This window comes from Henckelia pumila, chromosome 4 (assembly GCF_033568475.1).
Source record: "Henckelia pumila isolate YLH828 chromosome 4, ASM3356847v2, whole genome shotgun sequence".
In the NCBI taxonomy this organism is placed as follows: domain Eukaryota; kingdom Viridiplantae; phylum Streptophyta; class Magnoliopsida; order Lamiales; family Gesneriaceae; genus Henckelia; species Henckelia pumila.
Genome location: NC_133123.1, coordinates 176,348,492 through 176,420,580, shown reverse-complemented (window position 1 = coordinate 176,420,580; position 72,089 = coordinate 176,348,492). Strand labels below are relative to the sequence as shown.

Sequence of the window (72,089 nt, the reverse complement as noted above, 5' to 3'; positions counted from 1 at the left end):
AGATCTTTCGGGGATCCATGATGTGTTCCACGTGTCCTTGTTGAGACAGTACGCGGCGGATGAGTCGCATATCTTATATCCGAACGAGGTACAGTTAGATCAGGATCTGTCGTATGTGGAGAAGCCCCTGCGGATTCTAGACAGGAAGGACAAGGTACTTCGTAACAAGCGCATACCATTGGTGATGGTACAGTGGCATCGTAGAGGTACAGAGGAAGCTACTTGGGAGCTGGAGAGCCGGATGCGAGCTGAGCATCCAGAGTTGTTTTGAGATTCTGCACTTTCTTGTATCAATTTTGTACTTGTTCAAGTGTAATAAAGAACATTCCTTTTGAATCCTGTACTTTTCCTCTGACTTTAATTTCGAGGACAAAATTTCTTAAGTGGGGGAGAATGTAGTGACCTGTATCCATAATTAATGATTAATGAGTATATTAATCATAGGATCATGTTTAGATTAAGTAAAACATGATTAAGGAAGTTTCTGTTGGATTAACGGACTTCAAAAATAGATTCGGAATGATCGGAAATGGTTAGGAGGGTGACCCAGAACGGAAGCAACGTTCTGGCAGTTGATGTCATCTGTGACGTCAGATATATTACATCATTCCGTACGCACTTGATGTGACATCGGAAGCAACGATGGGGATCGGAAGCAACGTTCGTCAGGCAGAACGGACACAATGAACCCAAACGGACACAACGTTCCGTGTCTATAAATATGAGGGCCGAGAGTTCATTTGAGGTTCACCAATTCCTCTCTTCTCTCTCTATTCCTATGCCTTCTAACTCAGATCTAGGGAGATCTAGGCATCCTACGGGGAATCCGGAAGTGGCATAGCAGTCTAGGCGTCGTAGCGGAGTTGTGGCCTAGTTTTGAGGTTATCGACATCAAAGGGCTAACGACGGATGCAGGTATAACTCTGGCATCCTAAAAATATTTAGGAGTATGCAATAGCATAGTTAAGGCTTTTAGAGCTTAATTTTGATGCATGGGTAATTGCATTGTAGTAGCAGTAGACTGGACTAGTAGGCTTGGAGTCTAGACCAGCGGAGCTAGGTTTGACCAAAAGTTTTAGAGGTACGTAAGTACTGACCGAGATAGCCGGCATGATATATTTGCATGTATGTTGCATGAGTATGTGCTATATGTTTTATCATGTTTCAGCATGTTTTACCGCCTTAGCACATATATGATTTTTCGTGTGACTGCATCCTGAGAGATGTGAGTCATTGACAGTCTCCATAGGGAACAATGATCTCATTTTGAACTTGAGTCAGGCATGACAGTTTTCATATGGGACTTGTATCCTGTTTTGGATTCGGGTCAGGATGGGGTTGGCTCAGCCCTGATATATAATATACGAGTACTCTGCGGAGTAGCTCTCTAGCCGGTACTGTATATTCCTGGCACCATGAGCAAGTTTTTTACCTGGGATTTTTAAATCATTTGTGTGCACATATTTGTACTTATATCATTGTTTTCGTATTGAGCGTTGTCGCTCACGCCCCTGTGTTTGGGTATTGTGGTGTACCTTGTGGCGGGGCAGGTTTGAGGCTGGATGGTCCAAGCGGTTCTCAGCAGGATTGAGGATCCGAGAGTGTGGAGTTTTAGAGGGTAGGGATTTGTTTACCCTGAACCTTCGATTTGGTTGTATAATGGTATTTATACACTTGTGTTATCGTCGGTTGTATTCTGCCGATCGGATTTGTTGTATTTTATTATCCGCTCCGTACGCTTTAAGTATTTTGCATACGCTTTATTTATAACTCTGATTAGTTAGTGGATCCGGGTTGGGTCACTACAAGTTGCGCCAAATTCTAGAGGTTTGTGACGCGTAGCACCACCCCTAGCGGGAGCTTAGGTGGGTTAGTTGCGTGATCTTGACCTCGGGATCCCAACCGATTGTCCGACATTCCTTTGATTATCTGATTTGATAATCCCGATTTTTAAACACATGCATTTCATTTGTATTTTCATTGAAGAATATGAATATATATTATGATTTTAATATACTTACTTGATATTACATGTTACGTCGCTTGTATTGAGATTTTATTCTCACCGGAGTTATCCGGCTGTTGTCTTGTTTTGTATGTGTACTTGATAACAGGTGGGGCAGGAGCTAGTCAGAGTCAGCATGGTTAGCTTGGGATTGAATGATAGATGTGAGGCGTCGATTTAGAAGTCGAATAACTCTTAGAACTCGGTTAATTTTTGAAGCATGCTTTTATTGTCAAATTTATTTTATTGCATGTATTTTAAACCCCGATTATTTTTTTTAGAATTGATATATGTCTAAGACCGAGTTTAAATTAGTTTCTTTAGTGAGCCAGAGATGATCTCGCTCGAGCCGAATATTTTTCTAATGCTCGGGCGAGACACTTTTCTTGATAAAAAAAAATTTGTTGATTGTCTTGGCTCATTTATTTATGGATGATTATTTTACTATTCAACATTATATGATTAGAATCTAGGTCCTCACATTAAGTGGTATCAGAGCGATAAGATTCTTGGATTGAGTTAAAAGTGAGTGAGCGGGGTAGATCGAGTCCGCATGAATTTATTTCTTTCTCATGTGATTGATTTCAGTGTTTGATTTCGTGAATTACATGCGAGCATGCTTTACTGATTCAAAATTATATGTTTACATGATTATGTGAATTGATTTTTTTTTACAATGTGCATTATATGAAAAGAGGATTGGAACTGATTCGAGATGAGAATTTGAACGCTCGTGCGAATACATGTATGTGTATGATGATAGGAGGATGATCGAAACAGAGTTGATGATTTTGATATTTCGAGATTTGTGCTTGTGATTATTTGATATTATAATTGTTAGGCTGATATGATTGAGTAAGCTAGAAAATCAAATTTGAGTGTGATGATTAGATTGCTCGCTCCGAAGAATTGAAATTATGAAAAGAATTTGATGTTCACGAATTGTTGATCAGAATTAGATTACAGGTGAGGTTTTTTAAATATGATATTTTGGATGGTTATATCATTGCCGTTACCAGCTAAATCTCCCTGTTGAGCTAAGAATTGTATACTCTAGAAATTGAGAATTTGTATTGATGATATATGAGATGATCTAGAATATGATTAGATGATGTCTATTTTGTTTGATTAAAGAATTCGTATGATATTTTGGGATGTCTGCATGAGATCTAATGCAGGATTTTGTACGAGATAGATAAAGATAAGCCAAATCAAGATTTGATGAGATTGGCTACAGATGTCATGAGATTGACATGATAAAGATGATGTATGTTCTTGAGAAGATTGAATTTAAACCACTCGAAGTTTATTGTGACTTAGAATGATCGAGGTAAGAGTTGATATTTTAATTCTTAGCAATGATTGAACTGATTCGTATCAGATGAACTTCAAGACAGAACATAGATAGAAACTCGATTTTAAGAATTTCAGATTTTCAGAATGAGATCAGATTTGAGCAGCGATTGTATTGGAATGGTAAGAATCCTCGAGATAAGAATTTTATTGATCTCGACTTGTCGATGTGAAGAATGTGGTGTAAGTTTTGAGAGAGAGTTGTAAAAACTCTGAGATCAAAGCTAGATGTTTCAAACGCCCATTCTGAATAGATGATTCGATTTATAAGAAATGATAAGCTTGAATTGTGTGTGATATCAAGAGATTGAGTAGAAGTGAATTGAGATCGATATATGAATGAACAAATTGTATCTGATTACTTGGATCTAAGATGATTAGATTTTGATAATAGCTTGAATTATCTGGAATTGATCTAAGTATGTGATACTTTTGAAAGATGTTAGTTAATTTTCAGAATGTCAACACTCATGTGCTAAACTTTTGGGATAAGTAAGATTGATAGAACATTTTGAGAATTTGATTAGGTCCCAATCGATGATATCGAGATTTTATTGATGTATCCAATATTGTTCTTTCGAGAATGAGGTTTTATCGGGTCTTAAGAGAACTTGTACGAATTTTTTGTATTGAATTGGTTCGAAGAGTTATTGTGATTGATATTTTGGAAAGATATGAATTTGAGAATTTCCGAGGAAAAGAATTTTTTCGATAAAATAAGAGGATGGAATTAGTTCTTTTGGGATAATACCGAATTCAGTTACAATTGAGCCTTCCTTCTATTAATCTGAAAATACTTGAATCTTACTGTAGTTATGCATCTTTGATTCGCATAACATTGAATTCGATGAATATTACCTTTTGGTATCGATTGTTCTTCGAGTATGAATTCAGAAATTAATATTTCTTGACATTGGAATTCTAATTCTGGACATTGATATTGATTCGGGTGAATTTTGATTATCTGATTTATTGATGATCTCGATTTATTTGTTGCGACATTCGAATATGCCTTAGGACTAAGTCCTAATCGATGAGTACGTGCGGATTCCTCGTGATTGAGGCCACGTTGGCAACCATGATTTTGGTTTGTCTTGATGATGGGCATTATGTCGTACCTGTTGATGAGTGATCCCTTGATTTGATATTGATTGATTGACTCGATTTCCTTATTCTTTGAGCCTGATTTGATGTATTCACCCTCGATTTTGGAATGCAAGTGAGTTGTTTTCACTTAGCAGAGTTTGTTGTCCAGAATTCCTTTTATTTGATAATCATGACTTGAGAGATTTTCTTTGATATTAATTTGATTTTGACTCTGAGAGTCATTGATGATTTGACGTATATCTTCAGTATATACGATTTTGTTGGCTTGTAACTGATAGGGATTGATAGCACTATTAGAATTTATTTTTGGACCGATATCAAATACAACTTAAGTCCGAAGATCGTTCAATTTTTGGCACCTTGGGTGAAAACTTGGGTCAGAATTGCAGTGGATTCGAATAGATGAATTGTGATGATATTGAATTAGTCTAGCGAACCCTTCGGATTTGAATTTGGATTTTGAAGAACATTTCAGATATTTTAGAAGCAATGGACAGGATTCACTCAATGAATCAGTGATATCGGATTTATCTTTTGATATTTGGATTTTGTGATGCTTGTTTTGGGAATTTATGGAATTTTGCGGTTAAATTCATTGTTGGACTAAGTGTAGAATTTTGAATTTAGAAATAAGATAGTAATTTCAGTGTTAGTAGAGATGTTTAATTTCGTTTTAGCATTCGAACTTGATGGCGGGAACTACTAACACTTGAGATCAGATGGATCGAATAAGAAGAAGAAGAAACTTGAATTGGTGAAACTGGTACTGAATAAGTTCCAGAGCAGTTAGATGAATACCTGAATATTGTTCTTCCAATTTATGAGATTAATACGATGTTGTTTGCGATTTATAATTGAATGAGAATTTTTGGGATTTAAACTTGCCTTTTTGATTGATTATTCGATTGATATTGGGAAGAATTTGATGAGAATTTTCGAATTTTATCTGTGATTGCTCCGTGATTGCGAGAACAGATTGTGACTCGCAGATGAAAATGTGTTCTTACTAAGTGACGTCGAAGAAAGAACTTTCCGATAAAGAATTTTGAGATATGTAAAATGATTGATTGATCGAAATTGACTTATAAGGCATTAGAGGAAGATCGAATTATTTGAGATTAACTCAATATATGAGTTTAAGATGTTTGGAACTGTCTGATTGACATAAGTTCCTTTGAATTCTAAACTTATGGATTGAGTTTAGTTTGAGATTGATTGATCGAAGATTGAATTATGGACTCCTTAGAGGTTTTCGAAGTATCTTTGTTTGAGTGGATTGAAATTCAAATCCTATCTAGTTATAGCTAAGTCCGCGGGTAATTATTGGGACTTTAAAAATCGTTGGTGCGTAATTTTATCTCAAGGGAGTTGTGTTGTGTTGATAGATTGTTGAGAGGAGAGTTTTTGATTGTGAGAACACTTCTCTGAGGCTATGTTGTGCATGATTCGTCCTTGCTTATGTATTTGTGTTTGTTTTGTTTCATTCTATTTTTGCATGACTTACTCGAGGGCGAGTAAGGAGTAATTGTGGGGGAATTTGATAGTTATGTTTGTGTTGCATATTTTAATGTCATTTTGTTGTTGTTTTGCATTCGTTTTTGTGTTTTAATTATGTGTTTTGTTCGTATTGCATATTTTGTGTCTGCATAATTTGTTTCCCGGTTTGTTGGTTAGGTTATGTGTTTTGGCGGATGCATGGACGAACTATGGAGCGAAGGGAAATGACGAAATTATTTTGAAGGGAACAGCTCGATCGATCTGCAAGATCTTACCGATCGAGCGGAGCATTTGAAGAATGAAGACATTAGGCTCTGGAATTTTGGCTCGATCGATCTGCAACATCTTACCGATCGAGCGGCTCGCGGAATTAGAAGAACAGTAGGATTATATTTTTGCCCTCGCTCGATCGGTCAATGTTTACCGATCGAGCGAGCGTCGCTGTTCGGGAATGAGTTTTTAAACTTGGAAACTCTTTTATTTTGGACTCTAGTCTTTATTAGGTTTTTTATTCCGTTTTTCATAATTTTTTGATCAGATTTTGAAGTTCTTCTTTGGCGGCTAGGTTTTGTATTCTAACTTTCATCAAGATTTATTCCTTTCTTTTAAATTTTCTTTTGGTTTTTCATGAATTTTTGTAGCTAAACTTTAATACTTGGTTGAGGAAGACAAGCCTTGATGTTATTTGTTTATGAGATTCAAATTTTTTTCACTGTAGTCCTTATTGAGTATCAAAAGTTGTTCTGGTTTATTTTATGCTTGTATGTGAGATTTTTAGATTGGTCATCTTAAGATTTTGCTATATAATCTAATGCTAAATTATAATTCAAATCCGTAATTTTTTGAATCAACTAATTTGCGAAGCAACTGCATTTAATATTTTCTGTTGTTGAATTTGTTAAGTCGTAGGAACAACTCTTGACTAGATTAAATACAATCACTGGTATTTGTGTTGTCTAGATTCATCAGTTTTACTTATTTAAATGCTACCTTAAATTTAAATCTAGATCACTGGAATCCGGGTTGATTTATTGGTAAGGGTTAATATAGAACGCTGGTATCTAATTAAGTAAGATTAAGGTAAAACAGGAATTTGATTTTCAATGATGAATATTTGATAGGATTAATTATTTTTAGGGAATCGATGATTGAATGAATGAGATCAAGGGTGTAGTCGACCGATACCAAGGCTTGTTTCTCAGTAAATTCTTCAGTTATAATTTAATATTGCATGATAGTTGTTAAGAATTTCATTAGTTAATTTCAACTCAGAAACCCCCTTTATTTTATTTTAGAACACATTAAATTTTCCTTTCCTCGTGGGAACGATCTCTACTCACACTACTACGTATTTTGGTTATCTGATTGAGCTGGATAATTTGGACGTGATGCGACTTAGCGCTACCAGGTACAAACTATATTCTGAATTCAAATTCCCTAACTTGAGGCAATCCTGCAACATCATCAGGAAAAACCTTCGGGAAATCCTTTACCACTTCCACCTCTTCGAGTTTCGGTCGCTGCATCTCCTGATAACCTGTTAGGCTTGCTAGAAAACCTGTACAACCCTTATTCAATAGTTTCCAAGTCTTACCTGCTGAAATCACACACAACATGCTCCTCTTAGACGCAGCATGGAACACGAACGATTCTCCGTTCTGAACTTTTAAAGAGACGGTTCTCTTCTTGTATTTGATAGTGGCCTCATGCTGAGACAAACAGTCCATCCCAAAAATCACAACGAAACATGTCATTTCCAAAACAAAGAAATCTGCACACAACTCTAAACTCTGCATGTTAATCTTACAATTTCTTATCACACTGTTAATCTTCAATTCTTTTCTTAAACGCAACGACACACTAAACCCCGAAACAAACTTATCCGACACAATTCCCAATTTCATCATAAATTTAACAAACATAAAAGAATGCGTAGCTCCCATATCTATCAACACGTTAGCAGGTAAATCGAAAATAGTAATCATACCTGTTACGATAGTAGAGTCTGGATCCACCTGATCCTAGGTCATCGCAAACACTCTCCCCTTGACTGGCTCCTTAGACTGAGGGCAGTCCTTCTGATGGTATCCCTGCTTCTTGCATAGGAAGCAAGCATTAGTCCCCCATATTCACTGACCTGAGTGTGGATTCCCACGTTTCTGACAGATAGGTAAATTCGCTGGCTTTGGAGCATTGGCGGTCAGCTGATTCTGTCCCTGAGGTCGTGCCTGATTGGGGTTCCGGTGCTGCTATTGCTGCGGTCTCTTCTGGGCTGGAGCTTGGTACGACCTCTTCTGACTAGGCCCCTATTGGTCTCTCCCTTGATAGCTAACTCTCTTCACCTGTGATTCTTTAATAATGTCATTCCTGTCTTTCTCAGATAGCATATCCTTGTCGACCGCTGCTCGGTAAGTGGTTTCCCCACTTAATCTGATGTCACGGCGTATGGAGGCGTTCAAACCCTCCATGAAATGCTTCAGCTCTTCTGCGGGATTTCCAGAGATCATGGGCACAAAGTATCGCCCTTTTTCAAAATTTTCACATACTCAGCAATGGACATGCTCCCTTGGCGGAGCTCCATAAACTCCCTGGAAAGTCTGGTTCTTGTACTGAAAGTAAAGTACTTCCCATAGAAAACATCTTTGAATTTGTTCCAAGTCAAAGTAGTCATATCCACAGCAAAACGGGTTCCCTGCCACCAAACCCGGGCATCATCTTGGAACATAAATATAGCGCACCTCACACGATCTGCATCGCTGAGCTGCATGTAATCGAAAATGGTCTCCACCGACAGCACTCACTCCTCGGATACAATGGGATCAGCCCTTCCTTTGAACTCCGGTGGCCCTAGATCCTTAAACTATTTAAAGATCGGATTGGTTATTCCCGGCTGATTTTTATTCCTACCACCTTCCTGCGCCTGGATAAGTTGCTGAATCTGTGCCCATTGTGCCCTACTCTGTTCTTGCAACAGATTTTCCAACCCGGCCAGAAACTGGCTGTTGTGATTGTTCTGATCGCTCTTATTGTTCGGATTCCTACGGGTAGTCATGTTCCTGATGTCCAACATAGTCCAAATACTCAATCACGTTTTAAACATAAACAACATACTTGAAACATGCATAACTCTTAAATCGTACATACTATCATGCATCTTAAACAATCCAAAACATAAAAAATAAAAAAAATAAAAAAAACTTACAGACATGAAGACGAAGCATAAGGTCGTAGCGAGTATGCATGCGTGCGATAAATCCTACAGCGAACTGCTCCGATACCAAGCTGTAACATCCCAAAATTTCTATCGGAACGTCACTCAAACATTTGTACTTAAAATTTGCTAAAATTAAAAATTTTGCGGAAACAAACATCTTTTCAATAAATAAGGGTATTAAAAAGTGCAACAGAAATAATGAAATAAAAATTCTTCAAACTTTACCAAACATGGTCATAAAAAGAAATAATAAAACTTGTTTTTTTTTAATTTTTCCCTCAACGAAACCATCAAAATAAAATAATTGTTTGATGAATTCTCATCCTTATATCTCGCACTCATGCATTGCCCGCTGGATCGACCCCCTGCTCCTCCTCATGTCCACCAACAAAGTCATCAATGAAGGCATCGATATCATTGTTACCTTTACCATTCAAGTATAGTGAGTCTAAAGACTCAGCAAGAAACTGAATATAAAAATTTTCATAAAAAGCTTGAGATTTAAAGTTATGGCATAACATGAACATGTAGTGAAAACTTGACATCTTAGGTAATGAAGTGCATGCATTTATGGCAACTGTCGTTTGAGCACATAGTTTGGGAAGGTACTTTCGGAGTTCAACCCGAAAATCCAAAACTCCGCGTTGAGCACGTATTTTGGGAAGGCACTTCCGGAGCTCATCGCGAAAATCTGAAACCCTGCATTCTTGAGCACATATTTTGGGAAGGAACTTTCGGAGCTCAAACCGGAAATCCAAAACCCTGCATTATCCATTTCGTTTTGCTACAACAAATTCACATACAACATCAAAATATTTTCGTGCATCCTTCATATCTTCATACTTCACATATGTTCCATACTTCATCATACCATGCTCTTAAACTTCGTGATAAACATCATGCATAAAATACTTCAAGACATTTCATGATAAAATATCTTTCATGGAGAAAAATGACATAAACAAAAAATACTTAGCAGAATCGATCCACGTGAGTCATTCCGTCCGTCCCGGACATTCAAATTTGAAACATTTTCCGATGGAACATCTTAAAAAAACTTAAAATAGCTTTAAAAGTAAAAAAAACTTTAATTTTGGACTGAACACACGAAAACTTAAAATTTGAGACAGAGCCCTGCTCGCTCGAGTGCAGGAACTTGCCGCTCCAGCGAGCCATGTGTTAACGCTCTCGCTCGAGCGGCAACAAGTTGCGTTCGAGCGAGAGGCTTGTTGTCATGATTCCTAGGCAGTGATGCACAGACGCCCATACACCCTCCCTTTTCTGATTTTTATGATCTAAATGACTCTCTTTCACCATCAAATATTTTACACTTGAAAAGAAATCATTCCTGGACAGAAAAACTTCAAAAACTTGAAAAAAGATTTGTCCCAAAAACTGCTAACATCAAAATTCTGCAACTACTTTTCAAAATCCATAAAAACCTCAATACATTTACATCAAAGACATCAGGAACACCTCACTCTTCACGTTTAAACATCATACTCATGAAATTTTACAAGAAACATGCATCGATCATCATAAAACCACCTAGGGTTAACCTTTAAAATAGTTATAGTCTTGAATTGGTTCCAAAGAAGAAAAAAAACTTGTCTAATATGTTTTATTTGAATTAACCTGGGCGGAAGGATAATCTAGCCTTGAACGAACGAACCCTAACATTGGATGCAGCGTTTGGAATGCGAGAAGAGACTTTGGGAGAAAAAAGGGGTTCAAAATGAAAGAAAGAAAAGAACTGAATGCTTGATTATATTGTGACTAATGGGTTTCCAACACGGCCCATTAGTTACAATTGAAAGTCTTTAAAAATTTTACATCTCCCAATTAATAAAACACAATGCACCAACTTAAACTTATTTAAATAAAGCATTTTTCTTAACTCGTTCGAAGGCTAGACTCGTCCCTACGACCCAAAATTAAATACTAACCTGAAAAACATTAAAATCATACACATCACATAAAATTTCAGGCATTCAAGTAAATCACATAACTTCACATAACAATTAAATCTTTTTCTAAAATAACATGCATTAAATCATATAATTAAATTAGTTTATCGTAATTAAACTAGTGGACTTTTTGGACCTTACAACTTCCTGCAAAATAAAATCTATAACACCGACCGCTGATATATATATATATATATATATATATATATTAAACTGATAGGATCGAAATGTGTGTGTAGAGGAGGGGTGAATACACACTCTTAAAAATTTTGAGCTACAATAGCTCGTTCTTGAAATGTTCAAAAATAAACCGAGCACCGAGAGATTATATCGAGTTTGGTTACAAAACCAAGCGTAAGACACTCAACATAATCCTCTAAAAACCGATTAAGCATTTTGGAAATCGTTTGAAGAGATTACAAGTTGAGATAATAAAAATAGTATGGTTAAAGAATTTTATCAAATACTTTGTATGCAACATTTTGGTACTTTAAAGAACATATAAAGTGCTTCAAAAATCATCCAAAAATAGCAACAAGAAGCAAATGTGTAACGCCCCAATTTTATCTTAATTGAGTTTATTTGAGATAATCGGAGATTACAGAGTTCAAGAGCCGACTTGATTTTGATCAGGTCTATTTTGCAATTTTTGAAATTTTCAGGGACTAAAACGCAAAAATGGAATTTGTTATATTATTTAGCCTTGGATTTTTGTTGACTGAGTCTCACTTCTTCCCCCTCATCTCCTCCATAACGTTTCTCTTCCATGGAAGCTTGGGAAACGCCATCTTCAAGCTTTTCTTCTCCGGTTTCCGGTCGATCCGTCCGTTAGAATTTTAATCCGAAGGCAGGTTAACGATCTCGGCAGCAAGAGCTTCGTTCTATAGTAAGTATTTTTCCGATCAGTTATACTTCTATTTTCGGATGTTGTTAGAATCGATTGAGTTTCGGTTATGTTGCTCTTGAGCTAGTTCTTATTGTTTATTCTCAGTCGATTTTGAAATAGAGCGTCGTTCGGAATTGTTATGATTTTTGGAAGCCTATTTTGAAAATGGGGATTTTGTGATTTCTTGGATTCGGATTGTTATTGTTGTTTTAGCATTGCTTTGAGTTGTTTTCAATGTTGTACTGCTGTCTGCATTTCCGGTTTGATCAGTTTATAGCTGTTATGCCGCCGGTTTGAGTTTAGGGATTTCAAACCGTTTGAGTTTTTGAACTTTAGCTATTGAGTTTGTTTGTCATTGTTGATCTTCTTTTGCCTCCATGCAGATTCGTTTGAAGTTTGTCGAGCCCAGAGTTAGCAGAAGTTGATTGTCAAAGAGTTGGACGAAGAGCGGTAAAGAGTTTACCTTGAGCATTGTTGTTGATTAGGTTGTATAAATTTTGATATAACCTCTTTTGTAGCGTATCCATAGTTGGAGCTAATTGCACCAAAAGGTACAAGCAGACATCGTTTTAGCGGGATACCACACTCGAGACAGTTGGTTCTTGAGTTTCCCTTAAATCACATACTTGCATCAATACTTGTTCTAGAATGAGGAACTTGTATTTTGTTGTTTGAGATTTTGTTGTATGGCTTAATGCTTTATGTTTTTCTTATGCATTCATCTCGAGCCCAAATCTTTGATTTCAGCGGGCTGTACGCCCTTTTTGTTTAGATGATTTGGGGGCTATAATCGAGTGGCCTGGGTGTAGAAGTTCACTTAGTGTCAGCATACTCCTTGTAGTCGCACAAAGTCTAGAGTATGGAGATACATGGCACAAACTCGATCGGGAGAGTCGGTGAGTTGTTACGTGATCTCATCCTCGGGATCCCAAAAGCAGAGAAAAAATTCCTTGATTATCAGAGTTGATATCCCTATTTTAAAGACATGCATTTCATTCATATTAGTTTTGAATATGTTCTCTTTATATCATGTTATTGATATATTACTTGTTATTGCATCTTATGTTGCTTTTACTGGGAATATCATTCTCACCGGAGTTATTCGGCTGTTGCTTTGTTTTGTATGTGTACTTGGCAACAGGTGGGGCAGGATCGAGTCAGAGGAGGCTTGGTTAGCTTTGAGATCAAGGAATATAAGTGAGACTCGGTTTAGAAGTCGAATCAGCATGTCAATCTAGTTTATATTTGAAGCATGTTTAGAACTCGAACTTTTTGATGTTTGTAGTATCTAATATTCGAATATTGAGGATTGGATATTGTCGTTGCATGTATTATATTCATCGTTATGTTTTGATTGGATTTCTGAAGTCTGAAGTTGGTGAATTTTAATTCTGGAAATTTGTGTTCAAGAGGGGGTGCGCCCGAGCGGTAGTTTTTAACCGCCCGCATGCAGCCCCATTTTTCTAAGACAGTAGGTTTTGTTTGCAGCCAGCGCCCGAGCTGCAGTTTTTGGCCGCCCGCGCGCTGGCTGTCTTAACCGAGGCAGTGCACTTGAGAAATGGTGAGCGCCTGAGCGGTAGAATTTTACCGCCCCCCCCCCCCCTCTTTAAAAAAAATATATTACTTGAGATTTTGCCTTAGCTTCTTGTTGGCTTTTATTTAGATGATTAGAACCAAGGTCTCACATTTAGTGGTATCAGAGCGATAAGTTCTTGGTTGACTAGAAGTGAGCGGGGTAGATCGAGTCCGCGTGTATTGACTCCTCGCATGTGATTGAGTTATTTATTTGATTATTTAATTCGCATGCAAGCATGCTTTATTATTTGAGAATTATTTGAATTACATGATTATGTGATTTAATTTATAAAGCATGGACTACTTGAGATATAACTGTTTTTGTTATCGACTTGTATCCGATATTCTGAGAGGTTGAAGGGCACCGAATTGTAGCGATTGAGATATCTTCTGTCCTAACCTTTGATTATCAGATGGGTCCTCGTCGAGTAATTAACAAAAACCCACCGCCAGTTACTCCTCCGAACGAACATGCTAATAGTAAAACTGATCAGATGGATGCCACAGCGACGCCTATGGAAACCTTGCTGAAGAGGTTTCATTCATTTAACCCGCCTATCTTGCAGGGTACAGAGAATTCTGTTGACTGTGAGAGCTGGTTGGACGACATTGATCAGTTGTTCGATTTCCTTGATTATTCAGATGACCGCCGAACCAGGTTAGTCATTCATTACTCTGACGACCGCTGAACTAGGTTAGTCATTCATCAGCTTCGTGGTGTTGCTAAGAACTGGTGGATCACGACGAAGAGAGCCATGGATAATCGAGGTATAGTCATTACTTTGACTCTTTTCAAAACTGAGTTTTATAAGCGGTTTTTCCCAATTTTGTACCGTAAGGATAAGGGAGCCGAGTTTTCCACTCTGAGGCAAGGAAATTTGAATATTGAGGAGTATGTAGCCAAGTTTGACAGTTTGCTGAGATTTTCACCGCACATTGCCAACAATGAAGAAGCAAAAGCCGACCAGTTCATTAATGGTTTGAACCCCGACATCTTCACGTTGGTAAACACTGCTAGGCCTGATAACTTTGCGGATGCCATGAATCATGCAAAAGGAGCTGAAGCAGGTTTGTGGAGACAGAGAGGAGCTTCGTTTGTGCCTCAGCATCCGAGACAGTCTCAGAATCAAGCGTCTCAGTATCAGAATCAGCCATCACAGTATCAGAACCAACCACAGAGGTATGAAGGAGGAAACAGTAGGGGTAACAGAATGGATCATTTCAGGGCCAAAGGGAAACAATTCAAGAAGTCAGGGAACAGTTCTTCTAGCTCCAGTGGTTCCAAGCAGTTCGGTTTAGGACAGAGTTCTGGATTTTCATCTTCGTTCCGTAACAAGTGTGGAGGTAGACACGCCCAAGAGCAGTGTGTAGGAGTCTTTGGGAACTGCAATATCTGTCAACAGCCAGGACACTTTTCTAAGTTGTGTCTTCAGCGAGGTAAAGATCGAGCTCAGAGTGGGAGTTCTTATAGATCTTCAGCTCAGCCAAAGATACAAACTTCTGTGGTTCACTCCTTCCAGCCTCAGCAGCAGAATATACAGGGAGGTAACCCGAATGCGAACAAGCCTCCGAGACAGCAGGCACGAGTCTTTTCTCTGACAGAGAATCAAGCTCAGGAAGCACCTGACAATGTTATAGCGGGTAAATGTTCGATTTTCGGTTATTCTGCTCATGTATTGATAGATACAGATGCTTCTCATTCCTTTATCTTTGAAAAATTTGTGTTGATACATGTTTTGCCTACTGAGCTTTTGCCTACTGTAGTATTTGTTACTTCACCTTTGGGTAGAGGAATTGTTTCTGTCAGATTAGTCAGGAATTGTGAACTTCGGTTTGAGGAGAATTTGTTAGAATTCAACTGTATTATACTTGTGCTGTCAGATTTTGACTGTATTGTTGGTATAGATGCTTTAACCAAGTACAGGGAAACCATCGACTATTTTTAGAAGGTTTTCAGATTCAGACCTGAAATGGAAGACGAGTGGAAATTCTTTGGTAAGGGTTCTCGATCTAGAATTCCTTTGATTTCTGTGTTATCGATGACTCGTTTGTTACAGAGAGGTGCAGAGGGATATTTGGTTTATGCAGTTGACGTACTGAAATCTAACCCTGAATTGGTTGATATACCAGTGGTTAGAGAATTTGCTGACGTTTTTCCAGATGAGATTCCTGTATTGCTGCCTATTCATGAGATCGAATTCAGCATTGACTTATTGCCAGGTACTCAACCTATTTCCAAAGCTCTGCATTGTATGGCACCAATCGAATTGAGAGAATTGAAAAAACAACTTGAGTATTTGATTTCCAAGGGATACATCAGACCTAGTGTATCGCCTTGGGGTGCTCCTGTTCTCTTTGTGCGGAAGAAGGATGGTTCTATGCGGCTCTGTATTGATTACCGTCAATTGAATCATGCGACGGTAAAGAACAAGTATCTTTTACCCCGAATAGATGACCTTTTTGATCAACTGCAGGGTTCTTCTGTTTATTCAAAGATTGATCTAAAGTCGGGATATCATCAGCTGAGAGTGCGTGGAGAAGATGTGCCTAAGACTGCTTTCAGAACAAGGTATGGTCATTTTGAGTTTATAGTCATGACGTTCGGTTTGACTAACGCTCCAACGGTTTTTATGGGTTTGATGAACCGTATCTTTCAACATTATTTGGATGAGTTTATTATTATCTTCATCGATGATATTCTTATCTATTCGAAGAACCGTACCGAACATGCAGAGAATTTAAGGATCGTCTTGCAGATTTTGCGGGTTGAACAGTTGTTTGTCAAGCTGTCTAAGTGTGAGTTCTGGTTGGACCGAGTTGTCTTCCTCGGTCATATTATTTCAGGAGATGGGATTTTTGTCGATCAAAGCAAGATCGAAGCGGTTATGAATTGGCCTACACTGACATCAGTGCCTGAGATCCGAAGCTTTATGGGTTTATCTGGTTATTATAACCGATTCATCGAGGGATTCTCATCTATTGCCAAGCAGATTACCCAGCTGAATCAGAAGAATGCGCCTTTTATCTGGACTGCAGATTGTGAGGCTAGTTTCGTTGATCTGAAGAAGAGACTGACCAGTGATCCGATTCTTTCTATTCCATCAGGTACTGGAGGTTTTACCGTGTATTGTGATGCTTCTAACAGAGGCTTGGGATGTATTCTTATGCAGCATAAGAATGTGATAGCATATGAATCAAGGCAGCTAAATCCGCATGAGAATCGTTATCCGGTTCATGATCTTGAACTTGCTGCGATCGTTTTTGCTTTGAAGATCTGGAGTCACTATCTTTATGGTGAGTTTCTCGAGATCTTTTCTGATCATAAGAGCCTTAAGTATTTGTTTTCACAGGCAGAGCTGAACATGAGACAGAGAAGATGGTTAAATCTATTGAAGGATTTCGACTGTGAAATCAAATATTACCCGGGAAAGTCGAATGCAGCTGCAGATGCCTTGAGCCGAAAGCTTTGTTCTTTATCTCTTTCTACTATCGGTGTTTCTCAGTTGATCGATGATCGTTGCACATCTGGTTTGGAGTTTGAAACAGATAGGAGGACTATCAGAGTGTTTGTTATTCAAACCGAACCAGAGTTATTTATTTTGATCAAAAAAGCACAGAAGTCTGATCCGAGCACTCAGATTTCAGTAGAGAAAGTCAGATCTGGGCATCAGTTTGAATTCCAGGTTAGAGATGATGTTTTGTTTGTGAATAATCGTATTGTTGTGCCCGATGTTTCGGAGTTGAGGCAGCGTATTCTCCGAGAGACACATTGCAGTCGGTTCAGTATTCATCCTAGAGGTAGGAAGATGTACAAAGATCTGAAGAATCAGTTTTTGTGGAAGAAGATAAAGAGCGATGTTGCGAGATTTGTATCTCGATGTTTGAACTGTCAGCAAGTGAAAGCATAGAGGAAGCAACCGGGTGATCTGTTGCACAGTCTATCTGTTCCTGAATGGAAGTGGGATCACATTTCGATGGATTTCGTCACGAAGCTACCGCAATTTGTTTGAGGATGCGATGCTATTTGGATAGTGATTGACAGATTGACAAAGTCTGCTTGCTTTATTCGATACAGTATGACGTATCGTTACGATCAGATGGTTGAGTTATATGTTAGCAACGTTTTGAGATTGCATGGTGTGCCGAAGTCGATCGTTTCAGACCGAGACCCTAGATTCACTTCGCACTTTTGGCACAGCCTTCAAGAGGCACTTGGTACTCGATTACATCTGAGTACAGCTTATCATCCTTAGACCGACGGACAGTCAGAACGGACTATCCAGACGTTAGAGGATATGCTTCGAGCAGTAGTGCTAGACTTTGGCACTAGTTGGCAGGATTCCTTGTCTCTTGTCGAGTTTTCTTACAACAACAGTTATCAAGCGAGTATCCGTATAGCGCCTTTTGAGGCTTTGTATGGTAAGAAGTTCCGATCTCCTTTGTTTTGGGAAGATGTGTCCGAGTCACCTGATTTGGGACCGGATATGCTTCGAGACATGGCAGAGCAATTAAATATCATTCAAACGAGAATGAAGTCAGCTCAGGATAGACATGCGAAGTATGCAAATATCAGACGTAGCCCTCTGAGTTTTGATCAGGGAGACCGAGTTTTCTTGAAGATTTCTCCTTTCAGAGGCACTGTCAGATTTGGAAAGAGAGAGAAGTTATCTCCGAGATTCATCAGACCGTACGAGATTCTCGAGAAGTTAGGCGATCTTGCCTACAGACTTGCACTTCCTCCATCTTTATCTGGTATTCAGGACGTTTTTCACGTCTCTATGTTGCGGAAGTATAATCCAAATCCTTTTCATATTCTTCATCCTGACGAAGCCGAGCTTGATGAGACTCTGGGCTACTTTGAGAGATCGATTCAGATCCTTGACCGCAAGGAGAAGCAGCTCAGAACCAAGTCGATTCCTTTGGTGAAAGTTCAGTGGAGCCATCACGGAGTCAAGGAAGCGACTTGGGAGACAGAATCTGATATGAGATAGCAATTTCCAGAGTTATTCGGATGACGTGAGTTCTTCTTACTGTCTTTTGTCCTTTATTCTATCTTATGTGATTGACTCTTATTGATTTCGAGGACGAAATCTCTTCTTAGATGGGGAGAATTGTAATGCCCCAATTTTATTTTAATTGACTTTATTTGAGATAATCGGAGATTACAGAGTTCAAAAGCCGACTTGATTTTGATCAGAGTCTATTTTGCAATTTTCAGAATTTTCGGGGACTAAAACGCAAAAATGGGATTTGTTATATTATTTAGCCTTGGATTTGTGTTGACTAAGTCTCCCTTCTTCCCCTTCATCTCCTCCATCACGTTTCTCCTCCATGGAAGCTTGGGAAACGACATCTTCAAGCTTTTCTTCTCCGATTTCCAGTCGATCCGTTCGTTAGAATTTTAATCCGAAGGCAGATTAGCGATCCCGGTAGCGAGAGCTTCGTTCTATAGTAAGTATTTCTCCGGTCAGTTATACTTCTATTTTTGGATGTTGTTAGTGAAACGACTCTAACCTCTAAACTTAATTAAATAATAAAGAAAAATACGGATTTATAAAAATTTTGTCATGACTTGTTTGAAAGTAAACAAAGCCACCCTGTCCCACACAGCAATTTCAACATAAAGAAATAAATATGATAAAAAGAAATCCAAACTGTGATAATCATAAACTACGAAAGGAAAGGCAACCCCGCACGATTGCAATAATAGCGATAACAAATTTCAAGACTAAAATTTAAGCACAGGGAAACACATCCTGGCTAACACTGAAAGTACTCGAACTAAAATTCTTTATTACAAACATAGACTTATGCGAAACTTAAAAGTAGCAACGGTCATAGATCCTTGCACCGCCGGCGACCTCAACCTCGAGGAACCTGCCCCCCGATCTCTAGATACTCCTCCTCACCTGGCAATCAAACAAGCATAGTGAGTCTAATGACTCAGCAAGTATAAACAGTATAATAATAAGGGTTTAAAAATACCTGCAGTAATACTCAAAATACTGTACATAATATACTTTGCAACTAAAACTGAAAATATGCATGATACAAGAGAATGAGACAACATGTAAACAATGTACTCATGCCAAATCACCTATGAAACTCTTGAACTTTCTTAACTTAAATGAACTCATGCATTTCTGGAAACATAATAATACAAGACGGGTCAAACTAATACTGAAACTGAAACTGAGAACTTAGATCCTTTAATTGTGACCCTCTATTTTTGATCGATCAATGGCTGCAGTGCACTATGCCGGCAAGACGCCGAGATTTCTCCCGACACGACTTGCCCCTTTAACTTTCATTTAGTAGGGATCCCGAGATTTCTCCCGATCTCACACTACCCGTCTATTTTGGTAGGGATCTCGGGATGTCTCCCGATCTCGTACTACCCATCTATTTGGCAAGTGAGTGAAGCATCCCCCAACCCAACATTACCCTGTCTTGTCACAATCAACTCACTTCGTTCAAAAATATTTTATTTTCCTTCTTTGACTCGACTCAAAATATTTAGCATGCAATAATAGAAGCGACTTCCTTTGTGACCATTTGCTCGGCTCAAAGACGAGACTCTAGCATATAAGAATGCAACTTTAGGAAATGAAACTCAACACAAAAATGTGGGTATTGGGAGAGAGAGTGGCTTCCCCTAGGTGGACTACCCAATCTTTAACTCCAAACCTTACAAACAAGGCATAACCCGAGCAATCAACCCAAAAAGTCCTTAACTCAATCTTACTTTAACCGAATACGACCCCGCTCAAACCGACACTCTCCAAACACTACAAACTAACCATAGGACCAAGTTATGACCCCATTTCACAGCCCAAGCAACCCAATCCACAACCATTTTCGGACAGCCCCCTTTTTCCTCTTAAAAATTCTGCACCAACACCTCAAACTTAAAAAACCCTTAACCCATCCGAAACTTAACCGTAACGAGCCCATATACCGACGCGACCTTGACATCTTAAACTTGACCTAGGACTAAGCCCAAGCCTGACCAGAACACACCAGCCTATGCCCCTGCATCCGAAACAGCAGCCCTAGCACAAATGCAACCCAACCCATTCACTTACACTTCCAATTCCAACTCTATACTTCTTTTGCCTTATCTCTAATCCATTTCCAGCCCTTAGCAACCTTCAACACCATCTCTTAGGACTTATACAATCACTAGGCAGCCCTCAAACCATACCACAAACTCTTTTCTCTGAAGTTAACAAAACACACACCAAAATGCACCAAATGCTTGGACAATCAAAGAGACCCATGAGCATAACTCGATTTTTGAACAAAACATGGGTTAGGAATCAGAAAAACCGAACACCACAAATGCCAAAATCATAACCATTTTGAATTTAATGCAAAATGCCTCTGAACTTTTCTGGAACAAATCGAATATGCATCAAACTTTACATTTTTATGGCAACATTCATCATGCAAGCACTTTATACTTCAAACATAAGCTTAGCTCGATTTTTGCCAAAATGACTTGCTGAAAAATTGTGAAAACCGAGCCCACACATCCACAAACATGTATATTTTCAAAAATAACAAGAACTTGAGCAAAGAAATTTAGCTAGCTTGCTTGAAATAGCAATGAAGGCTTATACTTGCCTCAACCGAGAAAACCACCATAACCGATGGAAAAGAAAGAAAAGATGGCTGCTAGGACACGGCGTAACCCAGCTACAGCACCTCCTAGACCTGGACTCCGGTCAGTTAGGGCGGCTACTAGACGGCGGCGGTGGTGGAGGAAGCTTGGAAGAGGAAGAAGCTAAGGAGCGGCCTTGGTGAGTGAGAAAGCGTGAGGGGAGTGTGTGAGGCGTGAGGTAGGTGTATTTTGGGGGCTAGGGTTACACTTGAGTTGTATTTTAAGTTTAAGTGTATATGTGTGTGTGTATAGGTGTATGTATCTATTGGTAGGTGTGTGAGTGAGTAAAAAAAAAGTACAACTCTTGCCTACTAAATTAACACTTGTAAAATCCCCAAATTTAAAAACCTCAAATTAAAAATATTATATTGGGTTTTACTAATTCGGGTTTAAGAAAATTCTAACTTTTGAAAAAGTTAAAGAATAAGCCCAATATTGCGATAAATAAAAAAAAATTGATTTCTGATACCCGAAAACTTCTAACTTTCAAACTCTCATCTAATTTCTTCCTACCTCCCTACTTAACTTTTTAAAATAAAAATCTTGGGAACTTATCGCCAAAAATCCACCATCGCCGAACATTGGAACCGGAAGTCACTGACTCAAAAATCTCAATAATAAATAACTTAAAATATTTGAGCACTTAATCTTTAAAGAAAACTTAAACAATTAATTCCAATCAATTAAAATCATAATTATTGAAAATGAATTTAGGCACTATCTTAGGAATTAAAATTAACACTTTAAATATTTTGATGTCACGGAAATAAATGGAATATTTAAATAATAGCAGAGCGATTAAAATAATTTAAACAACTAGACGAACGTTTAAAATTAATTTAAATAAATACACAAGCGGTATAAAAACCTTTAAAATGATTTGGACAGATGTTGTGAAAAATCCTCGCAAGCGTACGAGTGTCAAGTTTTAATATAGTGATAAAATGAGATATCGATCCCACAGGGAGTAAAATGAAAATATTAAGTGCTTGTAATTAAAATAGTCCAAACTTTATCTAGAAAATCAAACTCAGAATTTTGCATAAAAATAAAAATAAGCAGATGATTTTATAGCACGCACACAACTTTCAGATAAATATCAATCAGAGAAAATGGTCTAGAGGTATAGATTTCACCTGGTTTCAACAACAATCAATCCTAATTAATTAATCTTCATGAATTCCAGTCAATTAATAGCCAAGAATGCTTAAGTTTATTATTTCCCTTTCCCGAGCAACAAATAATTTTTATCAACTACAATTCAATTTCAATATCCTTATTAAGAATTTATCACAGTGATCTATCACAAAACAATGTTCTTTTTAAAAGTTCTATTAAAATTATACACTCTCCCGAGCTATATAAATAATTAACAGTGTAATTTCTAATGGTCCTATTCAAAATCTCCTCTCCTGAGTGCCAGATTTCAAATAAATATAACAAATCAATTAGTGATCAGATAATTGAAAAGACAATCAATTCTAGAAAAAACAATTAATCTAGAAGAAACTCAATTCAATAAAATCAAAAATTCATGAAAGCGTCTACACCAAGTTCCATCCGACCTCTAGACTCTAAAAAATTAGTTCATAATAAAATTCTGAACAAAACAAAACATATTCAAAAATCCAAACATAAATTCAGAATTAAATAAAGTATAGAAAATAAATCCGTCGTCGATGTCGTGTCCGGTCTATCGATCTCCGTCTTCAATTAAGCTCCAGAATTCTTTCCAAAAGTTCACGATCAACTCTCTCTGATATTCTGTACGTAAGTGTGATTGTGGCGGCTCTTTTCTTAAGTCTGACAAAAATCTCTTATATATATCACATACAAAAGCCCACAAAATCAAGCCCATAAAAATTGCCCGAAATAATAAAAATCTGAGATGGCAGCGATCGGGGCGGGCGCTCAAGGACACGCGAGGGCGCGCATAAGGGCAGTTTCCAAGAAACACAGAGGTAAATCCCAAGGAGCAGTGCAATGCCATCGAGTTGAGGAGTGGCAAAGAAGTTGGAGTCCAAATTCCTACTGTTGCAGATAAGAAATTTGAGGAAAAAGTCGAGGAGAAAGAGAAGGAGCCTGAACCTGACTCGAAACCAATGTACAAGCCTCCACTCCCCTACCCGCAGAGGTTCAAGAAGAAAGTTTTGGACGAGCAGTTCTCCAAATTCTTGGAGATTTTCAAGAAAATTCACATCAACATCCCATTTGTTGATGCTTTGGAACAAATGCCGAACTACGCAAAATTCATCAAGGAGATGATGTCCAAGAAAAGAAGACTGCTAGAGAACGAGGTGGTGAATCTAACTGAAGAGTGCAATGCGGTACTTCAAAAGAAAATGCCACAAAAGCTTAAGGATCCAGGGAGTTTTACTATTCCTTGTTCTATTGGTGGTTCTTATTTTAATAATGCACTTTGTGATTTAGGGGTCAGTATTAATTTAATGTCATTATCTATTTACAGGGCCTTGGAGTTGGGAGACATGAAATCAACTAAGATTTCATTCTAATTGGCGGATAGAAGCATCACATATCCATTGGGAATTGTTGAAGATGTTCTAGTCAAGGTGGATAAATTCATCTTCCCAGCGGATTTTGTGATCTTGGATATTGAAGCAGATCATGGTGCTCCGCTGATTTTTGGACACCCATTTTTGGCTACTGCTGATGCCAAAATAGATGTTAAGAAGGGTGAATTATCGATGGGTGTGGAGTATGAATGAGTGGTCTTTAACATATTCATTAAGACACCTAATCCACCCATAGAAAAATTGTGCTTAATTAAACCAGTTGTGAAGTTGGAGAGTTGTCCAAGAGCCGATATTGAGGTTGAATCCAAGAGTAAAGCGCCAAATTTATCGACGAAGAAAACCGCGAAGAAGAAGAAAGCGAAATTTATAAGGCGGTTCGTGGAATTTATTTGGCGTGTCAAAGAAAAAGGGAAGATCTAACACCGGTGAAAGTCGGGCTGAAGACTTTAAACCAAGCGCTACTTGGGAGGCAACCCAAGCATTTTCTTTTATTTTATTTGCTTTTATTTGTAGTTTATTTAATTTTTGTTATTTAATTGTTTTAAGTATTTTTTATTTTAAATTTTTGAGCTTAATTTTGGTTAATTTTCAAAAATTTTCAGGCTCCAGAAAACTCAAATTCGAGCAAGCGGCGTGCCCGCCCCATTAATCTGAGCGCCCGCGCCATACCCTGAAGAAATTTGCGAACAAGAGGTGCGCCCGTGCCACACCGCTCGAGCGCCCGCGCATCCTCTTCGCTTCACTGATGCACGAACAGCGCTCCAACATGCGCAATCGCGCAATTGAACAGCACTAACCAAAGTGCAAACGCGCTCTTCACCTACCAAACTTGAACCAACAAGATCACCTAGCGCGATAGAGTAGCCCCAGGCGCTAACGCGCTTCAACTAGCGCTATCGCGCCTCCTCCATGCACCATCTCCTTGTGCTAACGCGCTAATCCACCTCCCCAACAGCGCAGCTTCTCCATCATCTATTATCCATGCGCGATTGATCTTCTCGTAGTGCCAACTCCAAGTGCCAAAGTTCCTCTCACCCGTGCTACTTTAGTGTTAACATGTTTTCTGCAGGCTTCACACACAACACTCACTTCTTCAAAGATTCAATTGGGCATTCACGATAGAGCCACTCTTTGCAAGTCCATATATTATTCTCATATGCTCTTATATTGATGCCCGATTCTCCACAATGGTAGCATGTTAAAGTGTTAATGAAGAGTCGGATGATGATATGGACGCCGAGTCCTGATGCTCGGTGTCGAAGGTATGAGTCCCTTGTTCGTTTTCTTATTTTTAATCATTAGAGACAATGATTATATTAAGTCTGGGGGGGTGAATCAGTGTCTGATCTTGTTGTTTAGTTGAATTAGTTGTTTGGTTGATAGTTGATTAGTTGAGTTTTACTGTGTGCTTCATTGATAAAATTTTTGTTTGAGTTTATTTGTGTTGTGAGTTGAGTTTAAAAGAAGTCGAGAAAGAAATGGATGCATGGCTGATGAAAATTTTTTTTGTGCTATAACTGAAATCCATGACTGTCTATCTATCTGACAAATATTTTTGAAAAAAATGGAACCAATTGAATGAATAATTTCTTATATACTCTGTGATTAATACTTGAATCTGATTTTTGAAACATACAGACATAGAGCTGATTGAGGCATTCTTTGGAATTTTGGGCCTGAATTTTATTGAAAATAAATTTATCCCTAATTGCCCATTTGAGCTTACATGTATATTAGTACTTTGAGGTACAGAAAAATCTGAAATTTGTTTAAAAATCATCGTTGACTGTTGATGATTGTCTTTTCTGCACTGATTGAAATTTGTATGATTTGATTGTGGATTGAGACTTGTCTAGAACTAGTTCGAACACTCTTCGAGGCGAAATACAGGCAAAACTGTGATTAGGGATGATTTAGGCGATTTTTCTGAATTCGTTTGAGCCTTTCAAGCTACCCTATTAATATATGTTATCCCTAGTACCTTGTTTGAGCTTTATTGAAAATCGAATGGCATGCGTGTAAACGTGTGACTATCTGAATAGCCTAAACACTATTTCCTACCCTTAAGTGAGTAATTTGAATGCTAAAATGCTTTATGCTCCTAGTTGATATTTGTGGAAAATGGAATGGTGTGGTGGATGATTTGAAAAGATGAAAAGAGGTAGTAGAAAAAATGGTCGAAAAATTTTGTGAAAAAAGTTGTGAAAAGTTGAAAAAAGAGAAGAATGAAGAATGAAGAAAAAAACATGAAATCAATGAAGTGAAGAAAAAAATAGATTTCAAGAATTGTGAATGAAAAAGGAGTCGTAATTAGAGCATAAGTATAAATTACTCCTTATTTTTGAATTCTTATCCTTTATTTGTAGCCATGAGCCAGGGCTTACATTATAAGCTGATTAAGTCCTTTTGACCGAGTCTCAGTTGCCCAATATACTAGTGGAGAAGAGTTGCGAGAATTTAGCCTATGGACTGTTGATTAATACTTTTAATGATTATGAATTTTGATTAAAAAAAAAACACGCACACACTATTATTCTTTGAATTTAACCGATTGTGAGTGTTTTTTATTCAATATCCTAAATTTGATCATATTCTACCTTGAAAAGTCATCATGATCTATGAATGTGTGAATTGAACTTGGATATGGGTGTTTTGAACGTGAGTTGCGGAGATTGTGAGTTTATACGGTTATTTTGATTATGATTAAAACTTTTAAGTGTTAGTAGGTTGGATATGATTGGATTTGATTTTTTTTTTGAAATTATTGCTCAGGCCATTGCTCCATAATATTTCTTGACTATCATTGTTGACTAGTCTTGTTGGTTTTGGTGATATGAAGTTTGTAGAATTTATTGTTTTGAATAGTTTTGCTCGGGACTAGCAAAAGTCTAAGTTTGGGGGTATTTGATAAGTGCATTTTATACACTTAATTTATATATGATTTTAATTGTTAATTGTTGGTTTCGAGCAGATTTATGTTAGTGTTTTGTTGTTTTTGTAATTGTAGGGAATTTTGGAAAATAATAAGTTGCGAAGAGAAAAGAAAATAAAAAGAAAAAAAGAAGAAGCAGTAAAGAAATAAAGAAAAGAAAGGAGGATAAAAAGAATTAAAGAAAAGAAGAAAAGAACGTACAGAGAAGGAACAGTGATGGGCTTTCTTTAATGGGACAACATCAGCGCTTGATTTAGCGCTAAAGAGGAGAGGAAGAAGAGCTATCGCACTTCAAAAGAATTGAATTCCAGAAGCTCATGCGCGCCCGCACGTGTCCTTGAGCACCCGCCCCGATCGCTGTCGTCGATGCCGTGTCCGGTCTATCGATTTTCGTCTTCAATTAAGCTCCAGAATTCTTCCCAAAAGTTCACGATCAACTCTCTCTGATATTCTGTACGTAAGTGTGATTGTGGCGGCTCTTTTCTTAAGTCTGACAAAAATCTCTTATATATATCACATACAAAAGCCCACAAAATCAAGCCCATAAAAATTTCCCAAAATAATAAAAATCTGAGATGGCAGCGATCGGGGCGGGCGCTCAAGGACACGCGCGGGCGCGCATGAGCTTCTGGAATTCAATTCTCTTGAAGCGCGATAGCTCTTCTTCCTCTCCTCTTTAGCGCTAAATCAAGCGCTGATGTTGGCCCATTAAAGAAAGCCCATCACTGTTCCTTCTCTGTACGTTCTTTTCTTCTTTTCTTCTTTTCTTTAATTCTTTTTATCCTCCTTTCTTTTCTTCATTTCTTTACTGCTTCTTCTTTTTTACTTTTTATTTTCTTTTCTCTTCGCAACTTCTTATTTTCCAAAATTCCCTACAATTACAAAAACAACAAAACACCCACATAAATCGGCTCGAAACCAACAATTAACAATTAAAATCATATATAAATTAAGTGTATAAAATGCACTTATCAACAGATAAAAACATTTAAATAAATAAGCTAAGAATTTTAAAATAATTTAAATAACTAAACAATTAGAATCATTTAATTAAGCAAGCTAACCCTTAAAATATTTAAAACAATTAAGTTGCACAATATAAATCATTTAGACAATTAAACTTAAACAATTACAATATAAATTAAATAGCTGGTATAATAAAATTATTTGAATAAATAATTAATATTTTATTAACACATAATTCAAATAACGAAATTTAAATCGATTAAACTTAAAAATAATTATCATAATATTTATTTAATATAAATGCATGCGATTTAGTAGATTAGATTTTTTAGGTGCTACAATTCATTCCCCTTAAATGGAATTTCGTCCTTGAAATTCAAGACTTACTAACTAGATCCAGATACATTAGACCTGATCGGCACTAAATACTCTTACCTTGCACCCACATAAGTCGACGCTAAATCGGCTTTCGCTGCACATCCTGATACTCATTAATATCTATATCATCAAGGATCAGACTAACTCTTACTGCAATAAATATTCACAAATTCTTATTTGTTCCCAAATGATTGCTTCCTAAGAGGTATTTCAAATCACTGCTTCAATGTGACTTTAAAGTTTTTAATTCGCCACCTAAAGTCCTAAGATATCCGATAATTTTCTTAGTTCGATGACCTTAAATCCCTAATCACTGCTTCATGCAGTAGATTCCGCATAACCAATAAATAATTTATGTCGATCTTTCCGATAGTTGAAAGCTTTCTCACGATGAGGCTATGCTCAAAGTCCACTTATCGATTAAGCTTATCATAAATAATATAGGTCTCGAGCTCTTAAAAAGTCAAAATACTTAGCAACCAAACACCTAACTTTTCTAACTACGGTAACTAAGGGGAACTATACAATTCTACCTCGTTAGACCTCGAAATGAGATATGAATCTGACCCATACTTCCCCAATATCGATACCTGAAACCCATCAGGTATCACTAACAACTCTGCGCCAGCTCAAATGATAAAACAAATTACCTATCTTTTCAACAATCGCATAAGGCCAAAAAGTCGAGTTAATTTCCTTATATACCCAAGTCAATAGTATTACGGAACAACGATACCTTCAAGGAACACTTAACATCCAATTCAAAATTCTAGAGGCATACGCCACTTATTAGTGGTGTTTTTGCTTAATGATCACGGACTATGCTCAATCCCTTATCAGTTACTACAACTCTTTACGCTTCTAAGGACGATTAAAATTTTCTTAAACAACGACTATAGCTCAGCTAACCTTAAAGTGGGACGAAAGGTTCTTCTCAACTTAGGATTGATCGACCCATTTCTATAAATAAACCTGATCTAATCCTTGATAAGAAAATACACCCATAAAATCCATTGTTGTTCAATCCCAAGGTATTAACTAATAACATATAGAATCCAAATTGGTGACTAAATAGATCTTATTTATCCATTCACCAACTTATACTTTCGTCCCTGACATCTTTGATTCTACCGAAAGATTAATTCTTAATTAAAATTTTCCAACAGATTTATCCATCTTTCCTATCCCAGACGCAACGACTAAGAAATCCATATTTACACCTCAAGTCAAATTATACCACGAGCTATTATCCACTTATTGGATAGATTGTCTCTAAGTACCAAATAACTCTTACATATCGCCTGAAGACATATCTCAAATCTCTAGTTCAACCCGACAGCAGGTCTGAAAATCCAAAAATTTCCAAATTATTGTATGTACAACCTGAATTCATATTTCAAGAACTTAGTATACAGTTGGACACCTCGAAGAGTTTGTACCCCGATCGTAAATGCTTTCTAATTGTTCCTCCAATACCGTAGCATTTCATCGGTATATAAATCTACCGCTTATCCCAAGGAACCACCTGAATATTCTATTTGTGCCCATAGCTGGTGCATTAATCCTACCGGTTTACATTCACAAAGTCTTGGAATGCAAAAGGTAAAGTACCCAAAAGTCTCTAGGGACAACTCTATTTCCCTATCTCGTGACTGATCAATCATTCAGCTTACCAAAGTCATCTTGTTTACTTTTAACGATTCTGATTAAAATGAAACAAACCATTCGACCAACTTACTGACTAGTAGTATTCCCGTTAGAACTTGATATAACTGATAGTTGTCAATCCTCGGAACACCACGGTAACTTAGGATTTTATCTAGTACTAATATTAAATTCCAACAGTCTAAACACTCACTGTACGGTTACGAGTCAATTCTTTATTCAAGAAATCGAAATGATAATTGAAACTATAATCCACCCGAGTATTCATCAAGATGGATCATGAAAGGAAATAAACATACAAGTAATGCTGCTCAATACAAAACAAAATAGTGCAAACATTATAAACAAACGAGTTGGAAATAAAATTTAGATAAGTGAAGCAACTCACTCATAATTCAATTCTAGGGGTAAATGAATAATATTGGAGGCTCCATGGATAATGAACATGAGCCAACAAGGCACAAATATCGTGATCATCTATCCATGGGTAATGAAATCATGCTCAAACAAGCAAAGCAAAATTAAGAGCAATCGGTGTGACTTTAGTCGAGAAAAGTACACACAAGTCAATAATTAGGGAAAACAACGGTCTCAAAATAAAATCAGATGTCAGCCACACAACATGAGTAGATTACCAAAAAAAAAAAAAAGTGAGTCTTACTCACATCAACATGTGGCTCTAGAACCGAAGAAAAAATTTCAAGGAGTATGAAATATTAACAAGATTTTACTAAGAAGTTCAACCAATGCCAAAGTGGCAGAATTCAACGATGATTAATGTCATACAATCCCATAAATGCTCAAAGGAAGTGCAAGGAAAGTTCGGATACTTAAAAGTATATGTTGCAACGGATCTGAGCACCTAATAAGAAAAAAGGAAGTAACGATTGGAATAATAGTTCACAAATTTGAAAGGCTTATGGTAACCGTCTCACTATTTCCAAAATCATGTTTGCTCAAATAACAATTGAAAAACTCAAACTTTCCCTAATAAAATAAAACAAAGTACGTATCTCAAGTCTTCACACTAGTTCGATTCACAACTTAACTGACAAAACATACATCTATAAATTTTTAAGCAAACTATACACTTAGTTTTATCCGACTAAATTCCATCCATAAGAGAATAAATTACTACAAGAACACATCAATTAATATTTCCTAATGCGCAAGTTTAGTGTTTCCAACAAACTCCTACAATCTCATCAAGAATTTTTAACACTGCCTAATAACTCAAACAATTCTCCTATATTGTCTAAACCTGGAAGAAATATTGGTACACCAACTCCGTTTAACTTGAAGTCGCATGCTATAAAAAAATAAACGTTTGAATGGTACACTTTAAAACTACTAAAAGAAATTTTTAAACAAAAATAAACACTGAAATTACACATTTAAATAATTTAAACATAAAATTTTGAAAATATTCTTAAAAATATGACATAAAAACATTTAAAGCAATAAATCCAATATGACTACCATATTAAATTTATAAAAACTTACAGACTTTGAGGCGAGATCCCTTGAGTTTCGGCAACCGGCAGTAGGCACAGCCCAAACCAAGACCGCGCTCTGATACCAACTGAAACAACCCTAACCTCTAAACTTAATTAAATAATAAAGAAAAATATGGATTTATAAAAAAATTTCATGACTTGTTTGAAAGTAAACAAAGCCACCATGTCCCACACAGCAATTCCGACATAAAGAAATAAACGTGATAAAAAAAATCCAAACTGTGATAATCATAAACTACAAAAGGAAAGGCAACCCCGCACGGTTGCAATAATAGCGATAACAAATTTCAAGACTAAAATTTAAGCACAGGGAAACACATCCTGGCTAACACTGAAATTACTCGAACTAAAATTCTTTATTACGAACATAGACTTATGCGAAACTTAAAAGTAGCAACGGTCATAGGGCCTTGCACCGCCGGTGACCTCAACCCCGAGGAACCTTCCCCTCGATCTCTAGATACTCTTCCTCACCTGGCAATCAAACAAGCATAGTGAGTCTAATGACTCAGCAAGTATAAACAGTGTAATAACAAGGGTTTAAAAATACCTGCAGTAATACTCAAAATACTGTACATAATATACTTTGCAACTTAAACTGAAAATATGCATGATACAAGATAATGAGACAACCTGTAAACAATGTACTCACGCCAACTCACGCTATGAAACTCTTGAACTTTCTTAACTTAAATGAACTCATGCATTTCTGGAAACATAATAATACAAGACGGGTCAAACTAATAATGAAACTGAAACTGAGAACTTAGATCCTTGAATTGTGACCCTCTGTTTTTTATCGATCAATGGATGCAGTGCACTATGCCGGCAAGACGCCGAGATTTCTCCCGACGCGACTTGCCCCTTTAACTTTCATTTGGTAGGGATCCCGAGATTTCTCCCGATCTCACACTACCCGTCTATTTTGGTAGGGATCCCGGGATGTCTCCCGATCTCGTACTACCCGTCTATTTGGAAAGTGAGTGAGGCATCCCCCAACCCAACACCTCAAACTTAAAAGACCCTTAACCCATCCAAAACTTAACCGTAACGAGCCCATTTTATACCGACGCAACCCCAACATCTTAAAATTGACCTAGGACTAAGCCCAAGCCTGACCAGACCACACCAGCCTATGCCCCTGCACCCGAAACAGCAGCCCTAGCACAAATGCAACCCAACCCATTCACCTACACTTCCAATTGAAACTCTATACTTCTTTTGTCTTATCTCTAATCCATTTCCAGCCCTTAGCAACCTTCAACACCATCTCTTAGACTTATACAATCACTAGGCAGCCCTCAAACCATACCACAAACTCTTTTCTCTGAAGTTAACAAAACACACACCAAAATGCACCAAATGCTTGGACAATCAAAGAGACCCATGAGCATAACTCGATTTTTGAACATAACATGGGATGGGAATCAGAAAAACCGAACACCACAAATGCCAAAATCATAACCATTTCAAATTTAATGCAAAATGCCTTTGAAATTTTCTGGAACAAACCGAATATGCATCAAACTTTACATTTTTATGGCAACATTCATCATGCAAGCACTTTATACTTCAAACATAAGCTTAGCTCGATTTTTGCCAAAATGCCTTGCTGAAAAATTGTGAAAACCGAGTCCAACATAGCCACAAACATGTATATTTCGAAAATAACAAGAACTTGAGCAAAGAAATTTAGCTAGCTTGCTTGAAAGAGCAATGAAGGCTTATACTTGCCTCAACCAAGAAAACCATTATAACCGATGGAAAAGAAAGCAAAAATGGCTACTAGGACATGGCGTAACCCAGCTGCAGCACCTCCTAGACCTGGACTCCGGTCGGCTAGGGCGGCTACTGGACGGCGGCGGTGGTGGAGGAAGCTTGGAGGAGGAAGAAGCTATGGAGCGGCCTTGGTGAGTGAGAAAGCGTGAGGGGAGTGTGTGAGGCGTAAGGTAGGTGTATTTTGGGGGCTAGGGTTACACTTGAGTTGTATTTTAAGTTTAAGTGTATATATATGTGTGTGTATAGGTGTATGTATCTATTGGTAGGTGTGTGAGTGAGTAAAAACAAAAGTACAACTCTTGCCTACTAAATTAACACTTGTAAAATCCCCAAATTTAAAAACCTCAAATTAAAAATATTATATTGGATTTTACTAATTCGGGTTTAAGAAAATTTTAACTTTTGAAAAAGTTAAAAAATAAGCCCAATATTCCGATAAATAAAAAAAATTGATTTCTGATACCCGAAAATTTCTAACTTTCAAACTCTCATCTAATTTCTTCCTACCTCCCTACTTAACTTTTTAAAATAAAAATCTTGGGAACTTACCGCCGAAACCCACCATCGCCGAACACCAGAACCGGAAGTCACTGACTCAAAAATCTCAATAATAAATAACTTAAAATATTTGAGCACTTAAACTTTAAAGAAAACTTAAACAATTAATTCTAAGCAATTAAAATTATAATTATTAAAAATGAATTTAGGCACTATCTTAGGAATTAAAATCAACACTTTAAATATTTTGATGTCACGACAATAAATGGAATATTTAAATAATAGCAGAGCGATTAAAATAATTTAAACAACTAGACGAACACTTAAAATTAATTTAAATAAATACACAAGCGGTATAAAAACTTTTAAAATGATTTGGACAGATAAAAACATTTAAATAAATAAGTTAGGAATTTTAAAATAATTTAAATAACTAAATAATTAGAATCATTTAATTAAGCAAGCTAACCTTTAAAATATTTAAAACAATTAAGTTGCACAATAAAAATTATTTATACAATTAAACTTAAACAATTACAATATAAATTAAATAGCAGGTATAATAAAATCATTTGAATAAATAATTAATATTTTATTAACACATAATTCAAATAACAAAATTTAAATCGGTTAAACTTAAAAATAATAATCATAATATTTATTTAATATAAATGCATGTGATTTAGTAGATTAGATTTTTTAGGTGCTATAGTTAGAATCGATGGAGTTTCGGTTATTTTGCTCTTGAGCTAGTTCTTATCGTTTATTCTCAGCCGGTTTTGAAATAGAACGTCGTTCGAAATTGTTATTATTTTTGGAAGCCTATTTCGAAAATGGGGATTTTGTGATTTGTTGGATTCGGATTGTTATTGTTGTTTTAGCATTGCTTTGAGTTGTTTTCAATGATGTACTGCTGTCTGCATTTCCGATTTGATCAGTTTATAGCTGTTATGCAGTCGGTTTGAGTTTTGGGATTTCGAACCGTTTGAGTTGTTGAACTTTGGATATTGAGTTTCTTCGTTGTTGTTGATCTTCTTTTGCCTCCGTACAGATTCGTTTGAAGTTTGTCGAGCCCAGAGTTAGCAGAAGTCAATCGTCGAAGAGTTGGACGAAGAGCGGTAAAGAGTTTACCTTGAGCATTATTGTTGATTAGGTTGTATAGATTTTGATATAACCTCTTTTGTAGCGTATCCAGAGTTGGAGCTAATTGCATCGAAAGGTACAAGCAGTCATCGTTTTAGCGGGATAGCACACTCGAGACAGTTGGTTCTTGAGTTTTCCTTAAATCACATACTTGCATCAATAATTGTTTTAGAATGAGAAACTTGTATTTTGTTGTTTGAGCTTTGGTTGTATGGATTAATGCTTTATGTTTTTCTTATGCATTCATCTCGAGCCAAAATCTTTGATTTCAGCGGGCTGTACGCCCTTTTTGTTTAGACGATTTGGGGGCTATAATCGAGTGGCCTGGGTGTAGAAGTTAACCTAGTGTCAGCGTACTCCTTGTAGTCGCACCAAATTCTAGAGGATGGAAATATGTGGCACCACCTCGATCAGGAGAGTCGGTGAGTTGTTACGTGATCTCATCCTCGGGATCCCAAAAGCAGAGCAGAAATTCCTTAATTATCAGAGTTGATATCCCTGTTTTAAAGACATGCATTTCATTCGTATTAGCTTTGAATGTGTTGTATTTATATCATGCTATTGATATATTATTTTTTATTGCATGTTATGTTGCTTTTACTGGGAATATCATTCTCACAGGAGTTATCCGACTGTTGCTTTGTTTTGTATGTGTACTTGGCAACAGGTGGGGCAGGATCAAGTAAGGGGAGGCTTGGTTAGCTTCGAGATCAAAGAATAGAAGTGAGACTCGGTTTATAAGTCGAATCATCATGTCAATCTAGTTTATATTTGAAGCATGTTTAGAACTCGAACTTTTTGATGTTTGTAGTATCTAATATTCGAATATTGAGGATTGTATGTTGTCGTTGCATGTATTATATTCATCGTTATGTTTTGATTGGATTTATGAAGTTTGAAGTTGGTGAATTTTAATTCTGGAAATTTGTGTTCAAGAGGGGGTGCGCCCAAGCGGTAGTTTTTAACCGCCCGCGCGCAGCCCCATTTTTCTAAGACAGTTGGTTTTGTTTGCAGCCAGCGCCCGATCTATAGTTTTTGGCCGCTCGTGCGCTGGCTGTCTGACCCGAGGCAGTGCACTTGAGAAATGGTGCGCGCCCGGGCGGTAGAATTTTACCGCCCGCGCGCACCCCCCCCATTAAAATATATATATATTACTTGAGATTTTGCCTTAGCTTCTTGCTGGCTTTTATTTATGTGATTCTTGATTAGATGATTAGAACCGATGTCTCACAAAATGCTATAAAGTAAAGACACACGAATTTGTTTATGGATATTCAGAGACTCAACCGCTCCTACGTTACTCCTTCTTCCGTTTCCGAAAGGAATCCACTAGATGACTTTGAACATTAGAACTTCTTGTAACTACCCCACTCCAATCTTAGGACTTAACCACTGCCTAAATCAGAACTCCTAGCACTCTCGATTGTAGGCCTCAACCTCACAATCCGCATAATGTTTGACGTCTCTTATGCCAAGACTACAAACACAATCTTTAATGTCTTTGTGTGAAGGTTCACTCAACTAAACTTTGAAGCTCATCTCTATTGTATATGTGGGAGTTATTGTGTGTGAGGATTTAATCCTTTACAGTGTATTGATCTCTCAAATGTATTCTCACACATTGGGGAAAAGCTCTCACAAAGCTAATATATCTATTTTGGCTCCCTTTCTTGGGCTTGCTCTTATTCAAGCTTATAAATCTATTTAGACGCCCTTCATCTCTCTTTGATTCTCTAAATGATGTTGTATTTATAGCCTCCAAGAGACATATATACGTTAGACACAAGAATATGACCGTTAGTAATGGTTTTGTACTGTTTCTGATATTGAAACGGTCATATTCATGCTTCTTAACACTTTCCTGATCTTCTGCTGATTTTGGGCTCTACTAGTGCAGTAGCTATTGGTCATATACTGATTTCATCCGCTACTGGTTGCTTCGGATACTATTTTTGATCGGATACTGGTTTTCAACGGCTAGTGGTTCGGACTCTGCTGCATTTCGGAGTCTACTGCTTTTCTGCACTTCTGTTTTCCACACCGTTGTTTTTAGTAGTAGGTTCTATTAATTATATCTCTTGATTCATTAACTTCTGGGCAAAGTGATGAAAATTAAAGTTGTAGTCCATTGTCTTAGCTTTCCATGGAATCAAGAATCACTCAGTTTGGAGTTTTTATGAGAGAGATAAGCCCAAAATACTCACATGTGTCTGAAATTTTGCTCCGCAGAATTTCAGTGCAAAACCAGATTCTTCAATGTAGTTTATCAAGTCATTATGCTCCGATCCATACTTTGACTTCTGAATATGATTTGTAGATCATTGTCTTATATTCGTAACGCATACTGAATCGTTCCATTTAGATAAGAGAGCTGCAAGATATGACCTAAATACCAGAATTGCTCAGCGGCTACTGGTTTTTGTTTTCTGCTCATCCGGTTCAGCTCCAATAGCGTTTTTAGACAGCAGTTTGACATAGATAACATTCGAAATAGTACTACTAGTCTGAAATATGACTTGCAGCTATTTGAGTTGGCAGTTCACTGGTTTTGGCCGCTGGTCATTTGGATAATCGAGTTATGAGATACCATCTAAACAATTCAGCTCGCCAGAAACTAAGTGTGCTGGAATTTTGTTTCACAAGCTTATCACTTCCAAAATGTGATGTATGACTTACACACTTAAGTAAATATGTTAAAAATACAATAACAAGTTTTGTTATCATCAAAATCAAGATTGCTTGTGTTTTACAATCTTGGATATTTATGTAATTATAAAAATACCATTTTTTTATTATTTTTTTGCTTTTTATAAATATTTATTTACAAAAATTCCATTGTTTTTATTTCACATTTCATTATGATCATGATTATGATTATTTTTATTTTTAGTTAAAATTTTTAGTTAAAAAAATAGACAAGTACTGGTATATATACATGATCAAACCGCTACGTCGTCGTTTGCAACCACTGAGGAATGAATGAAGCAGAGGGGTTTTAACAAATCTCCGCCGCCGGAAAGGTCCAATCTTCAGGCACTTTGAGCTATCCCTCAACTATTGAGTATTGCGTTTTGTAGGATTATCTCCGTGTTGAAGAAAAACTCTTCTAGTCGTGGATTTTGAAGGAGAAAACATAATCCCAAATCCTATATTTTCGAACAAAACGTATCTCCTACCTTTATCCTTTCAGTAAGTATCAATGAACGTGCTTTACGGGTTGTATGATGTGTATATGACTGATATTTTGATTACTTATTTTTTGTGGAGTATAGGTATGGGTTCAGTGAAGAGGAAGTCGTTGGAAGCGGCGATAAGCGAGGATTACGAGGCTCCGACGAAAAAGCCGCAGCAAGACAATGGTTTCATGAAAACTATTGATGAGCCAGTGGCATGCCTGCATGATACATCTTATCCAGAGGGATATTTGCCTCGTAAAGCTTTGAATTCGGGTTCAATAAAAGTAGAAAACTCGAAGCCTGCCAAAGAGTTCCCTTTTACCCTCGACCCTTTTCAGTTGGAAGCAATCAAATGTTTAGACAGTGGAGAATCTGTCATGGTACTATTTTCTTTAAGTAATGGAAATTAGAAAGAATGATGTTAGTATTTGGTTTCAGCGGTAGTTTTTTCTAGGATTATTATAGAGAGGGATATTTAAGTTGTTTACACTGGAATTATTTAGGGAAATTAATTTGCAGAAACTTCAGTGTTGGAAAGTTGTGTTGGTTGGCATATGCTTTTGTTATTTGGTTGCTAACGAGTCATGATACGTGAAAAACATTGGAATTAATTTGGTGGAAGGAAGCAAACTCGTGAAATTTACCTTTACCCCTGATCTTTGTCTTGTTGAGTTTCACATTTCAATTTGCTGTTTGTATGGAGCCAAACTTTATATTTTCATCAAAGCTATGTTCCTCTGGAGGCAAAAATTAATTTCTGAAACCGTGGTCAGGTCTCTGCACATACATCTGCGGGAAAGACTGTTGTGGCATTGTATGCGATTGCAATGTCATTACAGCACAAGCAACGTGTGATATATACGTCCCCAATTAAGGCTCTCAGTAATCAGAAGTACAGAGAGTTCAAAGAAGAGTTTTCGGATGTGGGGTTGATGACAGGTGATGTGACTATTGACCCCAGTGCTTCCTGCTTGGTGGGTGTGATTTAACATTTGATTACCTTTATTTTACAAACCTTTTGAATTATTTGTACTTGACTAAGGCTTGATAGTCCTTTTCAGGTGATGACTACCGAGATCTGGCGAAGCATGCAGTACAAAGGATCTGAAGTTATAAGGGAGGTAGCATGGACCATTTTCGATGAGGTGCATTACATGAGAGACAGGGAGAGGGGTGTAGTGTGGGAAGAGAGCATCGTTATGGCACCAAAGAACTCCCGGTTCGTGTTCCTCTCAGCTACAGTTCCCAATGCGAAGGAATTTGCTGATTGGGTTGCAAAGGTGATCGTGGCATGTCATGCTATTCAGTAAAGTTATGAAAACTGCTTTTAATTTTGAAACTTTAATACCCTGCGTTTCGTAAAGACATTGATGAAGGCTTGAAGTAATTATTAAAACTTTACAGTTAATTTGAACTCCCTAGGAATGTAAAACTGAAATCCAATATTCTGTTGGATTTTTTATTTAAATATTGCATGCATTATGTAATAATACGTGAGTTTTGTTGAATTTTTTATGTGAGCTCTTGATACTCGCCCAAATCCCCTTCTAGTAATATAATGATGTGTTCCTACTTGGTTTTCTAGGCTGGTTTTGGATACCATTTTCGTTCTTATTCAAATGGTAGATTACACTTGAAACTCGGAGAAAAAAAAAAGTAAGTTATTAATTAGGTTAAAAATAAAATAAATATATTAGGGGCAATGACCTGATAAACACTTCTTAAGTTACTTATTCTTTTTTCTTTAAATGAATTACATAGTTGATAAACACTAAAGTTGGTTGTTTGGGCTTTCATGTGGAGATTTCAGAATAGTATATCAATTTTCAGAAGTTCTTGCCGGACTTGTTTTCAAGACTATTTCTAAGACAATTGAGTTAAGATAATTAATAAACATAATTGAACCACTGAAGTTATTCGATGAGTGTCTTAGGAGGTTTTTCTGTAGAATGATGAAATTTTTACGCTAGTATGATGTGTGTTGAAAAATTGACTAATTCTGTGTGTTGTGTTAGTTATTTTAGACCGTTGAAACATGCATGTTTGTGCTCATGTCATTCTCGGAATTCAGGTGCACCAACAACCATGCCATATTGTTTATACGGATTATAGGCCTACGCCACTGCAACATTACATATTCCCTTCTGGAGGTGATGGCCTTTATTTGGTGGTCGATGAGAAAGGAAAGTTTCGTGAGGACAGCTTTCAGAAAGCTTTAAATGCGCTAGTTCCTACTAATGAAGACAGAAAGAAGGACAATGGATTTCGACAGAAAGGTTTAGTTGTTGGAAAAGCTGGCGAGGATAGTGACATATTTAAAATGGTGAAAATGATTATCATGCGCCAGTATGATCCTGTCATATGTTTCAGTTTCAGCAAAAGGGAATGTGAATTTCTTGCAATGCAGGTATAACTTGTTTTAATTTTATATGTAATTCAACTACTTATGTCCAGCATTGGTTGCTGATTACCTTCTAAAAGAAAGAAACCTGTAGAAAATTTAAAACCTATGTATAATAAGATTTGTTTAGGCATTTTTAGTTTAGATAGATATTCTTGGTATTGTATTTTCCAACTGTAGTTGTACAATCCCCAGGATGGCGAAGATAATTTAGGAAGTATAGCCTATGTATTACAACTCAATTTTATGTATTAGCTATCTCTATGAAGAAAGACATATATGGTCTCTTGGTATGTTCAATCTTAAATTACAAAATAAACCTACAAAATTATCAAATTGCAAAAGAGGACATAACATACCCAATACATAATATTTCTATATTACATTACACACGCAATGTGTGTGGTTGCTAGTATGCTATGAAGCATGAATAAGAACTGTTAAATTTATTTTTCTCTTGCTATTATGCCTTTGCACTCATGATTCAGAGACAAGTTAAACATTAATATTGTCTTTCTATTATGGCACAAACTACCACATTTATAGCGACATCCAACACTAACTCAGTCTTGCCATCCTCCAGAGTTAGTGCTGGAACAATTCAATACTGTTAGGTTTGCTATTGGATAAGATTAAGATTAACATATGTATTTTTAGTAGATATTGAATAATTGGTGTTTAATCCCTAGGATTGTTTGAGATAATTTACGAAGTATATACCCTATATCACAATTCGATGTATTGTATTTGATATGTATAGAAAATAAGAATAATAAAATATTCTTCACTGGCTATCAGGCCTTTTATGTGCGAAATTCCTGACCAGTTTGTTGATTCCCTTTGTTTGCTGATCTCTTGTCATTAACACTTTTCTCATTCAAAGTAGATGTCAAAAATGGATCTGAACAACGATGATGAGAAGGCGAATATTGAAACTATATTTTGGAGTGCTATGGATATGCTATCCGATGATGATAAAAAGCTGCCACAGGTCATATTTGTGCTGCTATGTGGACAATAAGAAGCTATTTCCACCCTATTGTGATTTTCTCTATGCTTATTTTATGTGCCCGCTTATGCTAATTTTCAGTTATTGACCTATTCCAGGTCTCGAACATGCTTCCCTTATTGAAAAGAGGAATAGGTGTGCATCATTCTGGTTTGCTTCCCATCCTGAAGGAAGTTATTGAAATTCTATTTCAGGAAGGATTCATCAAGGTTGATAAGAAGCCTCTTGTTCTTTAAAAAACATTTCACCTCTTTTCTCATTGTAACACTAGGTGTTTGGTGTTTTTAAAATATCATTATAAATTTTTGGTGTACTTTCTTGTAAATAAAACTGCAATGTCATCATGGGATGTTATAGCAATGCACATATCTGCTCTGCATAGTGGTCGTATAGCAACATTTACTCACTAGTAAACTGTTGGCGAGTTTGTGTAATTTGAAATAAAAGATTACTTATTTCCAGATATCCTTTATGTACAAAGGTCTGGTCTTAGCCATGGCTGCTTGTCTATTGCATTCTATTTGGATGACCCATGCCTTTTTATTGGGCCCTTTCTTGAACCTTGTCTCTTTAGTTGCCCACACTTGAAAGTTTCTTTTTCTTTTCACTTTCTTATTTACCTTTTTTCTTTCATTTTGTTTCTTGCAGTGTTTGTTTGCAACAGAGACCTTCAGCATAGGGCTGAACATGCCTGCCAAAACTGTTGTCTTCACGAATGTCCGCAAATTTGATGGAGATAAATTTAGGTGGATATCTAGTGGGGAATACATACAAATGAGTGGTCGGGCTGGTCGGCGCGGAATTGATGAACGTGGCATTTGCATCCTAATGGTTGACGAGAATCTAGAACCTTCCACAGCTAAGCTGATGTTAAAAGGAAGCGCTGACCCTTTGAACAGGTGAGCTGTTTTACCTGGTATTGAGTGACGTACCTGTAATGCTCATTAAAAGAAGATGAAAAGCAATGTATTGGCAGTAGTGTTGGATTGTTTGTTTTTTTAGTAAATTTTTTAGGATTCTTTTGCTTTTGTTTGTATTCTATCAAATATATTAATTAGTCTACGCAGAGAAGCTAATGGTGATCAATTAAGTTTCCTGATTTCTTGTTTGTGTTTGCAATTAGATATGGATTTTTGCTCGGCATAAGCATTTGCTCCATCGCCTATACTATATCATGTTCATTACACCTAAAAGATGTATGTGTTCCTGGATCATATTGATGGCATCTGACTTGATATGTGGCAAATGTTTATTGTTTTGATTGGTGTTGTTGATCTGTTGTGCTTTCCAATTGTTGTTTACTACTTGATTGGTGTCAGACAGTTTTCACATTAAATTGTGGAATGATATTTTGGCAGCTTTTGATTGCTGTTAAACATATTTTGTTGAGCAGCAATACTAATTAATCACTTTTACACCAAAATCCCTGCAGCAAAGCGCTGTAATTTATGTTTATGGTTGAAATATTCGATGAGCTTGGGGATCATGGTGTTCTCTGTGGCCGACTGACGACTTGCACCAATGTTTTTTGACCATTAAAAAGAATCCAGAGTCTGGTGATGTTTAAATCTCAATTGTTTTTCCTTATAGATTTATATCTTGCATTTCAGTGCATTCCACTTGAGCTACAATATGTTATTGAATCAAATCCGAAGTGAAGACGGTGATCCTGAAACTTTGCTGCGCAATTCTTTCTACCAATTTCAATCAGACCGAGCCATTCCTGATCTCGAAGTAAGTTGATTTATATGCTATTATTAGCTGGTCTCAAACGGTAAATGAATTCTAATATCTAGGGGCATTATCCTTGCAGAAACAGGCAAAAGTCCTTGAAGAGGAGAGGGAGTCGATGATAATAGAACAGGAGGATAGTTTGGAGAATTATTACTCTCTGCTAGAGCAATATAAAACCTTGAAAAAGGATGTCCGTGATATCGTGTTATCGCCAAAACACTGTTTACCCTTCCTGCAGCCCGGCAGGCTTGTATGCATCCAATGTACAAAGAATGATGAAGATTCGTCATCATTTTCTGTTAAAGATGATGTAACATGGGGAGTCATAATTAATTTTGTGAGGATTAGAGAAGTTTCTGAAGGTGAGAGGTCTTTCTGTTAGCTTAGGTTCTTTATGTATTTTAAATTCTTAATCATCTATTGGAGATGTTTATCTCAGAGGATGGAAGTAAGAAGCCTGAGGACTCGAGCTATATGGTGGATGTTCTCACAAGATGTCGCTTGCAGAAGAATGAACTTGCTAAAAAAACAATCAGGATCCTTCCAATTAAGGAACCTGGCGAGGCTGCTGTTATTTCAATTCCCCTTTCACTGGTGAATTGTCAATTTTATTACTCTTACACGTCTCCTTGTAGTTTGCCTTTTATTGCCTACACCGGCCTTGGCTTAATAAGCATGATTGAGGAAAAATACTTCAATAAATGACCTAAGATTTATAAACATTGTTGGATAAAATCAAAATTATTATCAATCTATCTTATCTTGGTTTCAAGATTATTTATTTCGCTGAAAGACCCAAGTTCACGGTTCTGATGAAAATTTTTGGGCAAATGCGGTGCAGCATCCCCTTGAATTCTAAGAAAGCATAAACCCCCCGGTATAAAAATTAATGATTGTTTTAAAACCCTGTGTTTCCAGTTGAGACATGGGGAAATTCTTTATTGATCACGGATCTTTAGTAATCTTTCTTTATAAATTAAACATCAGCCATTTTCTTTTCTTATTGGATTTGAATTGATGGAATGTGGCTTCTTTCTCCTTTGTTTTATTTTTGGCAGATTGATTTCTTGAGTAGTATCCGGGTAATAATACCAAAAGACCTCCTGCCAGTTAAGGCTCGAGAAAATACGCTTAAGAAAGTGTCTGAAGTTCTCGATAGATTTGTTAAAGAAGGCATGCCTCTCCTAGATCCTGAAGATGATATGAAGGTATGCTACGGTTATTCTTATATTTTATCTTGGTTTTCTACAGCTGGCTATCTGGTCTTTCTTCCTCTTTCTTTTTCCCCTTTTTGGTAAATTTCTGTATATTCTCCAGGTTCAAAGCAGCTCTTATAAGAAGGCAGCAAGTAGAATAGAAAAGTTGGAGAACCTTTTTGAAAAGCATGAAATTGCCAAATCTCCACTGATTGAGCAAAAGCTAAAAGTTCTGCACACAAAGAAAGAACTTACTGCCAAAATCAAATCTGTAAAGAGAATGATGCGGTCTTCTTCAGTATTAGCATTCAAAGGTGAACTTAAAGCGAGGAAAAGAGTACTGAGGAGAATGGGGTAATGTCATCTTGTTCTCTTGTATGTCAGAAGTGACTCTTGAATATTTTAATCTTGACCTGCATATTTTTTTCTTCACGATGTAAGGGTGAGGTATCCACATAATTTAGCTCTTGTTGATCTTGTTTGATATCCTTTTGTTATTGATCTATAATTTAGACACTATATTTGTTGTTTTCTCACTTTTGCCACATACACTGTAGTCTGTACCTGACTAAACTGATCCAGGACTCTTAACTCTTCCAAAATATTTGTCTTGTATACAATGATTCAATGTAATTTTCTTGTTGGAGTTGGCATCCTCATCTTTGATTTACTCTACATTTTTTTTTTGGGTATTCCTTTGTTATCCCTGCTGCCTTTTATTAAGATTTTCTTCTAACCTGAAGAAAATGGCAGACAATTGAAAGAAGTAAACTGCAAGGTCTTTGATGTGAATATAACATTTATTCAACTTGCTCTACTTTTCCAGAAAAAAGATCATAAATAGGTTTTTTCTGCTAGTGTATCCTTGTGCCCCATCAAAATTAAGGTTACTGATTATAACATGGGGGGAAAGAATAGGAAATGGGCTTTGTTTTACTAATTGATAAGCTTGGCTAGAGTCATTTCATCAGTGTTTCCAGGATTACTAATGCAGCTAAACAAATGCTTCTTTCTTTTGTCTTGAACCTTTTTTATTTGATGGTAATAAGGTGGTAGCTGCACCAAGTTGAACCATCATATGGATTTGCAAGACGGTTACCCTCATCTCCTGAAGTTACAATACTTAAATCTGTGGGGAAGTTATTTGATATGATTGAACCATTCGCCATATATTTTGCATTTCTGGGCATTGCGGTTTAGAATATGGGGCAATTCTAAAACCCCAAGAATTACCAGTCATCATATCACGTTGCTGCTGTTGACCATCCATTGTTCTTGTTTGTATTTTATTTGGGGATTTGGTTGTTGTTTGTTCTTCGCATTATTGAAATAAAATATCAGTATTAAAAATTTTGATCCAATAAACTTACAGATATATTACGAGTGATGATGTTGTGGAGCTGAAGGGCAAAGTTGCATGTGAAATCAGCAGTGCAGATGAATTGACATTGACGGAACTTATGTTCAATGGGGTTCTGAAGGATATTAAGGTGGAGGAGATGATATCTCTTCTCTCGTGTTTTGTGTGGCAAGAAAAGCTACAGGAAGCCCAAAAGCCTCGAGATGAACTTGAGATGCTTTTCATGCAATTACAGGATACAGCACGTAAGGTTGCCAAGGTTCAGCTCGAGTGCAAGGTATCTTCGGACCTTAATATGTTTTTATTTTTAGATTGCTTGATGCTTTAATTAGTAATGACAATTGCATTTTGCATTTGAAGCAGTTGTCTAGCATTATCCGGAAAAATATATTCGGTGAAATGTCTAAAACCATGTCATATTGTGATGGAAGATACAAATTAGCTTGTTTTATAATTGGGAGACGGAGATATTGGTTAGACTATAGTACAGGACCCAACTCCATATCCAAAATCCAATCAAGTGGTGATGTTAGTGCACAACTTTGTGTAATCTTGCTGTGAAATAATGGATTTTGTATGTTTTTTTTTAATGTTCTTGGGCTGATGGGTACTGTATCTAATTGTTCAAGGCCATTACTCTGGCTTGCAATGTTATTTTCACCTTCCATCGATGGCAACGAATGACAGACAGATTTTTTTGATTCCACAATTAGAATAGTGCTTTTGTGCAGCACAAAAAACATAAACTAGTTTGTTCTCTATAATTATAATTCCAATTTTATCCGTGTGATTGCTATTTCTGATGCGACGCCTCCCTCCATGTTCTGAACAATCATTGATATTCCTATTTCTGTTTTTCACATTTAAATGGTGATTGCTGAGGCCCTAGTTTTCAATCATATAACTGTGGATTTTTTCCCTTGGCGTCAGGTTCAAATTGATGTTGAGGGTTTTGTGAGTTCTTTCAGACCAGATGTTATGGAGGCGGTTTATGCCTGGGCAAAAGGATCCAAATTCTATGAAATTATGGAAATATCACAGGTGTTTGAAGGAAGTTTGATCAGGGCTATCAGGAGACTGGAGGAAGTCCTTCAGCAGCTGATACAAGCAGCTAAATCAATTGGAGAAACAGAGCTTGAAGTAAAATTTGAAGAAGCTGTCAGCAAGATAAAGAGAGATATCGTCTTTGCAGCTTCATTGTATTTGTAGGGTATGCCTGCTGGATTTCCCTGATGATAGATATTGTGTTTGTGATTTTGAGGCAGAAGGTGTGGTTATATCTAAACAATGCAAGGATGACAAGAAGTTGCAATGAAGCAGAAAATTTTATATCAGCTGAGAAATGTATCAGTGGACTTGTCCAGGGCTGCTGCAAACAATCCAGTTATGGAAACAATGTATAACAACGCCACCATGTAGTTCTGCAATTGGATGACTGCCATTTATATTCGGCATGGCAGAAGAGGTGATTTGATTAATTTTGACATGTAGGTGAAGGATGAAAGCGTGAGAATGTTGGTACATGTTACCAAATGAGCCTTTACCTGCAGAAATTTCTGACATTGGTTCGTTCAACTCTTCAAGCTGGCCCCCCAAAGACAGAAGTTACAATTTAAGAGCTGTTTGCGTAATTTTTGTGTTTTCTCATAGAATTTCGGTTGTGGAAATTTGATCGAACTTATCTGTAATGCTAGTCAGATAGAATTCATTCATTGATTCATCTTTTTCGTGCCTAGCGTGGAGAAAAATATACAGAAGATGGCCAAGTGTGCATCCTTGAAACCTGGTTCAACTTTTATCTTTGTAGAATCAATCGTTTTCTTGCATTTTAGATGTGCCCATTGTTGCCTTTTCTGCATTAGTTGTCATTCTCTGTGATTTAAATCATGTAATTGTAGTTTGAAGCACAATGTGAATTTGGTACATATGCACTAGCACCTTACTGCGTGAGCTAGAGGCAGAAACTGTATACTTTCTTGATGATTTTTACAGCCATCAAACTTCCCTAATGTGAAAACAGGGAAAAACACACCTTACCATGTGGACCCCAAGATTAAGAACACATCCCAAAGCGCCATTAGCCCTCTCTGGTTTTCTGGATTCAAGAACCACGGGAGTCCCATGAACTGGATTCGGGGCCAGATACTTTTGATACGAGAAGCTGTCTGCAGGAGGCATCTCTTTCTTTGCGGACGGAGTATCATTGCTTAGTTCTGGAGAAGAAAAATGTGCTTGAATTCTTGAATTGTCGGAGCTGGTGGATGCTGAATTCACCTCAGGTATTAGAATGGTCTCTTCGGATTCATGATCAAACTCCATCCATGACGGTAGGAGTGGGGCGGAAGGCAAAACAGGCTGGTAGTGATTATTGTGCCAGGCATGATATGGTGGCAGAGGTGGAGGAGGAGCTGGCCGGGTCGGTGGGGGCTTCTCGGTGGTGATGTGGAGCTTGGTTTTCCTTTTCTTCCTTGACCAAAATTTGAGCTTTTTCAAAGACTTGATAACCTTCATTTGGCTTCTACGCTCTTCAAAGTTCGGACATTTGAAATTGGAAAGATGGAGAATTGGAACCTTTAAGAGTTCAAGAAAGAGTTATTTTCAAAACAAAGCAAAGCAAATGTTGCTTTTTCAAAATTTGTGACCGTTGCCCTTTCCACCAAACCAATTGCAAGTTCTTCTGATTTGTCGGCAGTCGGGAGGGAGCTACATAAGATGAATCATGGATCTACGGAACATAGTTTTTCATAGAAAAAGTAATGGGACGATTATATAATAACCATTGTTATAATCAGAGATTTGTTTTTTTTTTCTCTTTTTTTTTTTCAATTGAATAAAGTGATTTAATTAAAAAACTATAAATCCGGTCAAAAAAAAATTAAAAAATTAAAAAACTTTCAAGGGCAATTAAGTAAGATCGACATTGATTAAAAGAATTCTCTGTTTCAAATTTAATTGGACAGTTTTTTCCCCCAATATTTTGGAATTGTGAAATGAAATTTTTTTTTGGGTCGAACTTTTCAGTGATTGTCACATTTTTTAAAATCATTTAGGTGCATGGAGTGCGAAATTATAACGTTGAGACAGATTCTCAGAAACAAACGTTTTCCAATTTTCTAAGAAACAAAGAAAATTGTGCAACCACCAAACATAGAGAACAAAATAAGTAAATTTTATTTTTCTTATGTAGAAAGTATATAACGTAACAGCACATGACGGCAAAAATGAGAACTGTCTCCTATCAAACAATCTCTCTCTCACTAATCGACACCGTCTAAAATTAACAGTAAAAACTAATACTTTTAACATAAAAAATAACTGTCATTAGTCGGAGATCTCACAAATTTACCCGTGCTGTCACAAGAGTTTTAGCGAAAAATGAAAGGATGCAACATTTTTTAATACCATGATAATATTACAGCACATGCCACCAGCGCCTAAAGCTTCTATATTTAGATATCTCAAACTCTTGTAGAACACTGTATCTTCTACTAAAAGTTTCGGATGTTAGTAGCACACGGAGCAGGATGTTATCCAGTTATGTATACGCAAAAGATTTGAAATGCGATCACAGTGTCTTCGACGAAATTCTCCCGAAAGAAAAGGGAGAATGTGATAAATATAAGTATCAAAACAAAACTTCCGATCTCCCGCCATCAAAAACCAAACTTAAATCCAGATAACAAAGTCCACCATCCATCAATGCCTAAAGTGCCTTACATTGGTAAATATAAGTGATACTCCATACTTCTTACAGCAATCGATTGCATCGGCATCTCGGATGCTTCCTCCCGGCTCAGCAATAACACTGATCCCACTTTGACATGCTTCTTCAACAGCATCATTCCAGGCTATTACAATATTAAAACTTGAGAGTTCAGATAACATGCAACTTACTAAGCAGGTTAAAAACGTAAAACAGATGCAAACAGCTAAATGCTATTCAGTAGCAACATTTTCTTTCTTCTTAACCTCCAACACCCTTTTTTACTCGATCCAAATGCCAATTCCGTCCATTGCAAATGTAAGAAGGTGGTCTTATTCTCTCTGTTCAATTTTACCAAGCCTTCATTGTTGCAATGACACGTACTGTTCATAGCACAACATACACTATCAGTAACGTACCAAATGGGAAGAAAGCATCACTGGCCAATGCAGCTCCCTTGACTTCATCCCCAGCTTTCCTCATTGCTATCCTCAAACTCTCAAGACGGTTTGGTTGTCCACTTCCCATACCTAGCATACAATTGTTCTATAGAATGCAGAAAACCGGGGGTCAGAAGTTGGATGAAATTTTATGCATCCATTTTGAGAGATAATTTGATCAGAAAACAAGTACCTTTGCAATAACAATTGCATTGCTTTTCACATGCTTCACACAAAGCCATGCAAATTTAGAATCAGACAGTTCACTTTCTTGTGGAATTTTATCAGAAACAATGTCGAACTGGATATCTTCTGGTGTCAGATCATCTGCCTCCTGAGCTAACCAACCCCCACCAACTTGTCTGAGTGATAGTTTCCCTTTATCATTTTTACTTGCTTCGAGGATTCTCAGTGTCTTGGACTTTCCACGCAGTACCTCAAGACCCTTTTCAGTATACTTAGGCGCAACTACGATCTCGTAAAACATTCGAGTTTCACCATCTGTTGGGCTCCTAAACTCTCGAATATCTTTTGCAAGAGCCTGTCATACGAATGATGAAAAGTTAATCCTTTCAGAACACCAGCATTTCTTTTTACATCTCTACATCCTTGTTGATTTCTAGGAACCACCAGTTTGAAAAATAGCAGCTCCTGAGCTCAGTGCTCAATGGAATCGCCTAAAAAGAAGACAGCCTTATTCTAAAAGTAAATGGCAGAGTGGAAAATTAGTCTTACCTCATCTACTTCGACATTGAAGGCGACAATACCACCAAAAGCACTGACTGGATCAGCTTTAACAGCTAGCCTGTATGCTTTAATAACATCATCACGTGATGCCACTCCACAAGGATTTGTGTGTTTCACGACCACACATGTTGGTTTACTGAACTCACAGACACAGTTCCAAGCTGCATCGGCATCTAAATAATTATTGTATGACATTTCCTGAATCAATGAGACAAATATTGTACATAAACGACAAAGTTGTTCTGACACAATACCACCACAAAGAAATGATTGAGAAGGTCAAAATCACAAAATAAAACGCATGAGCCAATGAACTTGTCAGAGCCTCGGTTCTCATTTCTCTTCTATAGCAGCACAATCATGTAAATAAAGCTGCCAATGCTCAGTAAAGGCTAACAATAGGAGAGATCTGAGGAAAGAACTGCAGGTATATTCTGAAAATATTTATTTAATATTCTTAAAGCTTGAGAAATACACTCTAATATATATATATATATATACTGGTCTAAAACATAAAAACCCAATCTCATCTGCCCCAAAAAATAAGAAATATTTAAAATGCATATTCTGAAAAACAAATCAACACTTCACAAGTTACATTCCTAGCTTGTCTAAAAAAAATTCAAACGTACGCCTAAATAATTCATTTATTAGAAAATCAGCTGTTTGATCAGATATTGGGACATAGATCAAGCAGATTATTTCCTCGATAAAATATCGATCCACTTTGAGATGGTGCCATGTTGTGGGATATATTGATTGCAGCCCTGCTGATACATGGCTTAATTGGCAGTCCTGATGCAAATCTTCAGTCATTTGATGACCCCACCCAGGCTGTATCAATGGCCAATATTTGTTCCTCTACTTTTAAGAAAAACAAACCTCTTTCACGAGTTCCCTTTAGATTTCTAACGATTCGATAGACAGTCTCCATATTTTCTTGAAAGGGAGCACGTAAAAACTGGCTCAGACAACTTCATAAAAAGCTATATTAGCGTGGGAGAGATAAATTGATTTTTCATCTAAATGTTGATATTTCCCTTTTCTACCTGATTACCACTCATTTTCGGCTCCAACTTTTGATTCGGATCTACTGCTGTGCAATTTAATTTTCAGTTTCTTTTAGGAGGTCCAACTTATACTTTCATTGGGATACTGAGGTTTGTTTCTTGCCACTCCCATACCCAGAAAATATCTTAAATTTCTGTAGTCCTTCATTTCATATTCAGCAGCAAGTTTTGCTTGAGCCTTTCCATTTTATCTTAATCTTCGCCTATAAGAACATTTATCATCTACATAATAAAAATAGTTCTCATACCATTGTTATGACTGTAGAACAGGTGGTGGATGGAAAATCTACTTTGAAGCGGACACTTTAAAACTCATATACTAATGTCATGCCAAACAATCATGTGCCAATTTATAGAGAAAAGCCAAGAACTTCAGAAAAGATGGATTGATAAAATCAAACCCATATCGCAACCATCATTAAGAAGCAATGCTATTAGCAGGAAGCTAAATATATACTTTACATGCACACAAGGTTATGAAAAAAGAACGGATGTTTCCGGGGGTGGGTGGGGGTTAAGGGGGAGGAAACAAGGTCCTCCATACGATCCCAATATCATACCTTTCCATGATGTTGAATAGCAGTTGCAATCCCACCACCATTGACCTCAGAAAGAGACTTGTCAGCATAAAATGCAGCTTTTTGATGTGGATTTTCCCCATACCGAAGTGAACTCTTGATGGATAAAGGCACCGTTATGGTTGGAGGAAACTTGTCTAGAAGATGTAAAAAATTTCGAGGGTAAGAACATAATCAATGATATTAAACATAATACACAATTAATGTGATGGATAAAAAAAAAATCGTCAATTATTGTTTGATTTCTTAAAACATAATTTCAAACTGATATATGGCACATTTCAGTGTTGTCCATTTAAGTATTCTGAAGCTTGGTTGTGACATACCTCCCCCAGTTTGCTTCCACAACCATTCTGAAACTGCTGAGTCATAAGAAGAAACGTGCTGAAAAGCTTTCCATGCAAGCCTCCTTCGAAACTGCTGGTCATCTTGTCCTCCTTTGAGATACTCTAGGAGAGCTGGATATTCTCCAGAATCAACCACAACCAAGACATCCTTGTGGTTCTGTTCAATGAGAAGATATCAAAACAGACATCAATACTAAAGGAAAAAACAAACTGCTGACATCAATGAGATTTTTCGTGTAATACTAGTTGCTCTTCCACATTAAATGGAGACATTGGTTAAAACATGACATGGACAGAAGACAGATGTATATATTTCTCAGCCAGAGATTTGATTATATGGTTAATGCATCCAAACATTAATTTCCTTTTGGCACATGTTTTAAGTCGACCAAGTGCACACTCTCTTCATAAGGATCCACATATTGTGGTGATGGGATGTGGCTATTCACGAATTTAGCATCAACAATAGAAGTTCCCAATAACTTTGTTCATGATCATTTCATTTAAACCTGAAGGCTGTATTGACTGACAGCTTCCCAACTGTAAAAGATGTGACACACTTTCTCATACCTCATCCAACTTTACACCATATGTAGTAAATATTATCCAATAAATACAAGAGAAAACCAACGTAGGCATGCTATATATAAAAGTTTTTGGCCCATATAATGCCTTCAGAGAGGAAAAGGTCTGAAATACCAAAACAGAAGAGTAGTATTTTGACCTTTGTGGCTTTGAATAATTTATTTGCACTAGCTTGACAATGAGAAGGGTTTCATTCCACCAATGAGAAATTTCTACTAGATATAGTGGAATGACTGGAATATACTGGCTATATGCCATTAGCTTGATGCCGCGAAGGTTTTTCATAGCATGAAGTCAAAATTTTTCCCTTTTTCGATGATTTTCATGACTCAATACTGACAACTTGGATGATAAGGAAATAGAAAGGCCTTTCAGGGTCCCAAGTTTGTAGCATGGTTGAATGAGTTTTTTATGCTCAGCAGGAGCATATGAAAGATTCGTCCTCACAGAAACTTGGCTGGGCATTGTAGACAATCTCGGACAGCTTTATAGAAGCATCTTGAATACAAGAGCTTTTCCACCAGTACTTTTGAAATTAATGAACTTGTTGAAAAAACAAAGATAACATCTTTCCAAAAGAAACACAAAGATGACACAGTTCATCTGAAACGACTAAACCAAAAAAAAAATACTAAACCTTTGCAGCAGCCCTAATCATGGCAGGTCCACCGATATCTATGTTCTCAATCCCATCCTCGAAGGAAATACCACTTGATGAGGAAACCATTTCATAGAAGGGATACAAATTCACCACTACCACATCAAATGTACCTGAAGAACAACAATTTGATAAATAGTTAACACATCAGCACAGAGAAGGACCAAGGCCAATAAATTTAGAATATTATCCATCAGAGTATTTCTTTTGCCAACAAGTTGATAGTACAACTTAATATGAACAATAAATTTGCAAAGTATTGTGATTCAACAATTTACTACAAACCGAAACCTCAATATCTATTTATAGCATAACAGGCATGTAATTTGACAGAGCAAAGAGACTCCTATATTTATGGAGTGGCGCAACAGTTCATTTTTTTCCTCACTCCAGAAAAAAGTATGTTGTCCTTGAACATTGTATTTCTGAACTTGGCAGTTTGCTGCTGAGAGTTAAAGTATATAGGATTATGGATCAAACAAATTTGTCTCACACTCATTCCAGAGTATGTCATTGACCATGGATACCCTTTGTCAGGAAAAAAATCAAACATAGAGACATAGAAGATATCAAAATAACTAATTGCGACACAAAATGGTTGAAGAAACTACAAAACCCTTGACAAGTAAATATAATTGAAAACGTAAAGACGATTGCTAACAGATAAAATAAAGATTTTAAAAAAGAGTAATCAAGTCTTACATGCTCTGTCTAACAGTGAAAATTGTTTCCTGTTTCTGATGCTGTTACATGGCATAAGGATGAATTTTGAATTGTTTACTGAAATTTGCTCATACGAGTAGCAATTCCAGTGATTAAGCTCATCAGAGAGTGGCAAAATAGCATCTTTTCTTTAAAATGTGACATGTAAATTTTTGACATTGGGAAATATGCACCATTTTATTACAAAGGAGTTGAAGGCGAAACAGAACCTAAATGTCACACCCCAAAAAAGGCATTTATTTTACAATAAACGAAATTTATAGGAATGAATACAACGAAGAAAAAGTATTTAGACCATTACTATCACATCTGACAGGGAAAAGAAATAGCTCACCAATTCCATATTTATTGAGGGACTCCATGTGATGCTCTTGATCTCTTCTAGCAAGAATACCACCATGTATGCTTGGGTGTAAAGTTTTAACACGGCCATCAAGCTGCACATGATGAAAAGTAGAAGACACAAAAATTATGTTAGACAACCTAATTAGATGAAGAAAATGCATAAATTTGGATTCCATGACAAATCATGTGCATGAACATGTATATGTTAAAAAGCAGGAGAAAGGACAACCATTTCAGGAAAACAAGTAAGTTCCTCCACTTTGGTGACAGGAACTCCAGAACTTTCCAATGCTGATGCTGTTCCTCCAGTTGAAACAATTGTGAACCTAATAAATTACAAATAGATTACGTGTCTGTTACGATCAAGAATGGCCGACAATGAGTGCATGCTACAACATGAATATTGCATGATAATCAACTGAAATTTCAGCACGACACAAAAGTTTCACCTTTTTTTTCAATATTTTGAAGAAATGAAATACTTGAAGCTAGACATTACATCCTAACTTACACCCACATATTAGCAAGTGATCACGTCCTTGCAAATGAATAAAATTATGTCAACCACAAATTTAGATCGGTTAGCACCAACAAATCAATTTGACAAAATCATGTCTCCATTGGCTCGTGGATTAAAATATATTAACCACACCACATTATGATCAATTAGCACCAACAAATCAATTTGACAAAATCCCATGCCTTCACTGACCATAATCATCAAATAGTTTATATTTACACATGCTGCAGGATCACTGCCAAGTAGTAAGTACATCTACTCATTCCTATAAGCAGACTAATTGAACAAATACTGCTTTTCTTTCATTTGAAAGATTAGTGGCTACTATAAACAGTCGTTTTGTAAATATCTCATTTTCACGACGAGTATTATTAACGCTTTGTGGTCCCCTCTCTATATTTTCTCCAATGGCTCAGTTTGGTTTGAGTGATAGGATAGATAATATATAGATAAGTAATGTAATGTAAATAAATAAGAAATGATAGTTAATTTAATATTTGATTTGATTGATAGATTATAGTTTATTTAATTTGATTAAATTTTATATAAAAATGATAAATTACCATTTTGTCCTTTTAATAATAAATAAAATATGAATAATATTATTTATAAGGGGTAGTATAGTAATTTCACTTCAATGATTTGATTGATGTAAGATAAATAATTAATGATTTGATTGATGTAAAATAAATAATTAATAAATGGATAAATAATACGTCAAAAAAAACGCAGAATTGGATAAGATAAGTTATATCGAGATTAATAATAATCGTACCAAACGGAGCCCTTGAGTTCTACCATGTGATGCCCTAGAACATTATTATAAAAAATCATATTTAAATCTTTAATTGATTGTATGATTATTTCTTAATTGGTCATGTTATTATTCAAATTGAATCTACAACTAGAAAAAAATTCTAAATTCTACACAAGCACGGACCCATGCCATATCCATGTATACATGGACTGCAACACGTATGAGTATTTTATCCTTGTGTTAAATACAGTAACATCCACAATCTGTGGTGGTTCAATAGAAAAATCATGTATTTTTACATAGAACCATCGTGCATGAACCTTATTCAATTAGCCTAAACGAATATTAAGTTCTAAAGTATGTCAAAGGCTTGAACTCTGTATAGCATATCTAAATGAAATACCCTGCAATTAATTTGTAACCTTTGGGCTATGTTGCATGCATACGGGTATGAGTATCATATCGAATACGATACGGACACGGCGACACGATACAGAAAATTTTGAAAATATAAGAGACAATACGGCTATTATTAAAACATATATAAATATTATATATATATATATATATAAATTTAGCGAGAGAAGCAGAAAGAAAGGGGAACGAGAATGACCGAAGCCGAAGCAGAATGATGGTCGACGATGAGAGAAGCAGAATGAAAGGGGAACGAGAATGACAGAAGAAAGAATGGCTAATTTAGGACTTTTTTAGGCCCAATTCATTTTAATCTATTTATTAATTAGCCTTCAGAAATTTATTATTTTTCAATTTAACCCTTAAAAATTTTAATTATTTGCAATTTAGCCCAAACGTACCCGGAAAACGTGTCCATGCCGTACCCTAACCGTATCCAAAACGTATCTAACCGGTCAAACTTTAAAAAGTCAACAACACGGGTTTTGCCATATCCGAGACGCGTATTCGCGTGTCATACCCGTACCGTACCCAACACTTCAAAAAATAAATTTAGAAGTACCCGTGCTACATAGCCTTTGGGTGTAATGGTGGTGAACGGCTTATGTAATATCTAATTGTGTAAAGTTGCATCCCGCCATTATATGATTACTATCAGCTATTATATATTGAACACTATATGTTTCATCCTCTTATGTGACATTAGATTTTTAATTGCAATGTGTTGATTGCATTTCATTCTCATATCTTGCATAAAATCAAATGCATTTTGTAAACACAAGTCGCATTATAAATACATGTTACGCCATTGATACATCCAATGGTTTGAAGCATAGTAGTGGGGATTGTAAGGAGCTATAGCTAGTTTATGTCATTGATGTTCATCGATATGGTACAAGCACACACACACTCCATACAAAACGAAAACAAAAAACAAAACCAAACCAAACCAAACCAAACAAAAATGCACTAGCATGTCAGAAGGCTCACCCCAAATCCTGCAATCCATTGCCGAGCAAAGCTAAATCTTTCTTGTCTGAAAGTGAAATCAATGCTCGCCTCTTTCCTAATAGAAAAGCACGATTAAGCTCAGCCAATTTTTTCTTGAAATTTCAAACTGTTGAAGAGTTGATAGGATGATATATTTCATTAACAAAATCCAATCTTATTTTTGTAATCTAATTTTATTCATAGTTAGCTGTGATATGATAGGATGGACACTTACAAATGCAGCCAATAGAGGTTCCAATTAGGAGATGTCAAACAATGACCAGTAATCATATTAATAGACAGAGAGGGAAGACAAAGGGAGAGAACATGCATTATCTAAATATAGGTGAAGAGGTAATACGAGATAGAGCACAACGGCCTAGGAGGATCAGGATCTATATTGGCTCCACGTGGTGGGATAAAGGCTTGTGCCCTGAGTTTATATTCCATTGTAAAGCATGCGACAAAAACTTGAAATAAAAAATTTGTTTCTTCTTTCCTGCATATCATCGGCTATTACAAACAAACGGAAAAATAAAAAAGCAACAGGTTTCGATGCATTCGCACAAACCGTAAATCATGAAAGCTATAAGGAACACACAACAGATAGAAATGAAAAAGTACCAGAAAACGAGGACTTGGAGCCATGCTCGGGAGTTGTGAGAATTTCCGCCATAGCTTTAATTGAAAGCGCAGCTACCATACACGGAACCGCGGGTGACTGAACCTCACACAATATGCAGAAATAAATAGAAAACAATTGAATTCCGAGGAAATTTGAAATGATATAGTTAGATGCCAATCCAAGTACCGATTGGTTGGATGAAGTTCTTGGCTGGGGAGAAGCCGTGGTGGCGCAGAGAATGCTCGTGTATGATAGATGCGCCGCCTTAGCAAGTGAAGTGTTGAAGGTGACGGCGAAACCCTGCATCGCTGATTGATTTCACTTCGGAAGTCTAACTGTTTAATTTTTCATTTATATAATAATATTTAGGGATATTTAGGTAGAAGGGAGTGAAATCTATTCTATTTAAAAAAAAGGATTGGACATGTAATTTATGTGTATGTTCTTCTGTTTATTTAATAAAAAATAAAAAAAAATTTAATAAATTTTAAAAACCAAATTTTCTTAAGGTTTGGGTCGACCCAGAGCAATCTTGGGTCGACCTGCTTGGGGTTGACCCAAGATTGCTCATGCTTGCGTCGACCCAATTTGTGCTGCGGAAAGATGTTTTCGCAGCGCGCTGCGCGCTGTGGAAAACCAAATGCGCGCTGCGGAAAAAAGCATTGCGTGCCTAAAAAAAATCATGTTTTATTAGATTAAGGATGCGATACATAAGAGACTATGCTGATTATCAATTCCATAATACATTTTTGTTTGTAACCCATTTATTTGTATTTTTAACATTTATGTTTGTAAAAAAAATTAGGCAGTTAAATAATTTTTTCGTTGCTAATTTTACAATTTTGATCAAAATTTACATAATTTTACATATAATCGTATATGTTGCAACATATTGATCCACTAATTTCACAAGTTTGTTCAATAATCGTACACATTTTTACATATGAATTCATTAATTTCACAAGTTTGACCGATAATTACATAATTTTGACATGTAATTACACAATTTTGTTTAATGTTTATTGACAATTGTACATTTTTTAACAATTTATCTACTAATTTCACGAGTATGTTTTATATTCGTACATATTAACGTATGAAACCGCAAATTTCACAAGCATGTTTTTATCCACTAATGTTGACCGATAATCGTACATGTTTTAACATATGAAGCCACTAATTTTACATGTATGTTCTATAATCATGTTTTAGCACATGAATCCGATAATTTCACAAGTATTTTGACCTATAATCGTACATGTTTTAACATATGAATTCATTAATTTCTCAAATATGTATCATCATACATGTTTTAACATATGAATCCGCTAATGTCACAAAAATATTATATAATCATACATGTTTTAATATACGAATCCAGTTATTTCACAAACTATAACATTAGTTAGTATAATATATATATATATATATATATATATATCCATTATTTTTCAAAATTATGTTGTATGATTATAAATATTGTAACATAATAATCGATCAATTTCACGATTATGTTATATATATATATATCCATTATTTTTCAAAATTATGTTGTATGATTATAAATATTGTAACATAATAATCGATCAATTTCACGATTATGTTATATTATTATACATATTGTAAAATATTAATCGACTGATTCACGATTATGTTATATGATTATACATATTGTAACGTATTAATCAATATTTTCACGATCATGTTATATGATTGTACATATTTTAAGATAAGAATCAACTGATTTCACGGTTATGTTATATGATTATACATATTGTAAAATATTAATCGACTGATTCACGATTATGTTATATGATTATACATATTGTAATGTATCTATCAATAATTTCACGATTATGTTATATGATTGTACATATTTTAATATTAGAATCAACTGATTTTACGGTTATGTTATATGATTACACATATATGAATCAACTGATTTCACGGTCATTGATAATTGTACATGTTTTAACAATGTATCCACTAATGTCACGAGTATGTTCTATAATCTTACATGTTTAACACATGAATTCGCTAATTTCACAAATATGTTCTTAAATCGTATATCTTTTACCATATGAATCTGTTAATGTCACAAGTATGTTGACCTATAATCGTGTATATTTTAACATATGAATCCGTTAATTTCACAAATATGTTATATAATCGTACACGTTATAATTTAGTACTTAAATGTTATAATAATCATTTCATCTATAATATATAATTATTAAACTTAAAACTTACAACATCCTCTCTGTGGATCGATCTCGTACTTACGGATATATTATTTGCAGACAACCTACACTTGGGTGAATTACAATTTAAGTTGTAGCATATGTTGACCTAGAATCGTATATATTTTAACATATGAATCCGTTAATTTCACCAATATGTTATATAATCGTACATGTTTTAACATATAATCTGCTAATATCACAAGTATGTTCTATAATGATACATTTTTAAATATATGAATCCAATTATTTCACAACTATATTATATTATCGTACATGTATTAACATATGAATCCGCTAATTTGACAAGTATGTGATATAATCGTACGTGTTTTAACACATTAATGCGCTAATTTCACAAATATATTCTACAATGATATATGTTTTTACATAAGAATCCGTTAACTTCACGATTATGTTCTACAATGATACATGTTTTAACATATGAATCCAATAATTTAACAAGTATGTTCTATAATCGTAAATGTTTAACATATGAATCCAATAATATCACAAGTATGTTATATAATTATATATATATTAAAATATGAATCCGCTAATTTCACAAGACCCAGACTTGGGTCAACCCAAATATCAATTATGTTTGGTCGACCCAGCATAAGCTTGGGTCAACCCAACCAACTTGTCTTGGGTCAACCCAAAAAAAATTGTTTGGGTCGACCAAGCATATGCTTGGGTTAACCCAAAATGCTTGGGTTGACCCAAGCATACCAGAAACCTTGAATGCTTGGGTCAACCCAAGCATATCTATATGCTTGGGTCGACCATAAACCCAAGGTTTATGGTCGACCCAATCATATGCTTGGGTCAATCCAAGCATTTAAATGCTTTGGTTGACCCAAGCATATGATTGTGCTTGGTCGACCCAAGCACAATGTGGGCTTGGGTCGACCAAGCATTTTTTTTAAGTTTGGGTCGACCAACTTTTATGTTTTGGTTAGTCGACCCAAATTTTTGTTGGTTTATTATTTTTTGTTTTGGAAAAAGTGTACATGACAGTCAACTCCCCTTTTCTAAAAAAAAAAAGTCAAAATCCTTATTTTTTAAAATATACCCATGAGAGTCATATTTTTTTAACCAACCCTAATATTTACTATCTTTACTATATTACTATTACTTTATTATAAATCCCTTTTAAAAACTTTCTTTGATGACACTAATTTTTATATTATATTTATATCCTAAAAACTATTTTTATTTATTCATTTTGATTAGGTAATTATTTCACACTATCCTCACGTATTCATCTTAACAAACAAACGGTTTCCTCTATATTCTTTTTCCTTATCTCTAACCCTTATCTCTCCCCCTCATTTCTCAACTGCTGCAGCATAGTTGAGGTATATTTTCAGATTCCATCAATTAAATAAGACAAACACGGTGAGATACTCTCTTTTTTCATACTCGAGGTAGAGATTGTTTCCTTTTCATGATCCTTATATGCTAATTCTCAAATTCTCTGAGTTGTGTTGATTTTGGAAAGGCCAATTGTTTTTGTTGGATTTCGTTCTACAATTGATGTTCGTATTATTGGTGTTTTTCTTGCTGATAAATTTATTTTCTATCGAAAAACCATTTTCATATCATATCCACAAAATGTACTGCCAACTATTTGATCAAATTTCACAATGAATGGCGTAAAGTTGTAAGTCTCACGCTGGTAATTGTTAAAGAAAACATGTTGGAACTTTTTTTTGCTTAATTTTCTTTGGGTTTTGGTTAGAAATTCATTTGAAGGTCTCTTCTGATATATTTTGAAATATTTTTTTTTTATTTTCTCTTTTATGTGATGGATTGTTAGTTCGGAACTTAAAAAACTTTTTTTTGATACAAATGGTCATTTGTGTTGTACATGATGTTAGGTGGAGACTTGGGCCATTTCATCAAATTACTCCTGTGTAATTCAATACACTGACTTCACTATATTATTACATCTTTACTATATTATAAAGCTTCTATCCCCTTTAAAAACTTTCTTGGTCCGACATTTATGACACCAATTTTTATATTACATTTATATCCTAAAAACTATTTTTATTTATTCATTTTGATTAGGTATTATCTCCCAATATCCTCACGTATTCATCTTAACAAACAGACGGTTTCCACGATATTTTTTCCCCTTATCTCTAACCCTTATCCATCCCCCTCATTTCTCAACGACTGCAGCATACTCGAGGTATATTTCAGATTCCATAAATTAAACAAGACAAACACGGTGAGAAACTCTCTTCTTTCATATTCGAGGTAGAGATTGTTTCCTTTTCATGATCCTTATATGCTAATTCTCAAATTCTCTGAGTTGTGTTGATTTTGGAGATGCCAATTGTTTTTGTTGGATTTCGTTCTGCAATTGATGTTTGTATTATTGGTGTTTTTCTTGCTGATAAATTTATTTTCTATCGAAAAACCATTTTCATATCATATCCACAAAATGTACTGCTAACTGTTTGATCAAATTTCACAATGAATGGTGTAAAGTTGTAAGTCTCACGCTGGTAATTGTTAAAGAAAACATGTTGGACCTTTGTTTTGCTTAATTTTCTTTGGGTTTTGGTTAAAAATTCATTTGAAGGTCTCTTCTGATATATTTTGGAATCTTTCTTTTTATATTTTCTCTTTTATGTGATGGAATGTTAGTTCGGAACTTAAAAAACTTTTTGTTGTTACAAATGGCCATTTGCGTTGTACATGATGTTAGGTGGAGACTTGGGACATTTCATCAAATTGCTCCTGTGTGATTCAATACACTGACTTCACTATATTATTACAGTTTCGTGACTTTTTGTCCCTAATTTTGGTTCTCACTTATTTTCTAAATATCTTTTCATCTCTGTTTATTTATATCATTATAACTTCAATGGCTTCTTCTCTCCCACGCACTACCGCTTCTGCTAATCCGAGCGACAATCGTAGACGTCAATTAAACACTGCGCTTCAACGATTAAGAAGACAATCAATGACAGAAGAACGGCGACAAGAACTTCTTTCACGCCGCCAGTCAAACTACCAACAACGAAGATATGATAATGAGCGCATAACATCTCCCCCTGAACTTGAATGTCTCTAATGTTACTCCAAAATCGCTCGGTATCGACTTCACTATATTAGTCATTTTTACGGTATCAATTTTGATTTTCATTATCATGTGATGACGTTATAATGAAATACAAAAGGAGAAAATTGTGGGGTTGGGATTTATGAAATCTTTAGATGCCTCAGCTTTAGCAAATGCAATTTTAATATAATCTTCTGTTTCTGAGTTTGGTAATTGGGATTGTGCTGGGTTTTCTTGAAAATTTGAGGATGATGATGAATTGGAGGGGGTTAAGGCAGAGATTCTGAAGTTTCTGTCTGGGAAGAAGCTGTTCTTCGTGGATTTAATGGGAATGAGCGTAAAATGAAGCACTGTCATTGGGATAAACTTGAATTGAATGGACACCACATGAGTTTCAGAGCTCCTTGAAACCATACCGCCATTACTATCTCACAATCTCCACCAATTTACTCCATAAACCAGTAATCTCTGTTAGATATGTAATACTTTTTCAGTATCCCAGCGCAAGTTAAGAATAAATTAGTAAGATTGGTATTTGATTTAATTAATTAGTAAACATATATGCGTTTTTAGCTAATTAGCTATAAACTTTATTAAGAGCTTAGATTACGTAACTAATTTTGATGTAATGATGACACCATATTTTGAATTACATTATCTATTTTAATTCGTTTATTTATTCGATTTTCCATATATTAATTCACTATATTAGTCATTTTGATTTACAAAAGAAGAAAATGAAATTTCTCGACGACATGAACAACGAAGACTGTTAGACAAACAAAGACGGCATTCAATGACTAATGATAAAAGGACTATATATTTGGCACAACGAAGAGATGCTTATCGGAGGAGGACCCGACCTTCTACATCTTCTCACGGAGGTGAAAGATTTTAGACTATATTAGTTAAGAAATTTTTTTTGGGATATTTTTATTCACTTATGAAATATTTTAGAATATTTATTTTTATTTTAAAAAAATTTCATTATATAATGCAATTTAAAATTGTATATTATTTCAAATTCGTACCAATATTGAATTATTTTGAACAATATTTCAATTTCGTAGCAATCTCGAAATTTGCATTGGAATATATCAATTTCTTAACAATCTGGAAATTTTATTTTCAATCTTATTTTCTATAAAGATTAGTAATTTTTTATTTCATTAAAATTAATATTTTCAAAGTGTAAACTTATGTCTTTCACCTAGCTAATTATATGGTAATTTATTTAAAAAACATATATATTTGAAATTCTTATACTTATTCATATTTCTAATTTATATTTTTCTTCATTTATAATTTATGTGTTATGTAAATTGTAACTAATTTTATCTTCTCTTTTAAAACTATATACAAATTATATATTTATTTATTATTTTAAAATATATACAAATATTTTTTCATAATGCTTTAAATATATTTTTCATACAAGGTAATGATGACACCACGATTCAGCAAATGTGTCACGTACAACCGATATCTTATCAGAGTTTAACATCAAATTTTCACTGGGGAAGTACAAGCACATGTGAATAACCCACAAATTATGGTCCTCAAGTATTTCAAACATACATTATATTAATCAATAGTAAATTTTGTATAATATTTCTTCTAGAATTTTGAATTCATAAAATTCAAAAAAATTTAAATTCTATAAATTTTTATAACAACCGTATCTACATTTATAAACTGTAATTTTATATTTTATTAATTTATACCTTTTACTTAAAAATAGCATTATATTTATTTTTTATATGTTCATTTATTTAATGACATCGTATAATTTTACAACGTATTAATTATTTTTATTAATTAAAAATATATGATTTTTAAATTGCATTTCAATAAATAAATTTAATTATTAAAAAAACGTAGATTTTTTATAACAAAATAAAAATAACATACATAAATTGATATTGAGCAAATAATTCCTTAATTTGATTTTTATAAAAACCTATAACAAAAAATATAGTTAAAACTCCAACAATTATGATCCTCAAATTTTTTTATGAATAATTATGAAAAATGCTTTAAATATGTTTTTCATACAAGGTACTGATGACACCATGATTCAATAAATGTGCCACGTACAACCAATATCATATCAGAGTTTAACATCAAATTTTATCCGTGAAAGTACAAGTACATGTCAACAACCCATAAATTATGCTCCTCAAGGTATTTTAATTAATTATTATAGATATAATAATCAATAGTAAAATTTTTTATAATATGTTTAACTCATCACGTAATTGACATACCATAATAATTATACTACAGTTTTCAATACGAAAAATTCATTTGCATATACTTATATGAGTTGACTATATTGAACACAATATGATTAGAGATGTATGGTATACCACGATATCCATGTTCACTCGATATCGTAACATAACAATAAATTTATTCTACAACTTCATTTGATTATCTCATTACCTTTTCTTAAATTTAAAAATTATATATTATTTTAATCATCATTAAATAAATATTTTCATATCTGGCCACAAGCAATGCGTATGTGAAACTAATAAAAACTCATTTATATTTTAATACAATATGCTAATATGTAATAAAACAATTATCTACATTAAATTATTATATTTTATAAGATGAGATATATGTTCTAATTATTATTTCAATATTTTTTAAATAATGATAGATATTTAATTTAAATCATTTATTTATTTTTTTATGTTTGCATAGTGATGGTGAATTGGTGATATTGATTTCAACATAATTATTGTTCTAAAAAATTGTCAAGTACACCGATGAAAATATTTAATGTAAGTACATATCACACACAATATTTTTATTATAAAAATGTCATTGTATCGTATTAAAATAGACTTTAAACTTTAATCATCTTGCACACGCAGCGCGTGTGCCTCAATCGCTAGTAATAATAATATATGCCCTCTGCCTCTTGTTGTTGTTTCTTCTTAAATCAGATAAAATCACTTTTTTTTTTCCAATTGGTATACATACGTCAAATTAATTAAGGCTGAATTTAAGTATTTAATGTTGGAGTACTTTTGTGCCCAAAACAAAATGGAAGTTTTAAAAATTTTAATTTTGGCATTCAAAATTGCTTGGGAACTCGTATGGTTCAATCAACATACATACGGTGTTACAAAATTTTATACCTTAGTGAAAAATTCAATTGGCGCCAACTATTCCGAGATTAGCAGAGATAGATCTTGTTGTAACTCTCTATGAACAATCAACTTGAATACGCCTTTATTCAATCTCCGAATCAAGTCCACGACTGGATTGTTTGTTCCTCTTCGAACTCACCCTAGAGAGAAAAGAAGAAACTTTTCGTTGATATCAAAATCACAAGAAAAACGCCACACAAAATGTAATATCCGAAAAATCTATAAATCTATTCATGATTTATTAAATAAATTTTAAATGAATTTTAAGTTATTGTATTTTATTATTTATGATTTAAAGTTTATTCTCAATTAAATATTTTATTGTGTTGTGTAAATGATTTAAAAATTGATATTTCATGTGTTTAAATATACATTTAATTATCATGTTAAATAATTTTAATTGTTTTATGAAATTTATTTATGAAGTATAAAGTTATGATTTAAGTTATTTGATATTAGGTATATGCCTAATATATTTTTATGCCTTGGAAGATAGTTTAATGTTTTTCTTGGTGGAATTGATTCTGGACTGAGAAAACGAGACTAGCATATGAACGATATCGTAGAGAATGATTTTACGAGTATTTTGAGTATAATATCGCTATGGTTTTATTTCTAGTATCGGGAGGAAAAAATTGTGTTAACCCAGTTTGAGTCGTGTTGGACTGACTACGTACGTTTTGATGTAGCCATTCCACCTAATGTACAATTATTTAATTCTCCTCACCCCACCCTAATTTATTGTATTGTATCCTTGTCTCCTCCATCATTGTCTTCTTCCCCCTCCAGTCACACGATTTCCTCCATCTTCTTTCTCCCACTTCTCAATCTTCATCTCTTCATCTCGCCTCTCTTTGTGCAACTGTTGTAGATGACTCATATCTCCTTTATCCGATGACCAAACTTCAATCCGTTTGAAGGGTTATCTTCCTTACATCCGTAGTGTAGTAGCCCGTAACCAAAATCAGTAATTAAAGAATTAATCATAATTACAATGGAGTTCGGAAGCTCCGAAGGTGAGTTCGAAAGTTCCGAACAGGATCGGAAGCTCCGATGGTATTACGTCAGGCATGACATGTGGTTGGATCGGAAGCTCCAATCACCCTTATCCGAAGTCAACAAGTGATATTTTGACACGTGGCAGATCAAGATCTTCGGAAGCTCCGATGGCAGGATCGGACGTTCCGATCGAGGATCGGAAGTTCCGATCATTGTCTATAAATAGAGGGCCGAGGCTTCATTTCCAATTGCCAATTTCGAGTATTTCCCTCTCCTTTCTAGTCTATTCGAGTTGTTCTAACCTTTCTAGGCTTGACCCGGTGGTCGGCGAGGCGTTCGGAAGTCGTAGCAGAGTTGTGCCCAAGTTCTGGAGGCATCGACATCAAAGGGCTAACGACGGACAAAGGTATAGCTTTTGCTTCCTATAAATATTTAGGAGTATGCAATAGCTTAGTTAAGACTTTTAGAGCACTTTAATGATAGTAGTATCATTTGGCAGTGTAGAGCAGACTATAGGCATGGACCTAGAGATGGTAGAGCTTGCACTGTTTTGAGGTACGGAAATACTGTTCGAGATATCCTAACTGAGTATGCATGTATTATGTGACTGCATGGTTTATATGTCATTGATTTATGCTGCATTCATTTGCATACTGAGCTATCTCCTTCGAGATGTCTGTTAGTAGGGTTTTTCCCTATCCTGTTAGTGGTTGGACTTCCATCGATTTGGGTCCGGCATATCCACTGGTATTATGGTATGGGAGCCACCTCCTGAAGCGACGGCACAGCGTGCTACATACCAGGGCCCGGTCTGTCTCTGTTATCTGATCCTTGACCTCGAGTTTATAGGGAGTTTACGTTGCATGCATGTATACTCATACTCTCGTACTGAGCGTCTTATGCTCACGTCTCGTACTCTGTGTTCTGGACACCCTATTCCATGGGGCAGGTTTGCGATTGGACGAGGCGGGTGGATCCAAGAGGGGCTAGTCGGTGGTTGACCAGCTGGAGCTTCGTCTAAGTTTTATTTCTGTTGTTTTGAGGTTGATACAGCTATTCGATTTTGTTGTATATTATTTGGATAAATTACAGATTCCTTTACTTGGGATTGTATAACGTTTATGGTTTCCGCAGTTTTATTCTGATATCTGTTTAATTAAGTTAATTGCATGCCTAAGTTCTATTAGTAGGTGATCCGGGTAAGGGTCACTACATTTATGGTATCAAAGCATGCAAAAGTATTCTTGGGATTTAGTCTCATCATGAGGTATTTTTGTAGATGGCAAATCGTGATGACCAGAGTTCTCATGGCAGTATTGGTGGGCGTTGGGGTGATGCCGACCGAGAGCATCGTCGAGAACGGCGTCATCGTCATCATGACGATGAGCGTTTCACTGTGCGTCGATTCTTAGCTATGGGTCCTAAGCCCTTAGTTGGAGGTGAGTCTCCGGAGGATGCGGAGAACTGGTTAGACCGCATGGAGACGACATTTCAGACTTTCCAATGCACCGAGGAGCAGAAGATGGAGACCCTAGGTTATCTTCTGGATGGACGTGCGTGCAGGTGGTGGAGGTTTACTTCTGCACCCTTTATTGCGGCGAGAGGAGTGGCCACCTGGACCGAGTTCCGCACAGCTTTCCAAAAGCGGTATTTTCCTCCTGCACTCTGTCAGTCGAAGGCAGGCGAGCTACTGAGTCTGCGACAGGGAGCCATGTCTATCGATGAGTATCAGCAGAGGTTCTTTGATCTGCTATCCTATTGCCCCGAGATTGCTGATAGCTCAGAGATGAAGTATAATCTGTTCCTTCAGGGCCTTAACCCTGAGATCCATGACCGTTTGGCGGTTGGCGATGACATGTCCTACGAGGGTTTGGTGAGCCGTTGTCACCAGGCGGAGGACAGCATTCGGCGGAATAGGTATTTCCCTCAGTCGAGGCCTGCTAGTTCTTTGGGTCCCCATGCCCAAAATTTTAAGAAGTCTGGATCTACTTCTTCCTCTAGTTCTGGAGGTGTTGTCCGTTTTGGTAAGAAGGACAAGTGTGATCACTGTGGGAAGAACCATCCATCCGACAAGTGCCGTAGAGCTTCTGGAGCTTGTTTCCGTTGTGGAGAGACTGGTCATATCCGGAGGGATTGTCCACTATCTGGGGGAGGCGGTTCTGGTTCAGGTTCAGGATCTGGTTCTCAGGCCACCGTTCAGCAGAGGTCACAGGGACAATCTGCTGGGAGTTCTCATTTGAGGCCACGAGCTTCTGGCCAGGTGTTTGCCCTGAGACATGATCAGGCTATGGAGGAGAATGAGAAAGTCATCGCAGGTATATTTCTGCTTTATGGTATACCTGCTCTTGTACTTATTGACACTGGTGCATCTCATTCCTTCATTTCTGCACGTTTTGTTAAGAGGCATAAGTTACCATGCATTGCACTAGATGTAGTGATGTCTGTTTCTACTCCGATGGGCCAATCTGCTTTGGCTAAGTGTCTAGTGATGGGTTGCCCTTTAGAGTTTGAAGGGAACATTCTGTTAGCGAATCTCATGATCCTGGCGATGGACGACTTTGATTGCATTCTGGGAATAGATATGTTGACTACCTATCGAGCTTCAGTGGACTGCTATCAGAGATTAGTACGCTTTCATCCGGAGGGGAGTGAGAGCTAGTTTTTCTATGGTGAGGGAGCGCGACCCCCGATGCCTTTGGTATTAGCTTTGAGAGCCTGTCGAGCTCTAGAGTCTGGCGGGGAAGGCTACCTTATCTATGCAGTTGATTTGTCCGCTGAGAGTATTGGGATAGAGAGCATTCCTGTTGTGGATGAATTTCCAGATGTATTTACTGATGAGATTCCGGGTTTTCCTCCTGTTAGGGAAGTCGAGTTTGGCATAGAGTTGATGCCGGGTACTTCGCCTATTTTTCGAGCACCGTATCGTCTGGCTCCGTCAGAGATGCGTGAGTTGAAAAATCAGCTACAGGATCTTTTGGACAAGGGTTACATTCGTCCTAGTGTATCTCCTTGGGGAGCTCTTGTTCTTTTTGTAAAGAAGAAGGATGGGTCGATGCGGTTGTGCATTGACTATCGACAGCTGAATCGAGTCACTGTGAAGAACAAGTATCCGTTGCCTCGTATTGATGACTTGTTTGATCAGCTGCAGGGCACGTCAGTTTATCCCAAGATTGACTTGAGATCTGGGTATCATCAGTTGAGAGTCCGTGATCAGGACGTAGCCAAGACTGCATTCCGTACTCGCTATGAGCATTACGAGTTCCTAGTGATGCCATTTGGTTTGACTAATGCGCCGGCTATATTCATGGATCTGATGAACCGTGTTTTCAGGGAGTATTTGGACAAGTTTTTCGTGGTCTTCATTGATGGCATCTTGATGTATTCGCGTAACACGGAAGAGCATGTTTCTCACTTGCGGTTGGTACTGCAGACTCTTCGAGATGAGCAGTTGTACGCCAAGCTGAGCAAGTGTGAGTTCTAGATGAATAGAGTGGTCTTTCTTGGCCATATCATATCCAGGGAGGGGATTTCTGTTGATCCAAGCAAGATTGAAGCGGTACTTAATTGGTCGCGTCCGACGACAGTGCTGAGATCCGTAGTTTTCTGGGTCTAGCAGGGTATTATCGTCGTTTCATTCTGAACTTCTCTCAGTTAGCTCGACCTTTGATGCATCTTACTCGCAAGGGTGTGGACTTCGAGTGGTCCTCCGAGTGTGAGGAGAATTTTTGTGAGCTTCGATGGCGGTTGACTTCTGCATCGGTGTTGGCATTACCGTCAGGATCTGGAGGGTATGTGGTATACACTGATGCTTCTCTTCAGGGGTTAGGTTGTGTCCTGACTCAGAATGGGCATGTGATCGCATACGCTTCTAGACAGCTGAAGCTTCATGAGGACAACTATCCAGTCCATGATTTGGAGTTAGCAGCCATTGTGTTCGCTTTGAAGATCTGGCGTCATTATCTGTATGGCGAGAAATTTGAGATCTTCACCGACCATAAGAGTCTCAAGTATTTGTTCACTCAGGCGGAGTTGAACATGAGGCAGAGACGTTGGATGGACTTGCTTAAGAACTATGATTGCGAGATAAAGTACCATCCGGGAGCTGCTAATCTCACCGCTGATGCTTTGAGTCGCAAGGTGCGACTATCCGCACTTCAGACTTGTTCGATGTCTAGTGCGATCAGTGACTGTTGTACTTCAGGTTATACCTTCAAGCATAAGAAAGGTATGCCGAATATCCAGATGTTTGCGATATTATCTGAGCCAGCTTTGTATTCACGGATTCGAGATGCTCAGATGTCTGATTCGAAGACCCAGCGTTTAGCTCGTCTAGCTAACGAGGGTAGCTCGTCTGGATTTCATTATCAGTCAGATGACTTTCTGTGTTTGTCTGGTAGGCTTGTGATTCCGCAGGATGAAGAGTTGCGAGAGGAGATTTTGTCTCAGGCACATCGCACTAAGTTGAGTATTCATCCTGGGAGCAACAAGATGTACAAGGATCTACGTACTCGTTTCTGGTGGAAAGGAATGAAACGCAGTGTTTATCAGTT

General features: G+C 36.2%; 2 protein-coding genes across 4 annotated transcripts; one reads left to right on the top strand and one right to left on the bottom strand.

The window, feature by feature from the left end:
• Window positions 1-37,658: 37,658 nt before the first annotated feature.
• On the top strand, window positions 37,659-47,388 carry LOC140863947 (DExH-box ATP-dependent RNA helicase DExH9). Of its 3 annotated transcripts, none has more exons than XM_073267758.1 (15): window positions 37,659-37,844; window positions 37,952-38,235; window positions 38,629-38,829; window positions 38,917-39,135; window positions 39,927-40,262; window positions 41,143-41,247; window positions 41,364-41,474; window positions 41,914-42,164; window positions 42,876-42,999; window positions 43,079-43,361; window positions 43,439-43,593; window positions 44,058-44,207; window positions 44,317-44,549; window positions 45,568-45,832; window positions 46,486-47,388. In XM_073267758.1, exons 2-15 carry the CDS (start codon window positions 37,954-37,956, stop codon window positions 46,762-46,764), a joined length of 2,994 nt encoding a protein of 997 aa, XP_073123859.1. In that variant the 5' UTR covers window positions 37,659-37,844; window positions 37,952-37,953; the 3' UTR covers window positions 46,765-47,388. The 3 variants fall into 3 exon arrangements, with proteins under 3 accessions (XP_073123859.1, XP_073123858.1, XP_073123860.1); XM_073267757.1 differs by having other exon boundaries at window positions 37,659-37,868; XM_073267759.1 differs by lacking the exons at window positions 37,659-37,844; window positions 37,952-38,235 and having other exon boundaries at window positions 38,697-38,829; window positions 38,907-39,135.
• A 1,363-nt stretch (window positions 47,389-48,751) lies between these two features.
• Window positions 48,752-58,398, bottom strand: LOC140862242 (uncharacterized). Its single transcript, XM_073265247.1, has 12 exons — window positions 58,244-58,398; window positions 58,057-58,153; window positions 57,433-57,508; window positions 54,981-55,077; window positions 54,741-54,843; window positions 53,663-53,796; window positions 52,420-52,597; window positions 52,076-52,230; window positions 50,434-50,643; window positions 49,892-50,239; window positions 49,678-49,804; window positions 48,752-49,403 (listed from the first exon to the last, which is right to left on the bottom strand). The coding sequence occupies exons 1-12, from the start codon at window positions 58,361-58,363 to the stop codon at window positions 49,252-49,254; spliced, it is 1,797 nt and encodes a 598-aa protein (XP_073121348.1). The 5' UTR covers window positions 58,364-58,398; the 3' UTR covers window positions 48,752-49,251.
• Between the last annotated feature and the right edge of the window lie 13,691 nt (window positions 58,399-72,089).

Coding starts and splice junctions, on each gene's coding strand:
- LOC140863947 (XM_073267758.1), top strand. CDS start 37,954: ATGGGTTCAGTGAAGAGGAAGTCGTTGGAAGCGGCGATAAGCGAGGAT. Junction 41,475..41,913: donor TTCAGGAAGGATTCATCAAG/GTTGATAAGAAG, acceptor TGTTTCTTGCAG/TGTTTGTTTGCAACAGAGAC. Junction 43,594..44,057: donor TTTCAATTCCCCTTTCACTG/GTGAATTGTCAA, acceptor TATTTTTGGCAG/ATTGATTTCTTGAGTAGTAT.
- LOC140862242 (XM_073265247.1), bottom strand. CDS start 58,363: ATGCAGGGTTTCGCCGTCACCTTCAACACTTCACTTGCTAAGGCGGCG. Junction 50,644..52,075: donor CTATTCAACATCATGGAAAG/GTATGATATTGG, acceptor TCATTGATTCAG/GAAATGTCATACAATAATTA. Junction 50,240..50,433: donor TCAATGTCGAAGTAGATGAG/GTAAGACTAATT, acceptor TTCGTATGACAG/GCTCTTGCAAAAGATATTCG.